The sequence below is a fragment of the Sapajus apella genome, unplaced genomic scaffold (genome assembly GCF_009761245.1).
Source record: "Sapajus apella isolate SASKATOON/1434 unplaced genomic scaffold, GSC_monkey_1.0 scaffold22, whole genome shotgun sequence".
Lineage (NCBI taxonomy): Eukaryota > Metazoa > Chordata > Mammalia > Primates > Cebidae > Sapajus > Sapajus apella.
The window spans coordinates 11,179,712-11,251,800 of record NW_022436962.1 but is presented as its reverse complement, the minus strand read 5'-3'; the positions used below and the strand labels follow the sequence as shown (position 1 = coordinate 11,251,800).

The 72,089-nt window shown below is 42.2% G+C and overlaps 1 protein-coding gene across 2 annotated transcripts; it reads left to right on the top strand.

The window, feature by feature from the left end:
- Positions 1 to 39,576: 39,576 nt before the first annotated feature.
- CD34 (CD34 molecule) lies at positions 39,577 to 64,386 on the top strand. Of its 2 annotated transcripts, none has more exons than XM_032289095.1 (8): positions 39,577 to 39,972; positions 50,849 to 51,034; positions 51,598 to 51,851; positions 53,212 to 53,292; positions 61,309 to 61,465; positions 61,718 to 61,770; positions 62,084 to 62,248; positions 63,004 to 64,386. In XM_032289095.1, the coding sequence occupies exons 1-8, from the start codon at positions 39,894 to 39,896 to the stop codon at positions 63,187 to 63,189; spliced, it is 1,161 nt and encodes a 386-aa protein (XP_032144986.1). In that variant the 5' UTR covers positions 39,577 to 39,893; the 3' UTR covers positions 63,190 to 64,386. The 2 variants fall into 2 exon arrangements, with proteins under 2 accessions (XP_032144986.1, XP_032144987.1); XM_032289096.1 differs by having other exon boundaries at positions 62,808 to 64,386.
- The last annotated feature ends 7,703 nt before the right edge of the window (positions 64,387 to 72,089 follow it).

Here is a 72,089-nt window from a genome sequence, read left to right as displayed (position 1 = left end):
ACTCACTGCAACCTCGGCCTCCCAGGTTCAAGCGATTCTCCTGCCTCAGCCTCCCAAGTACCCAGGACTACAGGCTTGTGTCACCACGCCCGGCTAATTTTTTTGTATTTTTAGTAGAGACAGGGTTTCACCATGTTAGCCAGGATGGCCTCGATGTCCTGACCTCGTGATCTGCCCTCTTCATTCTCCCAAAATGCTGGGATTATAGGCGTGAGCCACTGTGCCCGGCCAACTACTTGCATTTTTATACCTTCTGCAGTCATGAATGTGGGCTCTAGGATCAGTTTACCCGGGTTCAGATTTTCCCTCTGTCACTTACTACCGGTGCCTCCTGGAGCAAGGTACTCAAAGTGTTGGAGCCTAGTTGCCTCATGTGTGAAATAGATATAATAATACCTACAACACAGAGTTGTTTAGAAGAAGGTTACGTTGTGTCTGGTTTGAAGCAAGTGCTTACAAAAGACAGGTTATCGCTATTCCTTGAAAAGCATGCTCAAGTGGCAGTGGAAGGTAGAGAGAGTCAAACACTAGAGTGCCAAATGACGCTGGGGCCGAAGTTTCTATCACCCTTGACTCTGAGCTCCTGAGATGCTCCCACTGACATGATCCGAAGATGATGCTCTGACTCTAGTCCCAGATGATCATGAGACAAGAAAATACTCCCTGAAACTCTACCCAAGCCTACACCGTCCTTCCAACTTAAGGCAGAGATATGGCTCTAATCCTATAGTAAACAGTACACACTGCCCCTAGCATCAAGTCCAAACACTTGAATAAGGAAGGGTGCTTTATGATCTGGCCTGTTTACCTGTTTCACCCAAATTCCCACCACACCTCACCTCACCCTTTATGCTCCAACCTTGCTGACTGCTTACAGCTCTGCCTGGAAGGCTCCTACCTCCCCACTTTACCTGGCTGTCCCTTCTCCATCCTTCAGGTCATCACTTGGACATCACCTCTTCCAGGCAGGTTTCTCTGACTCACCTGAGCTGAATTAGATGCTCCTATGTGCTTGCATAATGTTCTGTCTTCTATTCCCCAACATTGCATACTGGTGTTATTGCCCATTTTCATGTGTCTCTCCAATAAGACTATAAGCAACTTGCATTATTAACCATTTCATCCCCAGTATCTAGCCTACAGTGCCTGGCTCATAGAAACACGTTAGTTGCGTATGAGTGAACATGAATGGATGGAATAATAGTTGGATAAATGACCTGGTATTGGTTCTATAAATTGGATCAAGTTTTGAGATGGCAGTGTCAGCTCTTTTGCCTCCTTCAGACCTTTATCAGACTGTTAGGGAACTCCTGACGTTGTGTCAATATTAATGGGGAATAGTAACTGACAGCATAGGTCCCAAACAAGGAAGGCAGGATGTTTGTTAATTTTTAGGACCTTTGCTGAACCCAACCATCCACTTTCAAATAGATTTATATACATGGTTCCTTACCCTCTACCATCCACACCTACCTGGTTCTTAACCTTTCCTACTTCTGCTGATTACAGCATCATCTGAGCTGCTGAAATTTAAAATCCCTCTCCTTTTTTGCCTCTTTCTGTAGCCCCCAATCACGATGGTCCCTCAGTTCAGTAATTTGACTTCCTATCTACGTCCACTTTTCTATTTCTACTGCTACTATTACAAAATGCTTTGTATAGAAACAAAGCTTTATTAAAGAATAAGTTTCCTCCACATTGTGAAATCACCAAGGACACCTGGGTAATGTAGCATCATTTAATACATCATACAGACCCAGGCTAGCCTCCTGTTTTCTTTAGCATCTCTAGGAAACCAGGAATGTCAGAATAGTCAGATTCTCATAGCAGATACAGGACCAATTTTAAATGGCCTTGCATGGGGCATTGACCTAGCACTGCTTCTTTTTAAATCTTTCCAGTACTAAGAAAACTAATTTTGTGGGTACATGTTCCTCTGCCATAGGAAACAGGAAAGCCAGCCTTTCTCCTTTGAACTAGGGGCATTGTTCTATTGTCTTGGTCAAGAGAGGTCTTAAGGAGCAATTGAATTTGTAGTTCAGCTATTGCCAGAAAGAACATCAATAATGTTAATCATGCCATAATTAAATCATAGAAATAAGTAATCATTCATCCAAATTTAAAAGGGCAGTTTTAGACAATCTTCCGCAACTAGTTAAATTGAGTTATTCTGCTATTTAAATTACTTTTCCACACTTTTACTTATGTATGGCATCCAATAACTGCCTTCATCAGAAAAAAAACAAAACAAAAAAACAACAGAGAAGTTCTCTTTAAGGAGGTGTACACAGGTGGGAACGTCAAGCCCAATGACTTGACAGACAAAAGTCACATTTTCCCAAGTAGTATGGACTAGAGTTCTTAAGTCTCTCTGGGTATCAGTATCGTGCTCTCAGAGCAGTGGCTTTGAAGTCAGGCTGCTTGGATAGAACCTTTAATTTTTCTAAGCCTCTGTTTTCTCACCTGAAAAATGTGGATAACATTTTCAAACAGTGCCTAGCATATAATTGAACTATTACTATGACTTCATCCAGCTAGGGGTGTTTTATGTAGATACATATCACATGGGTGTATGACCTGAAGTGGTCAGTCTGTCTGGTCAGGGTTATAAATTGAGGTCTTAACATTCCAACACACAATGACACATTCATTTCTTTGCTATCTTGTATCTAAAGCTTACAGCTCTCATTTTAATAAACACCGGAAAAATCTGTATTGTTTAGAGGATTTGCACATTATTTACAGGTATTTAGCATGTGACCAGCGATTGTTAAAGAATCTGGTATTTGAAGAGAATTGCACATAAATTACTCATCAGAGATTCTTCAAGTTCTAATCATGATTTCAGGTCTTAAAGGAAGCACAGCATTATGATTTTTTCAGCCTTATAGAGACAATTTAACAAGTATCAGGTTAGTATGCAAGGGCATCTGCTCTTATTTAAGAACAATATGACAACCAAGTATGTGAATGACTCTTCTGTGTCTCATAAAACCAGGGTTAGAAATTTTCCATGTTGTTGTTCAGTTCCCTTTATTAAAGGCTCATGCAATCAATTCCTACTTAAGTTGTCTGCAGCTGAATTTTATCCATCTTATTGTCAGGAAAAAAAACTGCGCAGTCCAACATGTTTAGCTTTTGCTTTGGCTGCCAGAAAGCTTACAGTCAGTTTATTGCCCATGTGTGCCAATCAGTTTAATTTCAGTGCCTCATTGCCTACTCTCTCCTGTTCCTTCAGCTGTAGTCTGCAGAACTTTACTGCTAATTATCTTATCTTGCCCTTTGTCTTAATCTTGAGTCCTTTCTAAAGTAGGAGGCAAGACAATTTTCAAACCTTAAATGAAGAAAGTTAATTAAACAATAGCAGCAACAGCAAAAATATTGGACCAGCATTCTAAGCAAATGTAAGTAAATCATTGTATAGATATTTAAGATTTCTATTCAGAAAGGCTTAAAAGTAAAAATAATAATAATAATAGGGATTTTGTTTTGAGACAGAGTGTCATTCTGTTGTTCAGGTTGGAGCACGGCACCACGATCACTGCTCGCTGCAGCCTCGACCTCCGAGGCTCAAGTGATCCTCCCATCTCAGCCTCCTGAGTAGCTGAGACTATAGATGCATTCCATCATGCCCTGCTAATTTTTAGAGAGACAGGGTTTTGCCATGTTGCCCAAGCTGGTCTTGAACTTCTGGGCTCAAGAAATCTACCCACCTTGGCCTCCCAAATTTCTAGGATTACAGGCACGAGCCACCATGCCCAGCTAGGGATATTTTATATAGATACATATCAAATGTGTGTATGAGAACAAAGAAATCAAATCTAGGGTCAAGCCTGCCTAGGTCTGAATCCTAACTCCACCCTTTACTAGTTGTATGTCCTTAGGAAAGTTATTTATCTTCTTGCTGCTTTTGGTTCATCATCCCAAACTGCAGATAAAAACAACCTCAACTAATGTTGCTATGAGGATTCATGAGATATTTAGGATATGGTAAGCTCTCAATAAATACCGACTTTTACTCTTAAAACTTCCTTTTCTTCATTTATGATAACAATGTATCCCAACAATGTTTACAAGTCCAGTATTCAAGAATTGAATAGTAGGCTTACCTATTTTAAGATGAGATAAGGTATCCTCCCCAAATGCAAAATATTGAAAAATCCTTAATTTTGCTTCCCATAGAGACAACCTTCAGTAACCTAGAGCATATAAAAATCTTTAATAGGCACAACTAGCCAGGGTAGAAACTGCTGCGATCACGGGAGAAGGACTCAAGGCTTCTCCTTAAGGTAAGGGCCCAAGGTAATCCTTCAGACCAGGAGAGTAAAGCCATGCAGCCCCTCCCCGATCCTCTGCAGGACATTCTAATATGTAGGGATTGGGAGCAGAGGAGGTAGATCTCCCTTTCTCACATCTGAAAAAAATCTAATGAAGGCTTAGTCTGCTCTTCCGCACAAGCCTACCCTTAAGCAAGGGCCTCCACTCAGTGGCCAGCTTTCTCTATACATGTGGTCAGAGAAGAGGGGGCCCAGCAGGAGGACACCAGCTTGAGATGCTGACCCTGTGTGGTGAGTAAGCCGCAGACACCCTGGCAGTCAAGAGATAGGTTTACAGGCTGGGGAAGGGGTTGAGGGTGGAGACACATCTGCTGTCTTAGAAAATCCAGTCTCGGCTCTCAACCGTCAGTCACCCTTGGCAGCATCAACCCCCTCATCCCCAGCAGCAGTAACAAATGAACAACAGCACCACCCTCTTTTGGCTCAAAATCATCAGCAATCAGATGACATAGGGAAGAAACAAACAAGCATGTGACTTCTTATGTTCCAGACATTGTGCTTAATGGTTTACATGGAAATCTTATTTAATATACTATGTTATAAACAAAAATGTGAAAGTATGAAAGCTAAATTTCTGCAAGTTGAGCTATTTTATTCTTAGTTTACATGTGATTTTATTACATCCTTATTTAGAGTAGTCACAATAAATTATAGTTTAATTATATTTTTAAAATATCTGTTCCTGTGTTTTTAAATATTCACTCAAGGAAATGGAATCAAAATCCCTTGAAAAAGAGCTTTTTGGACTGAGCTAGGAGTCTAGCAGGTCCAGTTACCACATAATTCGAGGCTGCAGTATCCGTTATGGTAAATGCTAGCTACCATATGGCTACTGAGCACTTGAAATATGTCTAGTGCCATGGTGGTACTAATTTTTTATTGGACATAATTGTAATTAATTTATATTTAAAAGCTGAAATATTTTTCCGATAACATAGCTTGATCCCTTTGTAAGATAACGTTTCATTTTATTTCTCACATAAGATGTTACGATATTGTGGTGTATCTGTAGAGCACATGCATCGTTTCTAACATTACATGTAAACGCATCATTAATCTAGTTGATGCCCACATATTGATTCAGTTTAAATAATTTTTTGGCTATATAGCGATGTAGCATTGCAATATGTTTGAGTATTTTATTCAGACAGCACAAGTTAGAGTGACACCTCTATAAATCATAGCAGGTAATGAAAGGAAAATATTATTACTGTAATTATAACATATGTTAATTATTTTTCTAGTTAAAAACTCAGTATGTATACATTTTAAAATTCAAAATGAAGGCATATTATTTATGCAGAATTGCATAGAGGTGCAGAAGCTAGTACTACAATGGGAACAGAAAAAAGAGAGAGAGAAAGAGAGAGAGACTGGAAAAAGAGAGAGATTGAATAGCATTGCAATTTGCTAATGTGTAAAACGAGAAAGCTGTTGTATAAAATTTGTTTAAGTGTAATAAAGTATAAAAATATTGAGATGTTTTTGACAACTACATAGTGAATTTGATGAATTTTCTCTCAACATTCAAAAAAGAACTAAATATTTTTTACAGGATCCCAGCTTGTCATTTTGGCCAAATATTATTTTGCTTTGGTTCACACACACACACACACACACACACACACACACACACAGACACACAGAGTTTTTAGATAGAAGGATAATAAAAGAAACTATTTCAGTTATACAATTTTTTAAGAAAATTATGAGATAAAGACAAAAAAGATATCTCACAAAAGTAAGAAATTCAATTAAGACACCAAAAAATTGCTTATAAAATACAAGATCTTTTTAACTACAACAGAGATAAGCTGATTCAAAATCTGAAAAACTGCAAGTTTTGTGGTTGTTGTTTTTAGCTTTCGATAAATCATAAGATATAAAATATACTGCCCTATTAGTGCTTTGGATATATTTTGTCCCTAAAAACTTATTAATTTACTAATAATTATTGTCTATTCATGACCTAAAATATTGAACTCATGGCATGAGTATTTTTCAATATTTTATATCCATGGAAGAATTTCAGCTAGTTATTAAAAAATTAGCTTCTAACACAGCAAACAGTTTTCCATCTAAGTTAAGCTAAAAATCAGGCTTATTGGAATTTTTTTAAAAGCATTGATGTTTTCTTTATTTCTTTGTTTCACTGTATGATACATCTTAAAAACATTTATGTTCCTTTTCTGAAGCAAACTCCATGAAATGTGTCCTGGGTACATTGTTAAAATCATTCAGTGCATAAATGCAAGTACAATGAATCATTACAAGTTTATAGAACTGTTGAAAGAAATAGAAGACAATGAGTTCAATGACCTCATGCCTTCTTTGACCATGCTCTTCGGTTGGGTCATGAAAGTTTTACAAAGATTTACTGTACTGCTAATTCCAATTCAATATCTTTTGGAAAATAAAGAAAAATTGCCAAATATTAAAAAATCAAAGACAAAAAATGGCAGTGCGATTTAAGTTTTCACACTGACATCACACTGCATATAAATGAGCTAAACTTGAAAGTCCCAAAAAAGGTAATGCTCATCTGTGGCTTCTCTGGACAGATACAAGATTTTAAGTTGAAATGAAAACTTTTCATAATTTAATCGATAATAATGATCTTTATCATTTTCTTATATGAGTCAATATGCAGAAGATTTTAATTGTAATGGATAGCATTACTTAAATTGGCTACTAAAACTGCAAGAAAAAGTATGAAGAACTCATTGTAGATATTTAGAAATAGGTGCTTTTCAATCTATCAATACAATTTGGAAGTCGATATTAATAATACTGAGTTCACACAAGAGTTAGTGAATTAACTTTGATAGTTTTGAAATGGATACTTTTGCTTTAAATTGACTTTAAAGCAATTAAGATTAAAAGAAAAAAGCTGAACCAGTTTTGTACATATGGATGCAAATATTAAAGAATGATTTTTCAGTTAATGGAAAACATTTTAAGTATATTTGGAACACCTTAGGTATGTGAATATAGTTTTACAACTGTAAATTTTATAAAATCATACACTTTAACTCAATTATTTCCCATAAAAATTGAGCATCTGCATTTGGTGAGCTGTAAGTGTACATTTAGTAAGGAGAAATAAATCTAAGATATCTAAATATTTTTAGATTGATTACATATTGAAAGATAGTATTTGGAGAGTATTAAGTTATTTTAAGTTATATTATTAAAATTAATTTGTCTTTAACTTTTTTTTTTTTGAGACAGGGTTTCACTCTGCGACTCTGAGACAGAGTCGCCCAGGCTGGAGTGCAGCGGCGGTGATCTCGGCACACTGCAACCTCCACCTCCCAGGTTCAAGTGATTCCTTCACCTTAGCCTTCTGTACCTGAGTAGCTGGGATTAAAGACAAGCCACCAGGCGGGTGAATTTTTGTATTTTTAGTAGAGACAGGGTTTCTCTTTGTTGGCCAGGCTGGTCTCCAACTCCTGACTTCAAGTTACACACCCGGCTCGGCCTCCCAAAGTGCTGGGATTACAGGCATGAGCCACCGCGCTCGGCCCCTACCATCCCCTCTCCCCCCACTTTTTTGGTAACTTTTAAAATCAGGTTACTAGTAAGTTTTAAATGACAAATGTGACATGACATATTTCTAGGGAGCACTGGTCTGGGGGAGTCTATATATATACAAATTGCCTCCTCAATAAATACTGCACTTAAGGGCTTTAAAAGGCAAGAAGGGGCCGGATGCGGCTGCGCTTAGGCCTGTAATCCCTGCACTTTGGGAGACCGAGGCGAGCCAGATCCGCTTGAGCTCATGAGGTCGAGACCAGTCTGCTTAACATGGCGAAACCCCGCCTTTACCTAAAAATACAAAAATTAGCCGGGCGTGGTGGCACAGCTCTGTAAACCCAGCTACTCAGGAGGCTGAGGCAGGAGAATGGTTTGAACTCAGGAGGCGGAGGTTGCAGTGAGCTGAGATGGCGCCACCATATGCCAACCTGGGTGACTGTCTCAGAGTCTGGGAGGGAGACTTTGTCACAAGGGCAAGGAAGGGAAGAAGCCAGTCTGGGTGAGTAACAGATATGCCCACTACTGCAAGAAAGCTTTGCCCTGAGTGCGTATGTAAGTGCTTATCGGCGCTTGCCATTGTCTTCCTGCTCTTTCCTTTTTTTTTTTTTTTTTTTTTTGAGATGGAGTCTTGCTGTGTCTTCCAGGCTGGAGTGCAGTGGCGCGATCTTGGCTCACTGCAACCTCCGCCTCCCAGGTTCAAGGGATTCTCCTGCCTCAGCCTCCCCAATAGCTGGGACTACAGGTGTGCGCCACCACGCTCAGCTTATTTTGTGTTTTTAGTAGAGGCGGGGTTTGGCCATGTTCCCCAGACTGGTCTCAAACTCCTGAACTCAAGCGGATCCGGCCTGCCTCGGTCTCCCGAAGTGCTGGGATTACAGGCATGAGTCACAGAGCCTGGCCTCCTCTTCTAACTATGAAAGAAAAAGAAAGAGGAAGGTCACTTCGGAGCTTAAAGCCAGATTTCCTCTGAAAGTCTAGCTGGCGAGTACAAATGCGTCAGAGTCTATTCAGGGCAGCAAAGAGTATAATAGAATGCCCTTTCTCTAGTAAGTATAAGTAAATAACTACAGGCTTTTGACCCAAGAACTATCAGAAGTCCTGAAGCAGAGAAAGAAAGAGACTCTAGTTTCTGAAACTCCGAAAAGCTAGGACTTTGTAGCGCTGGACACTTAAAAGGTTGTTTTTACTAAGTAAGAAAAATCGGGTTAGGTAAAGAAATGGTTAGAACTGCAGTTAAAGTTTAATCGGAGATAGATACTCAATTTGCCCTTCCGTGTTTTTATTTCTTTAAATTTCGCTCTAAAATATATAAGCATTATAAACAACGATAAGTCATTAATAATGACCTAAAAATTTATGCTCTTATTTTGAGGACCACGTTTGGGGTGTATATCAACATGAATATGACCAGATTGCTATTTTCTTCCTGGTTATGGCTGGGGAAAGCTTTTGTTTGGAGAGGGGAGTGGTGTGGAGAAATAACCCAGTTACCTAGTGGCAGATACAAGGCATCCAGACATGGAAACTGGGAGGTAACAAACACGTTCTGGTGCGAGCTTACAAGCCCAGCCTTGGTGCTCTGTCTGCGTTGTAAGTGGCTCCCTGCCTCCAGTGCCTGGCGCCATGCCTGGCACCATGTGGGCGGCCAGCATCATTTGTTGGACTGAATTGTAAAATGAGGTCATTTCCACAAAGGGATTTGTTGTCTGATCAGAAGACAGAATGCAAACCATAAGAAAATGAATATAATGGTTTGTCTTCCTTTTTGTGTTTTTGTGTTTTGTTTGTATATATTTTGTTAATTAAAATTTTTTTCACCTAGTTTTTTTAGAGAAGACAGTGGATGCAAAGAACACAGTATAGATACCACTCACTACCCGACTTCTCACTCTGCAAATACTCCCTTCAATGGCTTGCATCCATCTTTACCCCACATGCAGTATCCTAATTGAAAACTTGCTATAAAATATCTGCATGCTGGGGCCAGTGAAAACTTATCATTTGAACACAAGTTTGGGCAGGAGGGTGTAGGGTGCCATGCAGTGGATCTAGCTGCTTTGCCTGTAAGATGGCTTCTCTCTTGCTTGCATTGCCTGATGTGCTGTTTAAACTTGTGTGTTATCACCATCATCTTCTCCACATTGTTAAATGAAAATACTTTCTCGAAAAGTGGGAAAGCCTGAGAAGATAGTATATGAAATAAAAAGCCCAATAACTAAAAAGAAAATTGAGAGTGAAAAAGCATTTTAAGAAAGGATAACAAATTTAAAAATGTGTATAAGCAGGTAAAAGGACAACCTAATTTGTACTGGATATTTTTTAAATGATATTTTTTAACACAGTATTTGTTTCTACTCACTAACGAGAATTAAATGTAATTGGCATTTTAAATCCTTTATACCTGTCAGAAATCTTTATGGATTATTACATAGATTTCTGAGACTGTTTTTTTAGTGATATTTGGGGAAATTTGTTGGGTTTTTAAATTTTTCTTATTTGTAATAATGATGGCTTCTTTGATTTTCTTTTGTTAAAATTAAAAAGAATAATTTAAAAAATGAAATATAGGCTGTAGCTATCTGAAATTTCAAAATATAAAATATTTTCCAGAATAAATTGGATTTGAATGTCTCAGGATGCCTGAGGTCTCAGACAGAAAGCAGAATTAAATGGTGTTATGAGCAAATCTTTTTCACATCTAGAAAAGCCTTTTAACTACAAAGAATTTAATTTTGTTGTTCTTGCTACTTAGAAATATTTGGCAAGCAAATGACTCTAGATAATATTTCTAAGACAACTTCAAAGAGTCCTCTGATATTGAAGTAAATTGGAATCCTAAATCAAATTTTTAAAAACCAACACACACATTTGAAATAGTTGAGAACTTTATAAATTCTCTTTCCCCGAAAAAGAAAAAAAAAGAGTGTGAAAGCCACAGTTGGCCAATGGACTATTGTGGTTGTTCCCAGCTGGTTTCCCTGTCCCGCCTTGTCTCCATGGTCAATATATAAAGCTCTCAGAATTCTCTGGTGAAACACTGTTTGATCGTAACAGCTTCAGGTTCAGGAAACATTAACTCTCCATTTTGTGTGTGTGCGTGTGTGTGTGAAATTAAAATGTCTCCTTCCAGTGATCCAATTCCTGCCATGTTTCCAAGCCTCCTTTGACCCCCACCTGTGAGTGCCTCTCCTTACATGTTACTTCGTGGTTCCCTCCAACCTCTTGGGTTGACAGACCCTCTTGTGCTCAGTTAGGGACGCTGCTCAGAGCTGCTTTATTCTGCTCAGTTCTCTAGTCGTCTTGGGCACATGTACAATAGGGACATATCCCCTTATACCTTCAAGTACAGGGTATACATAGGGTTGAATACTGCTTATAAAATGAATGGATAAATATGACGTTGTCTACCTAAGTAAACATTGCCAGTCCTGAGAGACTAAAAATCCAAAGAGGAGTTCCATCCTCAATCATAGGATTGAATAGATACCCTTAAATGTCTTGCTGTAGAAAATAAAATATAAGTGACATCCTTTTAAATACAAAGCTAAAAAGTAAAAGAAATCTCTAAAGGAACAAGAAATCCAATTTATAAATCTGTGCTCCATGCCTGGCTGTCCAGAGGAATTTTTTCAATTGGTCAAATAGAGGTTTTGATTTAAAGTATAATAAAGAGGAAAAGAAGTAATTCCTTTTTTCTATGGGACCTGAACCAAGACCTCTGGAGAGCACTATTGGTGGAACCATAGGGCCATACTTACTCACTGAAGAAGAATCATAAAAAAATACACACTACTTCTGGATGCATGCAGCAGATTATTTTATTATTTACTGTTATCCCTTTCTCAAATCCCACTAAAATGGGAGCAAATAACATTTTTAATTCACAAGAATAAGTAGGTACAGGAGAGAATCAGTAATGGTAAAACATTGGAAGCTTAAAAACATATGGAAGAAGAGTAACTGACTTAGAAGATCTGTAGAAGGCTGAATCCTAATGTACTGGGGAAAGCCAAAAAACAAGACTTTTAATTGCAATATCTCCCAAAAGCTTAGAACTGGCAGGAGGAACCTCTAGGAAATGGAGGTAAACTTAACGTTAAAAGTGAAATAATTGATTGCAGATCATTTTAAGAAGCAGTTAATCTCCACATTTCCACCCCTCCTCCCCCTTGTCTCTTCTCCCATACCATAAGTAACTGTCCCTTCCCAAATGCAGTAAAATGACCAGGGATTTAGTTACTGAAGGATATAAGAAAATCACTAGACTGCCAGACATCAGGCCCTGCTGAGGACAGGTGCATAATTCTGAAAACAGACCATCAGTTGAATGCTGATATCCTTAGCCCATTTTCTCACCAGTTCCCAGGACATATGCAGCTAGCACTAAACACCCCAGACAGGAGAATGGAAAACTTCCTGGGGCCTCTGACAAACACACGAGGAAAGATCCAATGCTACTGATGCCAAGGGGTTCCCCAAGATATGTCTCAGCCACAACCCAAATCCTCGCTCTCAGAGCTTCCAATCAGGTCACTGGTGTTCCCATAGCCAGAAAATATGAGCAGACACTCAAAGGCCATTAAACATCAAAGAAAGCCTCTATCATGATGCATATAAACCAAACAAAAATCATGTAAACAGTGTGGTAAAGCAATTTAGAAAAAATGAGGACTGTACAAGAAGAAAAAGTTTTTTTTAAGAACTATCATTAATATTCTCGCAGAGATGTGGAAAGATATTAATACCTTCTGTTTTCTCAGAGGGATAAGAGAAGAAAAGATATCACACACACACAAAAAGCTAGGAATGCTAAACCAAAAAAAAAAAAAACAAAAACAAAAACAAAAAAAGAAACAACCTTCAGAAAACAGAACGTAATAAGAGTTGAAAATCACCCAGGATAGAGTAAAACACAAGATGGAAAATATTCTTGAAAAGATAAAGCCAGAGGGCTAGCTCAGAAAGTCTAATACCCAGACAACAAAATAGTTCAAGATATTTTCCCCTCTTAAATTCAATTAAATTTGGCCTAAGCTGCCTCTGTACTTTGAATTCTTACACAGCAAACTGCAACCTCAGTGTGTATACAAATGGCAACCTACCTCAAGAGTGTATTCTTGTAACAAATAACAGACACAGGCTGCCAGCTAATAAGACCATGTTCAAATAAGGCAAATGCAGAGCTGAATCCAAGCAAGCTATCTCTTGTGTTACTTCCTCTTTCTGTCTATAACACTGCCTGCCCACTTTGCTGAGTGGAGCTCTCTGAACCTCTATTGATTCTAGCTACTGCCTGATTCATGAATTGCTCTTGCTTAACTAAACTCTGCTAAATTGAATTTGTCTAAAGTTTTTCTTTTAACACCACCAAATGGGCAGATATGTGTTTCCAGAGACAAAAGACTTACCAAGCACTCAGGTATAGATGAACAAAACCCACACCAACTAAAAACTCAAGACTATGTTTATTAGCAGGGAAAATAAAAAATAGTTCAAAAAAGGCAAAAAAATTGAAGTTACTTTGTTCACCTATAGAGTTTGTATAATTTTAAAATAGTAAATGTGAAATAAAGATTGTCCACATCAGTATTAGTATACAACTGTGCAAAACGAACCACGTATCGTCATTCCTGGAATTAACCTTACAAGGGCAGGAGAGTGAATGGTATAACGGAGGAGGTAAAGCAAAAAGCTAAACTTTTTGCCAACCTTGGGAATGTACTTGTAATGACCAAAATAAAAAAATCAGGAAGTAGTAATGTAAGCACGTTTTTAAAATAAATATGGAGGTAAATGCCAAAAGAATTTGTGAAAAGAGAGGAATGTGGCTGATGTAGAGAATGGAAATGAGGAGAAGGTATGCTTTTTTTTTCTTTTTCTGTTTTTTTTTTCATTTTATTTTTGATAATCAGCTTTGTGAAAAATAGGAGTCTTTAAACTACATGGGGATATATTTTTATAAAATCTCTGTGTGTTTATATGCATACATGAATATGCACACATATACATATATATATATATTTGTATGTTTATTTCTACTTTTATTTCTGTGTGTGTTTATATGCATACATGGATATGCACATGTACACATGGTATATATATATTTGTATGTTTATTTCTACTTCTATTTCTGTGTGTGTTTATATGCATACATGGATATGCGCATGTACACATAGTATATACATTTGTATGTTTATTTCTACTTCTATTTCTGTCCGTTTATGTATAAAGATAAATCACAAGAAAATTTTTCTATTTGCATCTGGACTTTGGGGCTGGGGTGGAGCAGGGACAAAAAAGTTCTCCTAGAACTCTTAACGATAGGCTGACCTCATAAGGGTGTGGGTTAAGAACGCTTATTTTGGGAGATTTTGTTTACTGATGTATTGTGTGCCACTATCACAGTGTTGAAATATAGCAAGCACTCAGTAATATTTGCTGATGAAAATGAATAAAAATAGATTTCAATTAATGGGATATAGTATCATGTAAGACAAAAGGGAAAAATCCTTGGATGTTTGAAAAAAAAAAGGAGGCATTAACTTTGGGCTTTGTTAAGATTAATATACTGCTAAAAGTTTAAGTTTAACCTCTCAAATAATTGAAATAGAACACTAAGCTTCCAAATTAGTATACAAGGAAAAAAATTGAATTAAGAAAATGACCTGTCTAAAAGAATGGAAATAAAGAAAAAAGAATTTTAAAAGTAGGACAAATATGAAACATGAAATATAATGGTAGAAATAAATCTAAATGAATAAATAAAATTATAATAAATGTAAATAGGCTAAAAACTTACCAATTAAAGGATATAGATGATTAAAATAAAAAGTCAGCTTTATACTGTTTACAAAAGACACATCTTACATGTAAAGACACAAAATGCATAAATGTCAAAAGAGAACATTGTCAAAATGCAGAAAGGTCAAAAAAGATAAGTTAGTAATTCAGGCAAATACTAATAGAAAAAAAGCTCATGTATCTATATTAACATTGAACAAGATAGACTTTAATGCAAGAAGCTTACTGAAGATTAAGATCCTTAAATATTAAGTTTTAATTCCTATCTATATCTAATAATATAGTTTCAAACATATAAAGCAAAAATTGATAGAACTATGAAAAGAAAACAATAAAAATCGACATACTTAGTGAAAGATTTTAATGCAATCAATCATAACAATATTAAAATTATTGATTAAGCTATCAACTACTAGTAGATTTAAATGACGTAATTAACCTTTATTCCAGTAGCCATATTTAGCACTCTGAATCTACCAATTGGCAAATGTGCATCTGTTCAAGCATATACGGAACACTTACGAACATACATTATTAGGTCATTAACAAGTCTCCGTAAGTTGGAAAGCTATCATATCACAGACACTATCTATTCTGACCAAAATGGAACTGAGTGGTTTTTGTAAAAAAATGACAAACCCAAGATTTTTGACAATTTAAAAACACTTCTTAAAAATCCATGTACTGAAGAATAAAGCAAGATGGAAATTAGAAAAAATATAAGCTTAAATTATAATAAAATACTACATATCCAAATATGTTTAACACTGAAAAGGTGATATTAGTGGCGATTTTACAGACTTCAACATTTATATTAGAAAATAAGAAAGAATGGAAATTAGTGAGTTAAATTTCTTAAGAAATTATGAAAAGAACAACAGAATACTCACAGAGAAAAAAGCCAAATGTTGATGTTTTGAAATTTTAAAGACTAGCACCTTATAACTAGATTGATATTCTTAAAAAAGAAAGAAGGAAAATAATAAATATTGGAATTTAAAAATCACTCTTAACTACAGATATCAAAGATAGTTTTAAATATCAAGATTAGTATGAACAATTACATACTTTAAAGTTTGAAAACTTAGATCAAAGAGAAAATATCATACATCTAAACTGACTCAAAAAGAAATAGAACATCTGCATATTGCTATAATTATTAAATAAGTTGAAGAAATGGATAAAAATTTACCCACGCAGATACATTCTCACCCAAGACTCAGACATTTTAGTGGGGCGTTCTATTAAACAGTCAAGGAACAAGTAATTCCAATTTATATAAATAGTTCCAGATAATAGAAAAGAAGAAATACTGACCACTTATTTTACCAGACTAATAGAACTTTAAAGCAAAAGCATGCTGGGACAGTAAGAGAAAGAAAAATCACATATCAACCCATTAATAAGCAGAGATACAGAATTAAAGACAAAATACTAAAAAATCGGCCAGGCCCAGTGGCTCATGCCTGTAATCCCAGTATTTTGGGAGGCCAAGGTGGGCAGATCATCTGAGGCCAGGAGTTCAAGACCAGCCTGGCCAACGTGGTGAGACCCTGTCTCTACTAAAAAGGCAAAAATTAGCCAGGTATGGTGGCACTCACCTGTAGTACCAGCTACTTGGGAGGCTGAGGCAGGAGCATCGCTTGAAACCCGGGAGGTGGAGGTTGCAGTGAGCTGAGATGGTGCCACTGCACTCCAGCCTGGACAACAAAGGGAGATTCTGTCTCTACACACACACACACACACACACACACACACACACACACACACTACTAGAAAACCAAAGCCAGCCAGCAATGTTTTAGATCTCTCTCTCTCCTCCCTCTCTCACACATACACAAAATTGAAAAAATGTATTAACACTATTTTCTATACTAACCAATTAAAGAAAAAAATTATGATTACCACTATAGATTCTAGAAAAAAATTAACAAAGGTTAAAACTGTTTTATGTTAAAAAGACTGTTGTGTTAATTAGGATTGGAATCATCTGCACATAACAGAAATCCCCTTCAAATATCAAGAGGAAAAATCATTTCTCTCTCATGCATGTGTCATTCAAAGACAAACACCAGTGATGGTATAGTGACTCCATTGCATCATCAGGGACCTTGGCTTCTCTCTACTTTGCCATCACAGTGCTTGGCTTCAATTTCATGGTCCAAGACGGCCATGGTACATCTGCTTCCCATCCCTCCTGTGGCAGTTTCTATTTTCCAACTATTGCCACAGCAATATCTCTCATCCCAAATGTTCTTTTGCAATGTGACCTTTCCATTCTCCCACCAAATAATGGAGTTATTTCTCCACTCCCATGAATACAGAAGAATTTTCTGCTTTGACCAATAAAATGTGGCAGAAATGACACTGCACCAATTCCAGGCATCTCCTTTAACTGGACTCGTGGCTACTGCTTCCTTTCTTTCAGCAGCCAGGCTCAAGGTGACTACTCTGAGACCACCATGCTGTGAGAAAAGCCCAAGCCCCATAGAGAGACCCTGGAGGAAGAGAAGTCGTATGAAAAGAGATCAAGGAACATACAGGTGGCAGACATAAGCGTGAAGAAATCGTCTTGGAAGTGGATGCTCCAGCCCCAGCTAACTCAGCTGATACCATGTGGATCAGATAAACCATCCAGCCAGACCCTTTCTGATCCTGATCTATGAAACTGTGAACAAATGAAAATGTTTGTCTTAGGCCTCTGATATTATGCAGTTTCCTTCACAGCAATATATAACCTGAACATCTCTCTTTTAATGAGTCTTCCCAGACATCTCACACAACACTTGGCTTTAATTTTCTTGGCCAAAACTTAATCACATGGCAACACTTAACTATAAGTAAGTCTGGGAATTGTAGTCTTTTCCCTGCGCTGCAATGTTCTCAACTAAAAATCAGAGTTCTGTTGCCAAGGGGGAAGTGAAGCGTAGATAAGAGAATTGAAAACAGCAGTCAGTCTCTGACAAAAATTAGGTGTATTCCAGTGAGTCTCAAAATGTGGTCCTGGGCCAGCAGCATCAGTAGCACCTGGAAACGTGTTAGAAATGAAAATTCTCCAGTCACACCTTAGACCTACTGAATCAGGAATCCTGAGGCTGGGATCCTACAGTCTGTGATTGTTGTGACTGACTGCTCAAGGAAATTCTGATACACACAGAAGTTTGAGAACCATTGGTCTAAACTTAAAGAAAATGATTCTTCCTGGTGAAATGTCAAAATATTTCCTTTAAAATCAAGAACAGAGCAAAGAGGTCCAGATTCATTGCTTCTATTTAACATGATACTTTCTGTTCTGGCCAGTGCAGCAAGAAAAGAAAAATAAATAATTAAATGTAAATGAAGAGATAAAACTGTCATATTCACAGTTCATTTGTTTATATTTAAAATAAATCCAAGTTGCAAGTTGCTGATTGTATGAATGTACAAAAAATTGGTTTCTTCCTATAGAACAAAACACATTATTTAGATATTATTGGTAACGGCAAGTATTAGTTACCCAGGAATGAATCTAACAGCAAAAGTACATTAATTTAGGGTAGAAAATTATAAAATGTTTTGAGACATTAAAAAAAGACTTAAACAGGCCGGGCCCTTTGGCTCATGCTTGCAATCCCTGCACTTTGGGAGGCTGAGCGGGCAGGTCACCAGAGGTCGGGAGTTTGAGACCAGCCTGGCCAACATGGTGATACCCCTTCGCTACTAAAAATACAAAAATTAGATGGGCATGGTAGCCCATGTCTGTGGTCTCAGCTACTGGGGAAGCTGAGCTAGGAGAATAGCTTGAACCTGAGAGGTGGAGGTTGCAGTGAGCCAAGATGGCACCACTGCACTCCAGCATGGACGACAGAGCGTGACTTCATCTTAAAAAAAAAAAAAAAAGACTTAAATAATTAGCTATTAGCTGTATGATTTTCATGTATAGAGTTAATATCAAAAACTCTCCCATGTCCCCAGTTTATTCTTTTTATTTGCCATAATTACAATTTTTTAAAGCCATAATGGTTTTTCCGGGTAAGCTGATTCTAAAATTTATATGAAAGAGTGACAGTTCAATGATGGTCCAGATATTTTTGAAGAAAAAGGATGGAGTCGAAGGGATTGCTACTACTATCTATATATCAAAGATTTATTTTGAAGCTATGGTAATTGAGATAGTGAGATATTGACACAGGATAGAAATATAAATGAATGGAATAGACTAGAGCATCCAGAAACATACTCATACATACACTGAAATGACATTTAAGATTGATAAAGAAAAGACTGACTCTGATAGGTACACCTCACTATATTGCGTTTCTCCATATTGTGCTTTGCAGATACCAAGGGTTTTTTTACAATTTTAAGGTTTACAACAACCTTGCGTCCAGCAAGTTCATTGGCACCATTGTTGAGCAACATGTGCTCACTCTTTGCCTCTGTGTCACATTTTGAAAATTCTTGCAATATTTCAACCTTTATTATTATTATTATGTCTGTTGTGGTGATCCGTAATAAGTCATCTCTGATGTTACTAATGTCATTTTGGGGGGATGTGATGTCATGAACTGTGCCTATGAAAGAGAACTTAAATGGGACACAGCTTGTGTGTTCTCTGACTGACCATTCTCCCTTCTCTCTCCCTCTCCCCAAGCCTGCCTATTTACTGAGATATGACAATATTGAAATTAGGCCAATTAATTACCCTATAATGGCCTCTACGTGTTTAAGTACAAAGGAAGAGTCACACATGTCTCACATTAAATAAAAAGCTAGAAATAATTAAGCTTAGAGAGGAAGGCATGTTGAAAGCTGAAAAATGCCAAAGCTAGGCCTTTTGCATGAAACAGCCAAGTTGTAAATGCAAAGGAAAAGTTCTTGAAGGAAATAAAAGTGTTATTCCAATGAACACACAGATGATAAAAAAGCGAAACAGCTTTATTGCTCATATAAACTTTTAGTGGTTTGAATAGAAGATTAAACCGGCCACAACATTCCCTGACGCCAAAGCTTAATCCAGAATAAGACTATAACTTTCTTCAAATCTGTGAAGGCTGAGAAAGGTGAGGAAGCAGCAGAAGAGAAGTTGGAAGCCAGCAGAGGTAATAAGGTATAAGGAAAGAAGCCATCTCCATAGCATGAATATTCAAAGTGAAGCAGCAAGCGCTGATGTAGAAGCCGCAGCAAGTTATCCAGAAGCTCTGGGTGAGATCATTGAAAGTGGCCACACTAAACAACATATTTTCAATGTAGTTGAAAGAGCCATTCATTGAAAGAAAATGCCATCTAGGGTTTTTTTTAGCTAAGTAGAAGTCAATATCTGACTTCAGAGCTTCAAAGGACAGGCTGACTCTTGTTAGGGGCTAATGCAGCTGATGATTTTAAGCTGAAGTCAATGCTTCTTTACCATTTTGAAAATCTTAGGGCCCTTCTACAGTAAATTTACTCTGCCTGTGCTCTACAAATTGAAAAGTAAAACCAAAATATGACAGCAGATATATTTACATGATGCTTTACTGAATATTTTAAACCCACTGTTGAGACCCACTGCTCAGGAAAAAAAAAAGATTCCTTTCAAAATATTACTGCTTATTGACAATGTACCTAGTCACCCAAGGCCTCTGATGGAGAGGTACAAGAAAATGAATGTTTTTTCATGCCCGTTAACATAAGATCTATTCTGCCACCTATGAATCAAGGAGTAATTTTGACCTTCAAGTCATTATTTCATGACTTGTAATTTTGTAAGCCTATACCTGCCTATAAATTTTGTAAGCCTATAGCAGCCATAAATCGTGATTCCCCTGAGGGACCTGGGCAAAGTGAATCGAAAACCTTCTGGAAAGGATTCACCATTCTAGATGCCATTAAGAATATTTGTGACTCATGGGAGGAAGTCAAAATATCAACATTACCAGGAGTTTGGAAGAAGTTGATCCTAATCCTCATGGATAACGTTGAAGGGTTCAAGACTTTAGTGGAGGAAGTAACTGCAGATGTGATGGAAATAACAAGAGAACTAGAATTAGAAATGAAGACTAAAGATGGGACTGAATTTCTGTGATCTCATGCTCAAACTTTAACAGACAATGAGTTGAGTTGCTTCTTGTGGATAAGCAAAGAAGGTGGTTCCTTGAGATGGAATCTACTCCTTGTGAACATGCTGTGAACGCTGTTGAAATGATGACAAAAGATTTAGAATATTACATAAACTTAGTTGACAAAGCAGTGGCAGGGTTTGACAGCATTGACTCTAGTTTTGAAAGGAGGTCTATTGTGAGTAAAATGTTGTCAAACAGCACCTTATGCTCCAGAGAAATCTTCCATGAAAGCAAGAGTCAATCAATGTGGTGAACTTCACTGTTGTCTTATTTTAAGAAATTGCCACAGCCATCCTAATCTTCAGCAACCACCACCCAGCAGCCATCAACATCAAGGCAAGAGCCTCCATCAACAAAAAGATTACTACTCACTGAGGGCTCACGTGATCATTAGCATCTTTTAGCAGTAAAGTATTTTAAAATTAAGGTATGTACATTGGTTTTATAGACATTATGCTACTACACATTTAATAGACTATAATATAGGGTAAACATAACTTTTATATGCACTGGGAAACCAAAAAAATTGTATCACTTGAATTATTGAGCTATGTGCTTCATTGCAGTAGTCTGAAACTAAGTCTGCAATGTCTCTGAGGTATGCCTGTAACTAATTAATGCTGGACCAATGAGCCTCATGTAAAATAGTAATACTGAATACCAATATCATTACAAAATCAATATCAATTCCAATAGAATTAAAGACAAAATGTAAAAAACTTAAGCTTTTTGGATAAAATTCTAGGATGATATCTTTAAGATTACAGTGTAGAAAAAAACTTATACAAGATACCAAAGGCACAAATCATAAAGGAAGAGATTGATGAATTAGGCTACATTAAAGTTTAAAACTTCTGAAGAGCAAAAGAAATCATGTTTAAAAAGGACACGTGACAGACTGGGAGAAGATATTACAACATATAACTGATAAACAATCTGTACCCTAAAAATATAAACGTCTCTTGAAGCAATCCAGTTTTGGAATACTCTACCTGTGTGATGTATTTTGTAACATAAAAATCAAAGATTAGAATTAAAATATATGATTTAAAATAAAGTGCAACTGAAGAAATAGTTAGTTGAATTAGTAAATGGTAAAATAGATAATATACTTGCTTCTAACCAAAAGGTGAAGAAGTGATAAAACATTAAAACAGAAATGAAGGCCAGGTACAGTGGCTCATGCCTGTAATGTCAGCACTTTGGGAGGCTGAGGCAGGTGGATCACATGAGGTCAGGGGTTTGAGACCAGCTTGGCCAACATGACATAACTGATCTCTACTAAAGATGTAAAAATTAGCCGGGCATGGTGGTGCATGCCTGTAAACTCAGCTACTCAGGAGGCTGAGGCATGAGAATCGCTTGAACCCAGTAGAGAGAAGTTGCACTAAGCCGAGATTATGCCATGGCACTCCAGCCTGGGGAACAGAATAGGACTCTGACTCAGAAACAAAAAATTGAAATTAAAAAATTGCTAAAATGCAGCTCAGATATTCAAGAGGTAGAAAATATAAAAGAGAAGTCAAGAGATGTAGAGGATATATTGAGAAGTTCTGATCGGTATTCAATCGGAGCTCCAGAAAGAAAGGACAGAGGAAATGTTTACAGAGATAATTGCTGAGACTTTTCCAGACCTGATAAATAGGAATAACCACACCAAAGAACAATTTGTGAATTTAGCTTTACTGAAGCTGAGCATTTTCACTTGTCAGCAACTCAGCAATCTTACCTCTAAGTATGTATGTACCATAAATAATTTCTTGCATATGTGTACATGGTAACATGTACAAGAATGTTTATTGTGTCAGTGTTTGTAATTGAAAAATACTGCAAATATCAATAGGTGAGAAGATAAATAAATTATGTTATATCCATATAATGGAATGCCACACATTAGTAAAAATTAATAAACTGGAGTTACACGTGTCAGGAAAAATCAATCTCACAAAAATATTGAGGAAGAAAACCAAGTTGCAGATACACAATATGATGCCATTTATTTAAAACATGCAAAAGTGTAAAACAATATATAATACCCCTTAGAGATAAGTGCAAATAGACGTTTTCTATAAAGAAATGCTCAGGAATAATAAACAGCAAACTCCGGCTAAGGATTTCCTTTGAAGATATTGGGGAGGGGAGAAGTCATGATCAGAAATGAGAGCCACAGGACTCTTCACTTGTTTTGGTAATGTTGTATTTCTTAAGGTCAATGGAGGGTTCATAAGTTCCTTACATTGCTCCTTATAGCCTTTTTTATGCCTGAAGTATTTCAAAATATATTTTTTAAGCAGCTAAAAGACCTTTGAGACATAACTAAGAATGTCCAAGCACTGAGGCTATTTTAACTGAAATGTTATTATAATAGTTTCTGGAGACATTTAAAGATACATAAAATTCAGTTTATCCACCTGTTACCCTTGACTCTTAATCTTCCTCTCTCTCTCCTGGAATACACTGAATTTCCTCTGGACTAGCAATATAATACATCTTCAATGACATGTATTTTCTTTTTCCTCTCAACTTTCATCTTCTCCTCAGCTTAGAAACATACTCAAGTTTCTGCTAGCCTTAATAAATAAATAAGGAATACCTGTTCCTTATACACTTGTGAATTTTTTGCCTCCAGTCTCACCCGGGCTGTTCTTGGAGGAACAGCCCAGGCTTCCTATTTCTAACTCATCACTTCTAATCAGTCTGCAAAACACTATAATTTGACTCCTGTCCACTTGACTGGAAAAGCCTGTCTTAAGGTGTTAACATGGCATTGCAAGTCAATTTCACAGTGACTTTTCAGCTTCGTCAGCCCCTGCTGTATTTGACACTGTTGATGTCTCCTTCCTTCTTGAAGTTCCTTCATCCCTTGGGTTCTGTGACACTCTTTTCTCCTCTGCACACCTGCCTATTACTCTTTTGCAGCGTCATCATTTCTGAGTTGTCACCTTTGACATAAATCATGTGACCAAACACAGATAAGTGTGTTTCTGACTTTCTTCTGTTCCATTCATCTGTTTGTCTATCCTCATTCTAAAACCACACTACTTTAGTTACTACCTCTGTGATAGATCTTGATTTATGAAAATATAAGACCTCCAGCTTTGTTCTCTTCAAGATTGGCTTGGCTATTATTGGCCCTTTGAATTTATATAAAATTTTAGAAAATTGCTTTTTGTTTTTCTAAAAGAGACGGTGTCTCACTATAGTGCCCAGGCTGGTCTCGATCTCCTGGCCTCAAGCAATTCTACTGCCTTGGCCTCCCAGTGCTGGGATGAGAGGTGTGAGCCACTACACCCAGACTAGAAAATTGATTTTTTTTAAAGTATTTTTCCCTAGATTATTTGTCCCTAATATTTTTTGGAAATTTAAAAAATTCTAAAGTCTGAGAATATCTAACCTAGTTTTTCTTACTCATTTTGAGGCTCAGTTTAGTGACTTTTTCTTACTCATTTTGAGACTCAGTTTAGTGACTTCCTCAGAAACCTCTCTGTCTGCTCACGACAGGGTGTTTAGGTTCCCATCCTATAATTACCACTCACTGCCCTTGTAACTACCTTGTAATTACCACTGTACATTTTCCTTGAGAGATCTTTCTAGAAATTATAGTAACAATAGTTATTACTACTTATATGCTATAATTACTTTTATTCAATATCTTCCACAGGCCCTATGCAGTAGATATTACTAAACTATTCAATAGTAGATTAGAATACTGGGGTACAGACAGATAAACCACTTGAGATAGATCACACAACTGAGTAAATTTTAAGGTTAGGATTCAAACCCAGTTCTGTCTGATTCCAAAGCCTGATTTTTCCCCCACTGTGTACTCTCCCTCTGCTAATGATGTAATACTTAATCACGGAATTTAAATTTAATTTGTTAGAGATTTGATGTTTACTTTTCTTTCTGAGATAGGCTCTTGCTCTGTCACCCAGGCTGGAGTGCAGTGGCCTGCTCATAGCTCACTGTAACCTCAGTCTCGGCCAATTTTATTTTTGTAGAGACAGGGTCTCACCATGTTTCCCAGGCTGGTCTTGAACTCCTGGCCTCAAGCAATCCTCCTGCCTTGGCCTCCCAAGGTTCTGAGATTGCAGGCATAAGCCACTAGGCCCAGCTGTAGATGTTTACTTTTAAAAGCCTAATAGAATATTCACTGTATAACAAATAAATAATATTTAATAATATGTATAATATTTAATGTCTGTAAATGAGGCTTCAAGATAAACTTTAATTTTTATTTTTTAAATATTTTTTGAGACCGAGTTTCACTCTTCTTGCCCAGGCTGGAGTGCAGTGGTGCCATCTTGGCTCACTGCAATCTCCATGTCCCAGGTTCAAGCGATTCTCCTGCCTCAGCCTTGAAGTAGCTGGGATTACAGGCAATGCCACCACGCCCAGCTAATTTTGTATAAACTTTTAATTTTTAAATACCATATTTAAAACAAATTTTCCATACATATTCTGCTTAAGTGCCATATTTATTTTTTATACTAAATAAAAAAATAATGTTTATGTTTGAATTATTTGTTGCTGAGGAACAAATTACTCGCTCTATGCCAGAACCTACTGGCATAGAACAACAAGCATTTTATTCTCTTCATGAAGTGTGCGGGTCAGAGCACAGCAGGAAGGGCTTGTCCCTGCTCCACCACGCCTGGGGCCTCAGCTGGGAAAGCTGGAACGGCTGGGGGTAACTTGAACAACTGGGAGGTGGAAGCATCTGGCAACTCCTTCATTTACATGCCCAGTGCCTGCCCTGGGATTACTGAAAGGCTGGGCTCAGCTGAGGCTGTCAACCGGAGCGCCTAGGCAGGGCCTCTCATGTGGCATGTGGCAGCTGGGATCCAAGACAGGGAGTGTGTCAGGAGAGCAAGCATTCCAAAGGAAACACGAGAAAGCTACAGGGCGCGTTCTGCTGTGGTCTCAGAAGTCACACAGCAGCACTGCCATGTTACTCAGCTGAAGCAGTCACACACTAGCTCAGATTTAAGGGAGGGGACCTGGAGCCTGCCTCTCAATAATAAGGGTGTCAGCGAATTTGAGACCATGTCTTAAAACCACCAAAGCTTACAAAAATATGTGGATTTCAGTCATGTTTTGGATATCTGCACTTCACCGTTAGCGTTTACTGTTCATAATGGGTCTGAGAGTGGTGCCTTCACAGCAACCACATTCAACAAGGATGTCACACCTCATCAAGAGTTCCCACCACTCCTCACATCAGGAGGATTTGGGGGCCGTAAAGTTACCGCTGAACTATGTGGCATGAGAAATACACGCTGAGTCTTCCATTCCTCTCTTCTGGTATTCTCCCAATGTCATGGACGATGAAAAGAACTGGCCTCATATAGTACCCTAGAGATGTGACGGGGAGTGCTTCCCTGACTTCAGACATTTTTCAACTTATGATAATATGGGGAGACATTTGAATGAAGATAAATGACCATTTTTCACATTATTATTTGAGTAGTAATCAGGTACATGTTTTGGGCACTAAACTTATGTGCTAGATGTGTGTTCAGCACTTAGTTGATCTTTCAATATCGTATGACCTTGCTGCTCAAAGTGTGGTTCTCAGATCAGCAGCAGCAGCAGCAGCACCTGGCAGCTTGTTAAAAATGCAGAACCCCAGGCCCTAGGCCAGACCTGCTGAGTCACAATCTGCATTTCCACGAGATTCCCAGGTGATTTGCTCATATGTTAAAATGCGGAGATACTGCTTTATGAAGTGGGTGCTATTACTATCTACCTTTTACAGAGTAGGCAACTCTGAAGGGTTAGGAAACTTTCTGATCACATTCTGAGAGAATGGAAAAAAGAAACTTGATGAGAGTATACAATTTGTGAGTTAAAAGAGCTAAAATTCAAAATCAGGTCTCACTCACTCCAAAATGTATGTTCCTTACAAATATTCCATCGTGCCTCTCAGTAAATTTCACTGCATTAGCAAATGTGTTCCTGTATAGACAGTTATCATCTGTTTTAAAGGGTAGTTGTGAAAGTATCCATAATCTGAAAAAGAGGCTCCAGAACAGGCATCACTACCAAAACAACATTGTTCCATCACTTCTCAAATTGTTTAGCCCTCTGCCTCCCCTTGCTCAACTGTGAGTTCCTTAAAAGACAGAACTATTGTCCTGTTTGTTGTTAAATCTGCCGAAATTAACCCAGAATCTGACACAAAACAGAGTATCTGCCCCTTACAAACTCCTTAATTAATATACATTAGGCTTGTTTGTTCAAGTGAGTTGTATAGATTGTGGGCAGTTAACTAGGTGCTAAGATTATTCTGCTGTAAAATCATACAGCATCTTCTGCTGTAAAAGAGGATGCAGGGGTGCTCCCTGGGGTTTCCTGCAGGCCAGAAAACCACCAAGGCTGCTGCCGACCTGTCCTGTCAGCACGGCTTATCTCTCTGTCCAGGCAGCCCCCAGCCCAGCCCAGCAATGGGACTTCCTGAGAAAGGTTCTCCTTTCTTTCCTAGCCCTGGAGCACATCTCCTCTTCGGCTATAAATTAACTTCCTTTAACTTGATTTATGCAGAAGGGACAGGACCCATGAAATGCAGGGAAGCTTGGTTATAATCCCTGGATTTCTGTGGTGCCTCAATTTCTAAAGCTCTTTTTTAATTGATTGCATCTCATGTCTTCTTATTGAGAAATCTATGGAGAGAGGAACATGGACACTCAGCAACGTATAGTGGTTAGAGCAAGCAGAAGTCCTGGTTTTCCCGGACAGGACAAGCCTCATCTATGCACACAGACCTGGTATGATTGTTAACCGTCTTTGTTCATGGTCAAATGCACCCTGTTTGGGTGATAAATTATATGGTCACCTCAGTGGTGGGCCTGATGTCACCTCAGGAGTCAGAATGGGGCCAGTCCCTAATGTAGAGATTTGCTTTCTGGACTAGTGAACCATCTGTCCTTAGGGCATTTTTCCTAGTGTAGTCTTCAGGTCACCTGCTTCAGAGCCAGCTGTGAGCTGGGTGTCCACACAGGTGCCCAGGCTTGCCTTGGTCCTACTCAGACAGAACCAGGAGCTCCTTTCTCTCTGAGCCTCAGTCTTATGCTCCCTCCTCTGACCTACCTTAAAGTCCCCGATGACTTTCTTTTCCCTAGGCACCCATTCTCCAACCCTTAGCACTGGGAGCCCTTTGATTTCACTTTGAAGGCCTCCCCCTTCCTACCCCTTACAGGGTGGCCTGAATACCACTCTGCTCTGTACCCCCACAGCACTATTATTAGGTGGGAGCGTCAGAAGCTAGAACTGAAATCCCTGGCAGCCCTTTGTCCCCAGAGTGGAGGAGAGAATTGCCGGAAGGGACAGCCTAGCCTGAGGTTAGACAGTCCAGTTCTCTTTCCTCTGAGCTCCGGAGGACTGCAGGCCAGCAGGAAAGAGCTGAGCTATTCTTAGCTGAGCTGTGGGAGCCTGGCAGGGGCTGCAGGCACTGCCCTGAGGGTCAGAGACAGGAATCGGCCACCCACTCCGGCTGCTTCCCCTCTCTCCCTTGGCTGCCCCTCACACAAAGAAATGACCACCCTACACCTTGCAACCAGCAGCGGTGAATGGCTCAGACATGGGTCACCCGTAGTCCCCTCAGTAGAAAGCACAGCTCTGCCTCCCTCTTACATTACAGTTTGTGGGTGTGTTTGGAGTTGTGCGGGGCCTCAGAAACCATCTCAGTTTCTTCATAGAACCCTAGCATCCTGCATAGGTCAGGGCTGAGCCCCACAAAGGGGAAATGATCTGTCCAGGGCCACACAGACATTCAGAGTCACTGAGAACTCTCCCAGGGCCAGGTGGGGTCACAGCATGTACAAGCTGTAAGTTTGGGCTAATGTTTCCAAATGTCAGTCAGCAGACAAGGCTATTTGTGCCAACATGTTCGCAGGTCCTCAGTAAAATGAAGGCCACTCGTGTCATATTACCAACTTTGCTTTCATGGAGAGGGTTTTTTTTTTTTTTTTTTCTGAATTTATGCTCTTCTTATATTGAGGTTGTATAAAAGATCTTGCTTTATGAAATGACTCTAATAGTATAAGACAATCCTAGGTCAGTCTCTAACATTAAAACTTTTTTTTACCAATGCGTGAAATAAAAATATATATTTAGGAAACAATAGCGCGGAGAATATTCAAAAGAAAATAAAGATACACTTTATTCATTCATTTAATAAATGTTGAATGCCTGTTTTTGGCGTACACTGCACCAGAGCACAAAATACACCTGGTTTCTACCCCCATGTTGCTTACAGTCAAATGGGGAAGACAAGTAATAAACAAGTGAATGTCACTGTAAAATGTGAGAAGGGCGATGAATGAGCTTCTAAAAGAAAGTACTGTGAGAGGGTAAAAAGGGACTGGTGAGGTGCTTATTTTCAATCGGGTGGTTAGGGAAGACCAGAAGAGGATGGGGAGCCACTCTGCAGAAAGTGAGCAGGGAAGAGAAGCAATTCGGCAACGGGACAGTTTGAGTAAAGGCTTGAGGCTGGAAAAGAGCTTGGGGAGTTTTAGGAGCTGGAGCAAGGGGGAGGGCCTACCAGATGAGGCGAGAGAAGCAGGTGGGAGTCCAGCCCCTTCAGGTCTCATACAACATGGAGAAGAGTTTTCAATTTTATTTTAGAAGAAAAGGAAGCTATTGAAGGGTTTTCAACAGGGGAATGAGATGGTCCAGTTTTTAATTTTAAATATAGGGGATTGGTTCCAAGAGTCCCCCCCGACACACTGTGGGTACCAAAAGCTGCAAATGCTCAAGTTCCTGATCTAAAATGGCATAGTATTTGTATATAACCTATGCATATCCTGCTGGATACTTTAAATCATCTCCTCTAGATTACTTATAAAACCTAATGCAATGCAAATGCTATGTAAATAGATATTATATTGTATTGCTTTGGGAATGACAAGAAAAAAGTCTATACATGTTTAATACAGATGCAATTTTGAGAGGAATATTATTTAATACACAAATATTACTTAACCCACAGAAACGGAGGGCCAGCTGTGCTTTTCTCTACCCGCTGTGTGAAGAATGGACAGGAGCAACTCAAAGAGTTGTCCTAGGAAGACCAGAGTAGAGGCCAGTGATATTCCAGGTGAGAAGTGGTAGGTTTAAGATCTTCCCAGAGAATGCAATCGTCTACTTGTTAAGAAAACACACACACACATGCTAAATGAGTCAGGTCATCTGGCAAATGTGGTAAAGTCATATGTTTGGACACAGAGTTTTGGAGAGGAGAGCTAAGAACATTCCAGGACCTTCCCAATTCCTCTCTAGCTTCAATCCTTTACCCTGGGGTTTTCAGCTGGTCTCTAGGCTTGTTCCCCCTAAGTTAATACATCCTCAGAGAAACCTCCTAGGCCCTGTCCCGAATGTCCCCAACCAATCCTCCCAAAGCTCCCCAGTTTGGATATGACCATTTCTGCAGATGACACACATCTGGGAAGCAGCTGCCTGGCCACTCTCACAAAATCATCTCCCTGTAATCCAGTTAAAGCTGGAGTAGAGGGGGGCATGGGGGACTAAGGAAAAATGTGAGGTCTGCCCAAGATAGGATCTGGGTAGATGTCAGGGGTACCACCCCAGATTTTTGGAGACAGGCCTCCAGGGTAGCCACTGGGATTTCAACCGGCCTCTGTATCTTCCTCTGATCCCCGCAAGACCCGATATGTCCCACAGCTGTGGACCATCTGCTATCCTCCACCCCAGGGGAAGCTACAGTTTAGAACTTAAAGAAGTGAGGGGGGAAGACAGTAAGTTCTCCCTTGACAATAGAGAGTTAATGGTGGGAATAAGGAGTCTAGACTTCCCATGAAGTGGGCAAATGGCTTGGTATTAATCTGCACAGTGGCTCCCCAAAATTGTCCTGACATGGGAAAAAATTTCAAAGGAAACTCAATGTCCCAGGGTTTTTAAACTCCCTACTGTTTCACAGACTCTAGCTTACAAACTTCATCTTTCCTATTTGCTCTCCTCTGTGCGCCTCTTCTTTCCTGCCTACCCCAAACACTGGCACCCCGAGTTCCCAATCTGGATCATCAAAAGCCTAATAGCATCTAGTCAAGCTGACATCTAATCCTCTCCAGAGGAAGGGAAATGCACTCCCATCCAGCAGATGATGTTATTGGCCCCTCCCTGAGCTCAGGGGCTTGGTGCAGCCCAGACATATGGATCTTTTTAGAGACTTTTGCAATTTGGCAACCCAGTTTCACACCCTCCAAGCCCTGCTGCTCAGACACTGCTCTGCAGAGTGCACCCGGAGGGGGAGGGAGTGGATCCATGCATGCTCTTTTACTCTTATTCTTTCCTTGTCATTTCTCCTGGCAACTCTACTCAGTTTGAAAAACAAAAAGTAAAGTGTTCTCCCGGCCCAGTCTTTGACTGAAAACAGGAAAGAGAAAAAAAAAGAAAGAAGGAAGGAAGGGAGGAAGGAAGGAAGGGAGGAAGGAAGGAAGGAAGGAAGGAAGGAAGGAAGGAAGGAAGGAAGGAAGGAAGGAAAGAAAAGAAAGGAAGGAAGGAAGGAAGAAAGAGAAAGAAAGATCACATAAAAAGAAGAAAAAGGAAGAGAAAATGAGAAAAAGAACACAGAACTGCACCATGAATATTCTGGTCCATTCTCCAACACAAAGACTGAGAACCCCTTGGCCAACAACACACTGTCTTGCTTCTCCTCCTCTTCTTTATCTCCTATCTATGTGAATAGGCATAGACTCCAGTCTATATGAATCTCCGGATTTATGCAGTGCACAACCTGAGCACCATCTGTTGCAACCCTACCTCCTCCAACACTCAATTCATCCTGAGCCTCTGATGTGTGGATTTGGCCTTGCTCTGTGTGCCCAGGAATGATGTATAGTGTTTCTACTGAGGCAAAAATGTCTCTGACACTTGGCAGGCTCACACTTGCCCCTTTTCCCCCTAGCCAGACACTCAGGAGACTGGTATGTTTTTGAAAAATAAGGAACTTTCTTGCTGTCCAGGGAAGAAAGAATGGTTTCTTTGCTTAAGAACCAACAGCCAGAACTGCCAAGGAAATTCTGTAGACTTCCCAGTCAGGAGTCACCAGAGGTCTGGTGCTAGGAGTGTAAGACCTTCTAAGGTCCCAAGACCTTATTTCCAAATTGAGACCTTAGCACCACCTTAGAAGGTTTTATTCTCCTAGCACTAGACCTCTGGTGACTCCTGACTGAGGAGTCTGCAAAATTTGAAACTTAAAGGGTAGGGCCATTTTGGATGAAGATGTTAAACTAGAAGGGGTCCATAAAATTCACAGGAATCGGGTTGTCCTTAAGCCATCCCCTGATGCTCTGCCTCTGAGGTGGTCTCTTTCAGGCCATAGGCCCAAATCAGAAGGCAAGAAGTGGGAGAAATGAGACCTAGGAAAGCTTTGCCTTTTTCTTCCAGAGCCAGGCTGGACCAAACACCTTATTTTATGTTTGATTGTTTCATGATAGATGGAACCTCTATATAAAGCTCTTGAGAATAGTTTGGGACAGATGCTTCCTTTCCAGCCACATTTTCCTGCCTCAAGTTAAAAATAGCCAGCCTCTTTTCTTTGGCTTCTGTAAGATGTATGCCATTAAAACTCTCTATTTGGATTTACAGAGACAAAGGCTGTTAAATCCCTGGCTTTCGCAGCTTGTTGGGCCATGAACTGATACAATATTGGGTTCAGGAAGATTCAGCCCCTTGAGGCAGTTTCCTGTACACTTTAGTGAGAGAAACTGCTTTCCTATACCTACCATTAGGTAGCACCAGAAAGACAATTTCCAAGTGAGGACGGACGTTTTGCAAAGTAGTTCTATTTTTGCTTTGCTAAATAAATCCTGCATTATGGAGTTTTCTTGAATCAATGACACTCTCACCCCCAGGGTAGCCTGAACCCCCTTTGATATCTGTCTTTAATGGAAGCATAAATGCTGTCTGGTTGCATTCATGAGCAATGCTGAGTTAGGCCTACACCATCAGGAAGATTACTTGAAAGCCTAGACACTACAGAGGGAAACAAGCAGAGACAATATCAGAATTACAGACACAAATCCACAAACAATGGATTTCTGACCCTTTTCCTGAGAGCTGCTTCCCAGGATGTAAGGAATCTTTACTCAAGTCGCCCTTATCACTGACATATGCGCCCTTTGGCCAAAGCTGTTTCCTCTGTCACCTGATGGCTCCTGTAGACGAAACAGGACCTGACAATTCCAAAAAAAGAACTTCAGTCATATATAATTGGCACGCCTTTTTCTTTTCACAATAAAAATAGCTCTACATATTTTTGTTTGTAAAAGTAGCACATGGTTATCGTGAAAAACCAATGTATGTGTTACATACTGGAGTGAGGATGAAAGTGAAAATTACCCACAATTCCAACATTGAGATGAATCATTATGTGTGCATACGAGACATGTACCACGCTGACACTGACTTTTTACCTCTCCCAAAACAAAAATAGCATCATACTGTGACATGCTTTTTTTTCCCCACTTACATGTCGGATCACCAGGTCTTCTTTTTTTTTTTTTTTTAGACTTTGGCTGGAGTGTAGCAGCATGATCTCAGCTCACTGCCTCCGTCTCCAGGGCTCAAATGATTCTCCCACCTCAGCCTCCCAAGTAGCTGGGATTACAGGCATGCACCACCACACCCAGCTAATTTTTGTAATTTTTAGTAGAGATGAGGTTTTGCCATGTTGGCCAGGCTGGTTTTGAACTCCTGACCTCAATTAATCCACCCACCTCAGCCTCCCAACATGCTGAGATTATATGCGTGAGCCACCACACTTGGCCTCAGGTCACCAGGTCTTAATAGCTGCAGCAATGACAAGAAAGCTGTGGATTATGTACCAGTCTAGCTGAAACACCACATCTTTCTCTCTCACTCACCAGCTTGTCCCTTAGAAGGCAAAACTGGGACGGCAGCCCTAGAATTATGCTTGGAGGGGAGGGATACAAGGCATTGCATTTTACAGCTCTGTTCTGAACATCACTACATTTCTGCTTTTGCTAATATCCCGAGAGGCCTATGACACAGGCCAACAGACTATCTCGGGTGCCTGCACTGGTTGATCAGCCCAAGCTCACTCCCTTCTAAGAAACAGCCCCACCCACTCAAGTGCAAGAGAAGGGTATTTTCACAACATAGGAATCACCTCCAACCCATTGGAGTTAACATATAAGTATATTTAACATATGTAATTATAAAGGTAAGCGATTTGAAGACTTTTATAATTTAAATGTCTGTAACAAATTAAGACAAATTATTCACAAACAAGTAATTGCACAAATTAAAAAGGGTGCTACTTTATGTAGCACTCTACGTAAAGTACAGATTAACAAGCAAATAGGAATTTTATCAACAACAATTTGAAAGGTTTGATAAATACTCAGTTTCCTAAGAAAATAACAAAATTTACCCAAGAAGAAATTTTTTTAAATCTGAGAACTCATAACATTTACAAAAATACAAGGAGTATTGTTAAATAATCCCACATTAAATATGAGGCCCAAATGATCTTCCAGGCAAGTTCCAACACATTCTAAAAGGAAGTGATCATCCCAGTCTTATAAAAACTTTTCCTAAGAATAGGAAAACAGGGAAATTCTCTACAATGCATTTTATAAGGACTCTGTAACCGCAATACCAAAACTGGACAATGCAAAAAGAGGAGGAAAAATTACAGTCGTTTCATTTATGACCATAGAAGCAAAAATAAAAAATAGAAAATTGCGCTAACAAATTAAATTCTACAGTGCATAAAAAAGATAATAAACTGACAAAGTTGGGTTTAACTCAAATATGCAAAGTCGGTTTAATGTTAGAAAAATCCATAAATATAATTCACCACACTACCACATTAAAAGAGAAAAACCACATGTAATTTTAAAAGGTATAGAAAAGGCATTTGGAAAAAAAAAAAACATCATTAGTTTATTATTAAAGAAAAAATCTTTTAGTAAATTAGGAATAGAAGAGAATCAACATGATAAAAAGCACATATAGGCTGGCTGCAGCAACTCACTCCTGTAATACCAGCAATTTGAGAAGCCAAGGTGAGAGACTCACCGGAGGCCATTGAGACTCTGTCTCTAAAATAAAACAATAATTTAAAAATCATAAACAAATAAATACAAAGCACATTTAAAAATTAAGCAAATGGAGAAACGTTAGAAGTTTACACTTCAAAATCTGGAATGAGGCAAGGATGTGCATGATCACCACACCTTTTCATCCTTGGATGAATTTTCTTGCCAATATATTAACTTAAGTAAAACAAGTCGGTGGCAGAAGGATTGGGAAGGAAACATATGATCACTAATTGTTTGTGATATGATCATTTACATATACAACCCAAAAGGTTGTATATGTATACAAATACTTCAATATAATAAGAGAATTTAATAATGTAGCTCAATAAAAGATTAATATAAAAGAGTATATTGCAATTTCATACACCAGCAACAAAAATAATTAAAAAGAAGACAGTATTTGTTTGCCATAGTCTTAGAGGACACAAATTACCTAGGAATAAATCTAATGATGAATTAAATGAATTTATCATTTAACAATAATAAATGAATGAAAACCATTACAGGGAAAATTATTAACTTTAATGAAGACTCAAACAATAGAGATAATGGAGATACACACCAAGTTCTCTAAATGAAAGATTCCGTTCTCCCCAGGTAAATCTATGGAGCAATTTTGATCAAAATCCAAAAGGCTGTTTTGGAAGTAAATCTGATAAGGATTTATAAAATTATGTTATTATTATTTGGAAGAATAAAGAGCCAAGAATAGTCAGGGTATTTCTGAAGAAAATTTGGGAGAGGAAAACTTGCCCTACAGATATCTGAATTTATTTAATCCTACAGTAAATAAGGCAATGGCGAAGGTACTGGGGTGTCCATATTGACCAATGTTAGACAGCCTAGAGCCAGACCCACATACGTATGAAATGTGAACACATGAAAGAAATAGCATGTAGGATCAGCAGGGAAAGAGGAGACTACTCAGTAAATGCAACTAAGAAAATGGTTATCTGTGTGAAAAATACATAAAACTGGATTTCTGCTAGTTATTTATCTTGTCTCGCTCAACCCCAACCTCACTCCTCTGTAGTATTCTCTATCATACTGGCTACAATGTGTGTTTGCTCTATTATGTGAGATTATTCAGTTTTGTACTGAGGACAAGACAAGCAGGTGGCTGAAACTCATCAGATGTATTAACTATAGATACAAAGTAAGCAAGTCATTTGTGAGACACAGGCAGAGTTCAGATGTGCTAAAAATACAGGTTGAGTATCCCTTATCTGGGATGCTTTTGGGATCTTGGAATACTTACATTACACTCATATGTTGAGCACCCCATTCCAGAAATCTGGAATCCAAAATGCCTCAACTAGCATTTCCTTTGAGTGTCATGTCAGTGCTCCAAAAGTTTCAGAATTTGGATCATTTCAAATTTCAGATTTGGGATTCTCAATCTATAGTAAGTTAGCAACCTGCAAGACGTAAAACAGAATAAATGGAATAGACTACACAAGACTACACAAACAAGAGTTCTCTACTTACAGGCAGAAAAGGGTAGAAACAAAACAAAACAAATCATAAGCCATGAGGTATAGATTATGCCACCTTGGTGTTGGTGTCCATGTCATCCCTAAATTGACTACCTACTGGTGGTACCTTCTGGCCCCCTATAAGCTCTGCCCAAGAAATGCTAGCAAAAAAGGATGGCTGACCAAAACACTGACGAAGACCTGTGGCCAAGCCCACCTGCCCTTAAACATCTCTCAACAGAATGAGTTTGTTGGTTCCAAGGGTCTTCAGCATGCTGATCCCCTTACTCAATCTCAGTTCTGGTCCTCACAACTATACCATGCAGAGCAAAACACAGGATTGAGGCTGCGAGACTGTGCAGGACTTTTGCTCTGCTTGCATTCCCCAGTGTGTTAGCCTCGTGTAAACCTGTCCCTTTTGTTCTAGCTCCATGCTTTAAATAGATTCCATAACCCTTGTGATTTGATCATCATAATTTGGTCTGAGCCTTTCTGATCTGTGGCCTCTGGAATAGCCTGCCTATCATGAAGGCAAACATTGCATCATGGTGACTTCCCACAGGACACTGGTTCCCAGACGCCCTTGTCAGCTGATTTCTGGTTAGATTCTGCCAAGAGGAGGTACTGGAGGGAGACGAAAAGGTGGAAAGAGGAGAAAAGGGACTCACGGGCTGCCACTGCATCAGTCCAGCATCTGGACACTTCTACCACCAAAGATTCCTCTCTGTCAAACTGGAAAAAAAAAAAAGTTTGCAATGTGGGAAAGAAGTCTTGGTTCCAAAATATAAAATTGGAAAATCAAAATTCATATTTTTTTCATTAAATGCCGACAAAATGTCAACTCAGTCAGCTTGTAAACCACAATTCAACTCTTTAATAGTTTCATGTAAATAAAACTATTAAAGGTTGAATTATAAGAACAAAATGAAGAACATATTTTAAAATTCAGAATTATAACAACCATTTTCCTTGCTTTTTAACATGAAAGGTATTATATTTGACATGGAATGAGGGTCCCTTTTAGGTTGATTGACATGATGTGTGTGTATTTTGGGGAGGGGTGGGGGAGCGGATGTTTAATAGTAAGAGTAGTCATGGCCTCCAAGGGTCTATAAAGGGACAAAGACAGGCTTTGACTCAGTGTATTCCTGTTGTATCCTCCACTTTGTGCAGTGTAGCTAACATCTTCTAGCAACAGCTTATGAAGCAGGAGAGCAGAGAATTGAGGAGCAGCCCAGAAAGGCTAGAACTTTGAAAGGACTAGACAGCTCAACTCAATCTGGCCTGTGAGGAAATGTAAGGCTAGAGTCCCTGGGTGCCCTTGTGTACCTGTGTTTGGAGGTGGCTGGGCCAAGGTATGGGTGCTTGGGGTGATGAGTCTCGGTGACCCTGGAAAATATGAAGAGTGGCCAATCATTGTCTAGCTTCATAGTTCTGGGGCCATCCATAGCTTTGCAAGCCAGAGAAGAAACAGCTCTGGTCTCTCAGAGGAAGGGATCAGCCAGCCCCCCACACCCTCTACTTCTATTTTTCCTCCCTGAAGCCTGACATCCACTTTGCCCTCACACCTTGCACCCAGCATGTGTTCTTTCTATACCAGGGATTCTTGAACCTCAGTGTGCATGAGTCATGGAGAATACTTATTCAGAGTACATATTCTGGTCCTCACCTTTGGTTCCGTATAGATCATGCTTTGAGAAAACTCTGCTCCATAGAATCATTCTCTCTCTGCTCCCAAAGCTAGTTAAGAAGATCAGGTACTAAATAAGAACAAATTCTTTCCCCTGTTTCCCATGGTCCAGCTACAGGAGACAAATGGTATTTAAAGTATCCAGAAAAAAAAATCTAGAAATGGAAGTTAAAGTGGACAAAATTAGCTTTTATATCTAGCACGAATTACAACCCCACATTTGTTTACAACTGCACACTGGGTGTCTGCAGCAGACCCATCCTTTGGAGCTGAGGAAGTTGAGGGGAGCGGGGGGCCTGGCAGTGTTGGAGCTAACTCCTTTTCCCTGTTAATTGGGAGTCCCAAGGACCAATGCCTAATTTTAAAATGCATTTTTGCCACTCTTTCTGTCCCCAGGCCCTTGCCATCACTATGTGACCAGTTCCGAATCATCATTTACACTTTGAAACAGATTCATACCATGCTATTGTATTCAATCAAATTTGCATATCAGGCCTTTGCTCTGATTGTGTGATGAAATACTTTGCTCCCTGTTTAAAGGAATGCTGGGCAACAAGACCAGAATAACATTTTGGTTTTGTTTTTAGACCTGGATCCTTCTCCTGTGCAACCCCAGTACATAGTAGGTTTGAGACGGACCATAAAGGTAAATCTATTTTTATAATGCTAAGGTGTCTGCAGAGAAATCAGAAAGGACCACAGAGTGCTGGTCTGGCTTCCTTTTCTTCCCTTTAGGCTATGTGGCACAGAATTCACAAAAGAGGCTGAGCTGAGTATAATTCCATGATTCCACTCTGGATATCAGAACAGCCTCTCCCAGGTTATGCCTTATCTGATTCCCCACCTGGTGCCATCATCTGCCCAGCCTGGCTTCTCTCTTCTCCAGTCTTTACATCCCCAATTCAAGACTAAGCTGCCTACCCGGCTAAGAGTTTCTGCCATTCAGTTCAGCAACACCCAGAAGAACGGGTGAGGAACAGGAAGCTCAAGGATCTATCAGGTGGTGGAGGATGGAGTCACAGAAAGTCCTTTTTCTGATGGGAGAGCAAGGTGAAAGCCCTAGTGGCTTAGACCCAGGTCTGGAGAGGGGATAACTGGGGAGAAGGCTGCCAGATAAGTCCTTTTTCTTTAGGATGATGGTGATGGGGAGCTAAGTGGGGAACTATGGAAGGTCATAGGAAAAGTTAACAAAAAGTTAACACAAAAAGATCTTTCCGAAAAAAAAATAGTGAAAGAAAAAGTCTACAAGAATGGTTTGGACAACTAAAATGAATGCTTATAGTCAGGTATGCGCGCTACTCACTCCTGATGCTTCACTCACACACAGCACAGAACCGGTGGTCACAGGGTGGTAAAGTTCTACCTAATTAACGAAATGCTCATACATCTAAAGTGAGGTCTCACAGTAGATTCCTTTTGCAAGATGGTTATTGGCTTACAGCTTAAAAATAAAGGAAAACCAAAAGGAAAGAAAAGGCGGAAAAATCACAGGAAACTTGCCTCCGCCCTGGCCACCGGCAAGGCTGCCACAAAGGGGTTAAAAGTTAAGTGGAAGTGGAGCTTGAAGAAGTGGGATGGGGCCTCTTCAGAAAGCTGAACGAGGCATCTGGAGCCCGAACAAACCTCCACCTTTTTTGGCCTCGACGGCGACAACCAAGCGTCCTTCCTAAGGCCCTCCGCCTTTGGGACTAACCAGGGGAGCTCAAGTTAGTAGCAGCCAAGGAGAGGGGCTGCCTTGCCAAGACTAAAGAGGGAGGGGAGAAGAGAGAGAAAAAGCAAGAATCCCCCACCCCTCTCCAGGGCGGAGGGGGCAGGAGGAGCGCGTCCTGGCCACGCCAAGCAGCGTCTTCCACTTGGTGCGTCTCTCTGGGAGCGGCACGAGAAGGATGCTGGTCCGCAGGGGCGCGCGCGCGGGGCCCGGGATGCCGCGGGGCTGGACCGCGCTCTGCTTGCTGAGTTTGCTGCGTGAGTACGAGTACCGCTTGCGCGCCGCGGCCGCTTGGCTTAGCCGCTGGGAGGGTGGAGGCTCTCCGAGGCTCTCCGAGAGGCTGAACGGCAGAGCAGAGCTGCGCAGAGGGAAGGGACCCTTGCCCAACCCACGCACTGACGCCCATGGCTGCTCCCGCCGGGGCCAGCGCCTCACCTGGGAGCCGACAGGGGTGGGAGGGGAAGGGATGGCCCCCGCCCCGCGGGTGTGCGTTAGCAGAGGTGCGAACCGGTCAGCACAACTGGCTCCAATGGACTCAGATAAAGCGCTGTGGAGATGCCAGGGTCTTTTCTGGTTGCCAGAAGTGCGGAGTGCGAAGTTGCAGCAAGAACCGGGAGACCGCGGAGGAGAGAAGCAGGAAAGTTTTGTGGCTCTTGGGTGATTCAGAAAGCAGAGATCCGGAGCGGACTGCTGGGAAGGGGCCGGGGTGCCCACCTTGCACTGGGACTGGGGGAGCCAGAAGTGGACAGTAAAGAATTCGAGGGGAGAGAATCAGGGATGAGGCTCCAGGTCTCAGGCCAGGGGAGTTCAGAATGAACAGCCCATGAAAAGAAAAACAAAACCAATCAAACAAACAAAGCCTTGCATTTAAGATTGGGAAGCTGAGTTTGCAGTCCCACTTGAGCAACCCCACCGCGGAGGAGGTAGAGGTAGACAGAATTTGCTCTGCACCCAGCCTTGCTCGCCTTACCACAAACCCTCACCCCTGCACAAACTTAAAACTTGTCATCTTTTTGAGTTTTCTTCCTCTGCCCTCACTCCAAGTTCTAAAGCTAGTGGATGGGTTAGAACACCCCCCACCCCACTCACCTACACATACCCCTACTTCTTAAGGTCTTGCTTCACTTTAGTTAAAAAAAAGAAAAGGCACCCAGTAAATATTTATACTTGATTGCTTTCCTTGGGGAATGACATTCTCCACCTCATCTCTTTGCACTTGGGAGGTTTGAAACTTTGTACATTGCACTCCCTCTTGCTTGCAGCACTCATGGGCTTCCAATTCCTCTCACTACATCCTAAAGGCCATCCACTACGGCCCTGCAGAGTGACCTGGGCTAGACCTCTTTGCTCCCAGTCTTCTCCGTGGTTCCCCTTTGGGTCTGCCCAGTTGGGGAGAGCTGCGCCTGGGCTGGAAGAAGCTCTGGGTGAGGTTTTGGGTTGCCCTGTTTGGCAGTCCTGGATATGTGCTTTGGGGCAGGGAAAAGCTGTCGCTGAGGTTTCGAAATCCTAGAGTGGGTGCTAGACTAGGCCTTCACAACAGGGGTGAGTTGGCCAATGGTGCAGATTCCAATCAGATGCTCCACTCTCCTTTGGCTACACAGCTTGCGATGACCTGGTCCTCAGCCGAGTGAGGTCCACCCTCTTCTTATTTCCTCAGCTGGTCGGTGTCAGTCTCGCCTTGGCCTGCCGAGGTTGGGGTCAGGGGAGCAACACAACCTCTGCAAAACTTTGGGCTGACATGCTGAGAATTCTATATCCCAGCTTTGGGTGGGGATGGATGGGGCACAGGGCCCTATTCTCAACCTTGCCAAACTACTTGAGCCAATTGTAGCTTTATGCCCTTCCCCAGAGCTTTCTAGGGTTTTTGCTTGATTATTTTGTTTTGTTAATACTAGGAGTCGCTTTCTGTCCTGGGATACATTGTGGGATAAATGAGATGACTGAATGTACCGTGAAATGCTACCATAGAGCCATTGCAGAAATGCTATGATTATTGCAAAATTTAGGGTGGAGGGGATTTCTGTGGTTTGTTTTCTCATCATTTACCCCAACAAAGAGCTTGTTCTGGGAAGGTCTTTTTTCTGTCCCTTTGAGAAGGTAGCATGTGCATAGGCACTTCAGCTAACCAGAAGTGGGCTGTCTTTGTTGGAGGTGGGTAGATCACTGACCAGAGTCAGGGTGAGGGGCTAAGGGGTCACCAGGCAGCACTGCCAGTGCACTGGCTGGAACAGGAAGCCTTTCAGGTAATTAGGGAACCCCTTTGTCAGGCTCAGGGTATCTATTTCCTCTAAGCTTTCCAAGGCCTGTCCCTCTCCTCACTCTAACAACACCCCCAGGCCCTTCCTGTCACATTCCTCGTCTTCCTTTGGGTCCTTCGTGCCTGCTGACCCCACACCCATATCCTGTCTGGGGCTACATGTAAGAGGGGAAAAAGAAAAGAGAAAAGAATTTTATCAGATATTTTCCAGAGGGGAGACGACTCCACCCTTTGAATCTCTGCCATATGGAGACCAAGGAGGAGCAGCCTTGGGGACCTCTGACTAATTCAGTGGTCCCCAGTGCTCCCCGCTTGTAGACCCAATCCAGCTGGCATCACCTTTGCAGATACATGTCTTCAGCATTCCTGTTGGGCTGATAAAACACGCAGGGGCCTTGGGCCTCTTTTTCTTATCCCTTGGCTCCACCTCCTGGGCCTCCTCACTCCCTTGTCCTCATCCCCTTCCTTTGCAATCTTTGTCTCATAAAGCTCATGGCAAGAAGTGCCAAACTGCAGCAGATAAACTCAGCTTCAGAGTCCTACAAAAACAAATAAAAATGAGGAACAAATTCCGCCTCTTACGGTTGGTCTCATTGCCTGATTTCCTGTAGACCCTGAGCTGGAAGGCCTGCATTTACTTACAGGGCTGGATGGTTACCCAACTCCCCCCTCAGGGTTCTTGGGCCTCCTTCTCTCATTGACTTTGGTTGATCTAACTAAATGGCTTGCAGTCTGGAGAACTAAAAATGTGAAGATATGGAAAAAGAACACAACACCACCCTCCAAAAGAAAATTCTCACAGTCGCCAGGGCTATGAGAATTCTGTATTTTTCTGGGCTTTGACTTCTCTAATGAGAACATTCTCTTCCCTCCTTAGCTAATAAATGAAAACATATTATCTTTGACTTTTAGTCCCAGAGCCGGACTTTGTGCTAAGGAGAGAGATGCATGCATGTTGGAAAGATGGAGAGACAAATAAATAGGGATGCATACAAAGGTGTACTTCCTAGTACCTGTGCTCTCAGAGCCCACCAGGGAATGAATCACTTCCCTTCAGATGCAACAGAAAAGGCCCCTGGGCTTAATTGGGAAGTAGGCTTCTTCCTGATTTGGAAAAATAAAATCAAAACTGGTACTTCTTAGAGAGGCGTGGCATCTGTAGGCAGCTGATTTAAGAAAATGTCTTAAGGGTTCTTTGGGTGACAAAGCCTAGAACCTAGAACCACCCTGGATGAGCAAAGGGAGGTTGGAGGCTGAATTGCTGAGCATGATAACATAAAGTGAAGCCTCATGTTTGGGTGGGCCCAAGAGACACAAGGCTAAAAGGACTCCAGAGTCCAGGAAGAGCATATAAAGAGAGGGGAGGTGCCTGGACAGTGACGGGTGGAGGATGGAAAAGACCTGGGAGGAATTTTTTTTTTTTTACATTAGCCCAGTAATGTCTAATATTTGAAGGTTATGCCATTGTCTCCTCTGGGCTGCCCTGTAATCTCGTTCCATGTTCTCAACCTGTCAGTAAGTATTGGCTACACACACTAGCCTTTGTTAGTGGCTGTCTTGGGAAAGTAAAGGAATGAGTGCTTGGCTAGCTTATGGTGAAGTGCTATACTAATGAGGATAGCGAGCCACTGAGCCATGGAGCTGCGACCCAGGAATCTGTGGTGCTGGGAAAAAGGAGGAAGAGGCGACAGGGAGAAATGAACTCCAGAGGTTCAAGATAATCAGGGTTCCACAGTAAGTGGATGGGATGCAAGACATACTGTTTTTTCATTTGTTTGTTTGTTGAGATTAAGTTTTGCTCTTGTTGCTCAGGCTAGAGTGCAATGACACAATCCCAGCTCACCGCAACCGCACCTCCCAGGTTCAAGCTATTCTCCTGCCTCAGCCTCCTGAGTAGCTGGGATTGCAGGCATGCACCACCACACCTGGCTAATATTTGTATTTTTAGTAGAGATGGGGTTTTTCCATGTTGGTCAGGCTGCTCTCAAACTCCTGACCTCAGGTGATCCAGATGCCTTGGCTTCTTAAAGTGCTGGAATTATAGGCATGAGTCACCGTGCCCAGCCAAGACATGCTATTTGAATACAAAATGGAAATATCAGTGCACTGGGAACCCTCACGCCACAGACCCTTGGTTTATATATGCTCACACCTCAGTTTAGCCTTTGAAGCTTAAGAAGGCATTAGCTCAGTCCTTTGTTCTAGTCTAGGATGACTCAAATTCATGGTAGCCCTCCGAGTTGGAAGGGCCCCCTAACACAGATGCTTCCTGAATGTTTGCAACAGGCGTGGATTGCTCACTGATCTCTGAAAGTGGCTTATTTCATTCTTATAAGTACCTACATCATTTTAAGCCTTTTCCTTGGATTGCAGTGAAATTGGCCTTCCCATAACTTCTAATCGTTCGTTCTAATTCTATTCTTTGGGCTGGCACAGATTTAATTTGGTCCTACATGATAATACCTAAAGACCTTTCTAGTGGGCCCTGTTAGATTATAAACACCTTGAGGGATTGATTTAAATGACAATGACACTAGCACCTGATGGAGGAAAGAGATCCTGCTCTTATTTTATACTCTCCACAGCACTGAGAGAGATGCTTTGCATATCACCAGCGCTACAAAAAAATGAGAATGAATATACAGGTTAAGTATCCCTTATCCAAAATGTTTAGGACAAAAAGTGTTTCAGCTTTCAGATATTTTCAGATTTTGGAATATTTCGTAGACATAATGATATATCTTAGGAATGGGACCCAAATCTAAGCATGAAATTTGTGTTTCATATATACCTTATACACATAGCCTGAAGATAATTTTAGACAATATTTTTAATACATTTGTGCATGGAACAAAGTTTCGACTGTGACCTGTCACATGTGGTCAGGTGTGGAATTTTCCACTTGTGGTGCCATGTTGGCACTCAAAAAGTTTCTTATTTTGGAGTATTTTAGGATTTCTGATTTTCAGATTAGGGGTGCTCAACCGGTATAAATAACATGAATCTTAAAGATTAAGTTATTTATCCTTCCTCCCCAAATTCTTATTTTCCATATCAGGAGTGAGCAAACTTTTTCTGTAAAGGACCAGAGAGTAAATATTTTAGGCTTTAGGGGCCATATGTGGTTTCTGATGCATGTTCCACTTTGTCTTATCTTACGACACTTTAGAAATGCAAAACCCAGCCAGGTGTGGTGGCTCACGCCTGTAATCCCAGCACTTTAGGAGGCTGAGGCGGGCAGATCACCTGAGGTCAGGAGTTTGAGACCAGCCTGGCCAACATGGCTAAACCCCATCTCTACTAAAAATACAAAAGTTAGCCGGGCATGGTGGTCCACCCCTGCAATCCCAGCTATTCAGGAGGCTGAGGCAGGAGAATGGCTTGAACCTGGGAGGCAGCAGTTGCAGTGAGCCAAGATTGTGCCACTGTATTCCAGCCTGGGCGACAGAGTGAGACTCCTTCTCGAGAAAAAAAAAAAATGTAAAAGCCAGTCATTACTGACAGACCATACAAAAATAGCCTATGGGTCAGGTTAGGTTCACTGGCCACAGTTTGCCAACCCCGATCCAGATGAAGTAACACTAGACCCTCAACAATATACTTGGTTTCTAGAACTCTTCTAATCCTGGTTATCTTCACGTGAACACTCCCAATTTAATTAATTTCCCCTTAAAATATAACATCAGAGCGAGACCGCTGTGGCTAGAGGTAACTGGTAGGAACACACCTGCCACAGTTGTCCTTCAATCCTATTGCTTTTTCTAAATCCCAAGGATTGTGCTAAGCACCAGAAGTAAAACACGTAAGAATAAGAATGGCTCCAGCACTTAAGAAACTTGTATTCTGACTGAGATGACAGTTAGATCTATCCTGAGGAAGCACCATACACGATTTTTGTGGCAGATGATTCATAGAGATAAGTGTCTGCCCTCCGAGAAGCAGAAGGAAGGGGCCGAAAACAAACAAAATCCACTGTTTCTTGAGCTTTTACGGGACTGGATAACTGCTTCTACTTCTTAGCTCCTTTGTTCCTCAAAACAGCTAAGATGTAGAGATTACTTTTATCTCTGTTTTACAGGTGAGGTTTACAGGGTTGAAGTAACTGTCCAAACCACACAGCTAAAACATGGTGAAGAAGCCTTTGAATGGGTGGTGTGTCTGGCTGCAGAGGCTGAATTCTTTGTCTCTAGGCTATACTCCCTTCTGGCAACATAGTCTGTGGCTTGCAACTGCCTACTTCCTGGCAGAGGCTGGCATGTCCCTTCATCCTGGTTCTGTAACTCTATGGACTAAGATTCCCAGAAACTCCTTCAAGATACTCCTCTTGATCCAGGTGCTAGAATATGAAAGGATGGACAAAATAAGACTGGTAGGCTAGGAGATCAGGAAACAGGACCAGGGAAAAACTAAAACTAAGGAGGGCTGTGAAAGGCAAGACCAAGTATAGGAAAATAGTCTCTTCAAGTACGGGGATTTAGTTATTTTAGGTAGCAGGGCTTTCTGGATCTCTGAGGATTTGCAAACTCACTTTAAAGACCAAAAGAGTCTTCAGTTTACTAACAACAGGTAGAAATATTTTCAAAATGTATTGCACATGTCTTCGCTTTTTTAGAATACTCTCCAAAAAGGATTTTATGACTCAGATGTGTCACGAAAATGATGTGGCTATGTTGCAACTCAATGACATAATCAATGCTTATAAGGTAGATATAACTGATCTATTTACGCCTACCATAAACGATTCCAGAAAACTGGTGTGAGTTTTGATACTTGGGTCTGCTTTTCATTTATTTTTGTTTCTTTGTTTTCAGCTGTTGCTTCTCCTTATTATTTGCTTCTAATAGGCTCTTGCTACCTTTCAATGTTAGCTGGGATATCAGATAAACAGGCTTAATAGAATTATGTATAAAACAAGAATAATTGCCTCTGAAGAAGTACCTGAAAGTTCAGTGCATGACTTTTACTACATGAATTTTGTGACATCTATTTAGCTTCTTAGAATCCTCATTTCACTAATTTCATGAGCGCTTCTCTCCTCCCTTGCTCCAAGTTAATGAGCTGAGATCAAATAGGGTAACTAAGTGTCAAATGGAGCCCCTAAGGAGACACAGTTAATAAGGATTGACTGAGAAGTAAACCACAGAGGAGAGCTTTTTATTCAACTTTAAACTGTACTATAATTCTTGTAGCCTTGTGGGTAGGGGCCGTTCCTCCCATCTAGGATGAAAAGGAGGGAGCGGAGGTTTCATCAATTGTCTCTTAGGATCTGACAAGCTCTCACTGACTGGTAGGCTCCTGCTAGCCCCCCTACAGAGTTGAGAGTCAGAAGGTCACATAAAGAAAGGTCAGTGTTTGATGGCTTAATGCCATGGATGTGTGTGGGAAGATAAGATAAAAAGGGATCTGTGGTGAGTCTTGACTCTCATAAATGTCGTTCCTCCAGGGCTCTAGAAACTGTGAGCCTAAGAGATGCACTCACCCCCCTGTGCCGCAGCATTTATGCCAGGATTGGCTCCAGGTCCCTGGCCAACGTGTCCCCTTGCTCTGCACCAGCTCAGGCATTCCTGATCACTCCATTTTGCCTTTCTGCTCTCTCACGTGTCCTATCCGTCTGGTGTCTCAGAGGGTGCTCTGCTCGCCCTGGGCTCAGAGCCCTGACTCTGAAATTGGGGTCCCCTTCTCATTTGCAGGTGGATCCCACTACTTATTCCACGGTACTTGTCCTGGTGGTAGGTGGAGGGGGTTGCTGCAGCTGGGATCCCAGCCCCAGTGGGTGAGTAGCTGGCCTGGGTTCAGAGTTGCTTTGCTCTTCTGGAACAAGCACCTCTGTCCTCAGAACTAGCAGCAGGTCTCACTCCACATCTGGAAAAGTTCAAAAGTGTTTGTCTGGGTGAAGGAGGCCCTTCGGGGGAGGGGTTCAAAAGCATGACATCATCTCAGTCAGGCCCAGCTTCCTCTGGAGATAGATAGAAAAGGGCTGGGCCAGGGTGGACCAGATGGGATTCCCAGGAATCGGCACGCTGCGGGAGAGGAGGGAAAGGGCAGGCAAGATGAGGAGTCCTGGAGTGGTGCCTTGAGAGGGTGATCCTGTAATTCAGTGTCTGAATGCTGCCTCTTTCGATGAATTCAGATGAATCTGACCTTAAAGTCAGACTGGTGAGAGGGTCCCATCTAAACAGGAAAGAAGCCTGATTAACTTCTGCATCAATTTTATTTTGATCAACCCACCTATTGTTCAAGCCAGATGGGAGCCCATCCTTTGTTCTCTGGAGATGTGGGAGATGAATTCAGATTTTTGACAGTTTAGCCCCAGCCTAACTTCCTTGCTGCATCTAGTCAAGAGTCTGCTAAATCTTAGTGTTCCATTGCTGCTTCCCTTCACAAACTGTGGTCTTCCTTTGGGCAACACCTTGGTGATTCAGGCTCTCTACCTCTAAGATGGAGATAGTGATATCCTTCCTCCCACTGCTTACCTGACACATCATAGTAAGACATGGTTGCTTCACTTGCCATTAACAGCAATCTACTTGTGGCAGAAGGAAGTAGATATGAGAGAGTGAAAACCTTGTCATCACCTTTAGGAAAAGCATTCTTGGCCCCAGGTTGATGGCCATGAAGCAAAAAGTCTAACTTGCCTCCATCCTGAGGGAAACAAGAGATATCATTCTACCTTACTGTTTACCTGGACATTGCTGAAAAATACAGATCCAGATCCCAATCAGGAAAATTTAGAGACAAACTTTAGGGAGGCCTGGGACCATCAGGAGCTTCCTTGAAGATAGAACTTCTGGTGTGAACTCTGGACACGAAGTTCACCCTTAACATTTACAAAGTGCAGGGCAAGAGTACAATAGCGGCCTACATACTGTATTTCTAAACATTTCAAAGTTATAAGCCAGGCCAACTAACTGATAAAGTATCTTCTATCTTCTTACCTTCATGATCACCTGGAAAGCCAGGTTTGAATTTAGGACGCTCATATACTTGGAATTCAATGACAGGAAAAGATGGTTCCTGGCCCCAGCCCACTCCCCTTTTCTGCTTCCTACCCATGACTCCAGCTCACATTGCAGGGGAATGGCATGTGTGCGTTGGACACCCTACCCATGTGCTTAAGCACTAACTCTTCTGCCCTCAAGCAGTCATCATTTGGCCACCACTGGGCCTTGGGGGTATATGCCCTCACGCTGCAGTTCCCCATAGCAGGATGGAATGGGAAAGAGCCCCATTGTGGATGTGAGCAAAGTGCCATTTAAGCAAGAAGTGCTAGGACTTCTGGTCCCCACAGTATGATCTAGAAGAGAGGGTACATCCTGATTGGTCCTCACAGGAAGCAGGACAGGGTGTGGGCCCTCAGAGGCACAGGGTTCTGGCAGGAAGTTTCTCCTTCCTGTGTCTAAGGATGGTACTGACTGGGCACGGCAGGTCACACCTGTATTCACAGAGCTTTGGGAGGCCAAGGCAGGAGGATCACTTGAGGCCAGAGTTTAAGGTTACAGTGAGCTATGATCTCACCACTGCATTCCAGCCTGGGCATGGTGGTGATGGAGCCAGACCCTGTCTTGAAAAAAGAAAAAGGATGTATCCCAGAATATGTGGAAGAGATGTGCAAGGACACTCATGAAGATCTTCTGAGAATAATGAATTCCAAAACATTATACTACAATAATTTAGCATTTGTTATCTTGTTGATTCTCCCAACAATCCGTGTAAGGTAGCCAGAAAAGACCCTTACTTAAGAGGTAAAAGAACTGAGATACATACATGCATTAAATTACATGGTTAGTTATTGTCAGAGCCGGAACTACATTGTCGAGAAACCAGGCCTTGTGTTCTCTGGTTCATTAGCTGAACTCCGAGGTCAGAGCATCCTAAAAACTGAGTTCCTTAACAAAAGGAAAGGTGAATGAGTTTGAAGACCATGAGCAAAAGGATGAGGGGAATTTGAAAATGGGGAAGTCTGAGAAGCATAGATTTTTGTTACTGTTTTTGTTGTTTTTTGAGATGGAGTCTTGCTCTGTCACCCCGGCTAGAGTGCAGTGGCACAATCTAGGCTCACTGCAACCTCCGCCCCCTGGGTTCAAGAGATTCTCCTGCCTCGGCCTCTCGAGTAGCTAGGATTACTGGCACCTGCCAACATGCCAGGCTAATTTTTGTGTTTTTAGTAGAGGTAGGGTTTCATCATCTTGGCCATGCTGGTCTCAAACTCCTGACCTTAAGTGATCCATCTGCCTCAGCTTTCCAAAGTGCCGGGATTACAGGCGTGAGCCACCGTGCCTAGCCAAGAAGAATAGATTTTTAAGGGGATTGCATAGAGACAGTGTGAGTCTAGTGATTATTCCAAGAGATAGTATACTGGATGGAGAGTGACCACAAAAGAGGATACAGTGAAAAGGAAAAAGCAGTATGACCTCTTGCACATTTTAGATCTTTGCAATATTTATGCAGGTGTAATTTTATATTTTAGTATGCAACTAAACATATTATGAACATTGCCTCATATTTCCATGTTGCTGCAGTTTTTATAATTTTTTCTTCCTAATGATCATGTATATGATGATGTAACGATTATGGTGCATGTATCACTTATCCTATTGTGATTCATTTAATTGCTCACAACGTTTCCCTCCTATAAATAATACTCTATGAGACATTTGTATGCATATAAATCTTTCCTTTCCTATGTCCTCAGGGCAAATCTGGTAGTGGGAAATTAGTCTACCATCCAGGAGTATGTTCTTGTTGCTGCCTCACTGCCAGGGGCAGCAGGGAATGTTCTAGAAGGATTCTACCTGAAGTCAGGAAATTGCATCAGGTGCTATCACAAGGCTGATATCTTTAGGTTCTGATTCTTCTTCTTCCTCATTTCCCTACAGCCTCCGGATTCACGAGTCCCGACAACGACAATGTTACTATTACCCCACAGTCACCTACCCTGGGAATATTTCCAACTGTTTCTACAAATGCATCCAACCAAGAAACTGCAATACCTACTACCCTCGGAATTGCCAGCCACTACCCTGTGTCTCAGAATGGCACTGAGGGCCCATCAACCATCACAGGTAAAAAGAGCATTTGTGTCATGTCCCAGAGAGGTGCTGCTGATGCTTGGGTAAAGTATTTAGGATGTTTTCACACTGCTCCCCTCACCACAGAGGAAGTTATACAAGCCCCTAGTATGAATGGTTTGAGTATCATGCTTAGGGCACCCAGAAGGAAGTTCCAGATAATTCTTCCTTCAGTGGCAGTTTTCTCAGGCCCATGTCTTGGCAGCTGATCCCGATCAGTAATGCCTTCATACCCCTTCTCTCATGCTGAGTTCAGCTTAGTGAGAAAATAAGGATCAGATAACTCCGTAGAGATGTCTGATCTCTTCTAAAGGAAAGAAGGTATGTACAGGTCCAAACTGGGGGCGTCTTTGGCTTCTCTAAGGTAGACCAGCATCTATTTCAGTTTCAGGGCACCTCTAATACATTCTAGATTCCAGCTCTGGTTCCAGCAGCTTGAAATGAGTTTGGTCAGGGATGCGGCACGAACTAACTGTTAACTCCCCAAACTCCCCTTTCTGTGTTGCGACTGTGAGTATGTCTGAGCACATGCACACCCATGTTTTGGTCTCTTCCAGAAACTGCAGTCAGTTCCACATCTACCTCTGTGATCACCCCAGTTTATGGAACCACAAACTCTTCTGTTCAGTCACAGACCTCTGTAATCACCACAGCATTCACTACCCCAGCCAACTTTTCAACTCCAGAGACAAGCCTGAAGACCAGCCTGTCGCCTGGAAATGTTTCAGACCTTTCACCCACTAGCACTAGCCTTGCGACATCTCCCACTGAACCTTATACATCATCTTCTCCTATCCCAAGAATCATCAAGGTCGGTGAATTTGGGCCAAAAATGGCAGATTGCCCCTCACTTCATATGTATGCAGGCAAACTGTCTCTTTCTCTCCACCTCTTTCCTCATCCCTCCCAGTGGGATTTGGGTCATGTGGGAATCAGCATGGAAATATACAGTGTAAATATTGCTAGGAGAAGTAGGAAGAGGGGGAAAGAGGTACAGTTAGGTAGTAAGGCCCATCTGGACTTTGGGTATTGCATTTTAGGGAGTAGAGAGTAAACGGGATTCTCAGAGATCCATCCATTCCTCTGGTTCTTTCTAGTACCTATTGGTGGGACTTTGACCATGGCACCATTTCCCTTTGGGAATATTTGGAAACTATTGTTCATTTACTGGGGTTGCTTCTCCTGAGATGATCAGGACAAATAACATTTCCTTTACATGAGAGGGTTTGGTGGTTGTGCCAGGTCTAGAGAGGCAGTGAAAGGGGGCACTGGCAATGGCAGGAACTGGGCAAACCAGGGATGGTGGGCTCAGCCTGGCCCTCTCACCTTAGGGCCTATGGCTGTCAACAGCTTTCAGCATGCAGGACAGAAAATATGAAAGCCTCAGCCATGAGATATGCCCGAGGGATCTGCCTACTTTTTGTTTTCAAAGGAGCCAGGGCTGGGCATGGTGCCTCATGCCTATAATCCCAACACTTTGGGAGGCTGAGGTGGGTGGATCACTTAAGGTCCAGCATTCGAAACCAGCCTGGGCTACATGGCAAAACCCCGTCTCTGCCAAAAAATACAAAAATTAGCTGGGTGTGGTCATGCACTGTAGTCTTAGCTACTAGGGAGGCTGAGGCAGGAGAATCACTTGAACCTGGGAGGCAGAGAGTTTGCAGTGAGCCATGATCACACCACTGTACTCCAACCTGGGCAAGACTCCATCAGAAAAAAAAAGAGCCAAAATGGGAATCTGAAGAGTCCTGGAGGCTAGGAGGGAACTAGGTGCATCTGCTGGTCCACCCCATTATCCCTGTTTGCCTGTATGGCCTTCCTGAAAGTTTGTGGTTGACTGGAGAGAAAACAGCCTAAATGGGAAAAGATTGTCCCCTCTCACATTCCTGCACCATCCAAGCCAGTGTTTACCAGGATTGCAAATAGCTACTTGCCATAAGCCCAGGCTGGTAACAAAAGTTTTGTCATCTGATGAGGATACAAGTAAAATAAAAGAGAGTATGACTATTAGAAATCTCCAGTCCCCTGACAAATTTTAAATTTCCTTTTCCTTAAAACCTCCTAAAAGAGCACCTCACAGAAAGCAAACTGGAAAAAGTTGGGAAAGAAATGAGGAGCAAAGGTGCTGGTTTACTTACCTGGGTTTTGTTATTGTTTTTATTTTAATACAGACAGAAATCACATGTTCAGGCATCAAAGAAGTGAAATTGCCTCAGGGCATCTGCCTGGAGCAAAATGAGACCTCCAGCTGTGTAAGTCAACCCCCCACCCAACCTCTTCCTCCTGTCCCCTTCCTCACTCCCTTCTGAACGTCCTTAAACCTTCTTGGATAAGACTGGATTTGGGTAGGGGTTGGGGGAGTTCAGCCTGGTCAGCATGTCTTTTATACTGAGCTTTCTGTTTAGGGAGTAAGAGGCCCCATCTGGTGGGCAAAAAAGGCAAAAACAGTTTTCATTATTAATAAATTTTGTTCTATTCCTCTTCCCCCCCATAGTACTTTTTTCCCTCCTCTATAGTACTGTTTTTATTTTCCCCTCCTCTCTAGTCCTTTTAAATCGGAGAGAGTCAGATGTAAGTTGCTTTTTGGTTTAGAAAGTCCTTCTCACCGGATATAAACTAGTCACCTAAAATGTCGGTTCCTTTATCATTTCATTTGTTATTATTGAATATTTACACATAACTCTTTAATCCACACAGAGTTTATTTTGCTCTAACCATTTTTCCTAACATTATTTATCGAATGACTCCCTCTTTTGTTGTATGGATGTTTCCCTTAGCTTATATTAAGTTTTCGACTTTTTGTTTTGTTTTTTGAGACAGAGTTTTGCTCTGTTGCCCAGGCTGGAGTGCAGTAGCATGGTCTCGGCTCACTGCAACCTCCACCTCCCGGGTTCAAGAGATTCACCTGCCTCAGCCTCCCGAGTAGCTGGGATGGCCGGCGCCCGCCACCACACACAGCTAATTTTTTTTTTTTCTGTATTTTTAGTAGAGATGGGTTTTCATCATGTTGGCCAGGCTGGTCTCAAAGTCCACGAATTCCTGGCCTCATGATCTGCCCACCTTGGTCCCCCAAAGCGCTGGGATTACAGGCGTGAGCCACCATGCCCGGCAGTTTATGTTGTCTGTACATGTCTCAGGCCATACTCTTCAGACATCTTTTATTCGTTCAGTTTGTCTATAGGTTTGCCTATTTTAAATTTTCAAAATTATTGTATGTTTTTACTATAGTATTTTTTATATCCAGTCAGGCAGGGCAGGTCTTTTTTTATTACACTGTAAAAAATGTAAAGTATTTTTTTCTTTTAGAAAAGAATGCAAAAAAATGCTTTAAAATTTGAATTGTAACTGCTCTAAAATTTCTTTATTTTTTCTGTTTTTTTGTGTGTGTGTGTCTCAGCATCTTGTCTCTTTAGCTTTATTTTTTTCTCTAGAGCTGATGGATTTCTTAGGCTTATTTATCACATAGATGTCCCAATTTGAATATATTCAATCTCCAAATTTGAATATATTCAAATTAATTGTCACCAATAGGTTAGAAAGTTAATGGAATTTTGGGTAATTATTTTGGGTTTGGCCAGTTTCATGAACTTGCCTGAGTCTAGGAGCTTTTTAGTTGATTCCTTTCAGTTTTAAGGTAAGTTACCTTATTATCTACAACAATATCTTGTTTCTCTCCTCCTGTTTAGTAGTTATGCCTTTTGTTTCAGTTTCATGTGTTACTGCATTGGAAAGAATGTACAGGGCATTGTGTTATTTTAAATGATTCTGATAGACCTTGCTTGTTTCAGTAAATCTAATTTCCTAACAGTAACTCAGCTCTGGAGGAAGGATGACGTGATAGAAAGAGTTGTATTTACTTACAGAAGAAAACATTTTCTTACGAGTTGGGAATCCATTTAAGGGAAACACATATGTGATGTGCTGGCATGCATAGATTGAAAGATCACAGTCTGTAGAGGGCATAAATTACTTGCTTTGTGCATTCTAACTCAGTAGTTTTACTACAACCATCAGTTGGGTCTCTCTGACTTACAAATTTGTAAAAATTATACCCAAAAGAATTTAACTTAGGACATATAAAAACAACAGAAATAGTGAAGACATGAGTGTGCATAGTGGAATGACTAAATGCAGTCTGCAAACTAGTTCACTTAAACGTGGACATACAATGTGCAAGTAATATGCAGCGTGTTTCTGACGCTGATTTTTAACTCAACTCATTAGAAAAAACAATTGTCAAGTTCTTTGCTAATTGTAGCCACGGCAAATGACCATCTTTTTTTTCCCCCTATCAACTTGGAGGAGCATTTATTTTTCTGTGTATCACCCAGGTATATGCCAGAATGCTAATTCTTTGTGCCTGGAATTTAGAGTTAACTGCAGAGCCTTTGGCTGTCTGTTGCTCTTCAAAGTTCACACGTAACTGGGGTCACTATACGAGAAAGGTCGCAGAAACTTACTGCTCTTTTAGAAATAATTTCCCTTAACTCTGCTGTGGTCTTTGCTGTCTGGCCTACTTCGTGCCACGGCTGAGAAGATCTCTGCATGTTCCTCTAAGAGTGAGGTAGGACCTGTGAGCGGGGATGTGGAAAGAGAGCAACTCCCCTCCAGTTCCTCTGCTAAAGAAGACTTCCATCCACACTACCCCTTCAAGGAGCAACTCTGTGGCAGCTCGTATGTGTTCCTGTTATTGCTGTGGTCTTTCCACCAGTGTTGATCCTTTTTTTCCTGAGGGCTCCTCATCCCCAGCCTGCACACCACAGTGCTGCCTCCTACTTCCCAAGGTGATTTATCCTCAGCCAGCCGTTCTGTTCCAAAATGTTTAGCCACAGCTCCTGATTGTGTCCAAGGTGCCCTTTTTTGGGGCCATACTCCCTGCTTTTCTGATCAACAATCTGTTCCAAGGCCTGTGAGTGCTGCAGGGCCTCCTAATTTTCCTTAGGTTGCATTTGTACTTTTGATGTCAGAAGACCTTAATGTATTGGTTCTACTGCTGGGAGCCTCAGCCCCTACCTACCTAATATCCTCGTGAAAAGCAGGAAGGATTTGGTTTCCCTGAGCATCACATCCTTGACTACTTACGTATGTTGGTATGCTCCTGCGTCTAGTATATACCCATAACAGGAATATGTGATAGTCTCAGCTATCCACACACTCGTTCTGCACTGCGTGAGTGCAGATATGTTAGCTCTAGTGAATACCAATATGTTAGCTCTCCCCACGTGGATTCTGTAGGTGTGTCTTCAGTCTGTGAATCCGGTAGACATGTCTATCTCAATCGCTTTCCTTTTGCTCCCCAGCCATCACCTCTAGGCAGCCAGGGGAAGGGAAGGTGATAGCGCTCTCATTTTAAACACCTGTTGCCATATCTCAGCACCCTCCTTAGCAGGGCGTGTCTTCCCAAGTCTAACTTTCATGCTCTCGGCAGCAGTGTCAGCTTAGTTTAGTTTTTGTGGTTGTGGTTCCCCAAATAGTTTCCAAAATGTAAGATTACTTTATACTTTTATGCTACACCCATTTGTCCAGAGGAATCCACCAAAATATTTCTTGATTGTGGCAAAACACGCATGACATAAGTTATGACCTTAACCACTTTTAAGGGTACCATTGAATAGTAGTAAGTACGTTCACATTATTGTATAACCAATCTCTAGAACTTTCTGCATCTTCCAAAGCTGAAACTGTGTACCCATGAAACAACTCCCTGCTCTTTCCAGACCCTGGCAACCACCATTCTACTTTCTGTTCCTATGAATTTGGCTACTCTAGGTACCTCTTACGAGTAGAATCCCAGTGTTTATCTTGTTGTAGCCGGCCAATTTCACTCAGCATAATGATTTTAAGATTCATCTATGCCATAGCACAGGTCAGAATTTCCTACCTTTTTAAGGCTGAGTAATATTCCATTGTATGTGTAAACCTCATTTTGTTTCTTTATTCACCCATTGATAGACACTTGGGTTTTTTCCCCTTTAGGCCGATGTGAATAATACTGCTTTGGCCGGGCGCGGTGGCTCACGCCTGTAATCCCAGCACTTTGGGAGGCCAAGGCGGGTGGATCACGAGGTCAACAGATCGAGACCATCCTGGTCAACACAGTGAAACCCCATCTCTATTAAAACTACAAAAAATTAGCTGGGCATGGTGGCGCGTGCCTGTAATCCCAGCTACTCAGGAGGCTGAGGCAGGAGAATTGCCTGAACCCAGGAGGCGGAGGTTGCGGTGAGCCGAGATTGCGCCATTGCACTCCAGCCTGGGTAACAAGAGCGAAACTCCGTCTCAAAAAATAAATAAATAAATAAATAAATAAATAAAAATAATAATAATAATACTGCTTTTAACATGAGTGTATAGATATCTCCTTGACACCCTGATTTGAGTCCTTTTGGGAACTTATCCAAAAGTGAAAGGGCTGGGCCACATGATAATTCTATTTTGAATTTTTGAGGAACCATCAGATTGTTTTTCATAGCAGCCACACCATTTTACATTCCCCCCAGTAGTGTACAAGGGTTCCAATTCCTTCTCATCCTCATCAACACATGTTATTTTCTGGGTTTTTGAAATAGCAGCCATCCTAATGGGTATGAGGTGGTATCTCACGGCAGTTTTGATTTACAGTTTCCTGATGGTTAGTGATGTTGAGCCTCTTTTATGCGTCTATTGACCACCTGTAGATCTTCTTTGGGTAAAAGTCTAGTCAAGTACTTTGCCTGCCTATTTGTCCTTTAGAAATACCTGACCAGGCGCAGTGGCTAACGCCTATAATCCCAGCACTTTGGAAGGCCAAGGCGAGCAGGTCACTAGGTCAGGACTTTGAGACCAGCCTGGCCAATATGGTAAAACCCCCGCTCTACTAAAGATTTAAAAATTAGCCTGGCATGGTGGTGCGTGCCTGTAGTCCCAGCTACTTGGGAGGCTGAGGTAGAAGAATCACTTGAATCTGGGAGGCGGAGGTTGCAGTGAGCCTAGATCGCACTACTGCACTCCCACCTGGGTGACAGAGCAAAACTCCATCTCAGAAAAGAAAAAAAAAAGAATTACCTATCTTTAGTAACACACCTGTTTATATACAGAGTTTGTAATTACTCAGCTACCTCACTTTATCCTTACTCACATTGACTTCATCTGAGGCAGGCTGCCTCCAGCATCCACTAAAGGTCAGTTTCCATGCAGAAAACATAAGTTACAGATGAAGGATTTATGAAGGTGTGTGTCTACTGGAAAGAGCCTGCAATCTGGAGACGATCTCACTTCTCATCCTTGGTTAGCTGCCCACTTGTTAGGTGACTTGAAACAGGCCCCTTCGTTTTTCTAGTTCCTATGTGAAAATAGGGTTTTCACCTGCATTATCAAACTCACACCAAAATAGATAAAATGATTTTAAAAGGGGTGGGGGGGAGATGATTGATTCTAGCATCTCAGGGTTGGAAAATACCTTAAAGGTCATTAGAAAAATACCTGTCCCTCCTCCGCCCCCCCCCATCCCCATCCCCATCCCAATGCTTGATGTCTTTGCAAAGTTTGAGAATGCTACTCAGAGGGGCTAGATGGGTTTATTACGTTTGCAAAGAAACATGCATGAGCTGATGAGGTTAGGAGCTTGTAAATCTGATTTTCATGAACAAAGTGGTGAGGCTGTGTCTTCCTCCTGCCCACTCTCCCGTGATGTTTGCCCACAGCCTCTTGGGGGAGGATGTTTATTCCAAGCATCCGGAGAAGCACTGTGCTTTGTTCAGGATCCACCTGTTCCTCTTGGGGCCCAAACACAATTCACTGATGCGGTTGGATTCCAGAGTGGGAGGCTGGCCACTATTATTCCCTTGAATCTAGTCCAAGAAACTGTGCAAGGGGTGGAGGGACCCTGTGTGGAGGCCAACCGGTTGGGATGTTAAGTTGAACAACAATTCCTTGAGTTCTTCTGTTTGTTTGCTGCTATGGTTTGTGCAGTCTGGGTTGTAAATGCTATAACCTACACCACCCCGCAACACACACACTTGGGATTCTTACAGTCTAGTCAGAGAAAAATGACAATAAAATAGGCAGAATATGATCAATATGTAGACTCTAGATGATACGTTATAGAAGGCATTACTATTATTAATAACGATAGTAACAGCTATCATTTATCTAGTGCCCACTAGATTCTCAACACGACATTGAACACTTTTTTTTTTTGGAGACAGTGTCTTGCTCTGTTGCCCAGGCTGGAGTGCAGAGTGCAGTGGTGTGATCTCGATTCACTGCAACCTCTGTCTCCTGGGTTCAAGTGATTCTCATACCTCAGCCTCTTGAGTAGACGGGATTACAGATGCCCACCACCATGCCCAGCTAATTTTTACATTTTTTAGTAGAGATGAAGTTTCACCACGTTGTCCAGGCTGGTCTCGAACACCTAGTCTCATCTAATCTGTCTATCTCTGCCTCCCAAAGTGCTAGGATTACAGGCATGAGTTGCCACGCCTGGTTGACATCTGTTATTTTAATTGTCGTACAAGCTAACTGAAAGCTTTGACCAGGTGCAATTCATAGATACCTCCCAATCCCCACCCCCGCTACATATGACCCATGAATACAACACACACATACATAACACATGCGCACAGGATTTCACACAGTGTCCTATATTCAGGGCTTGACAAATTGTCAACGTGTGGCTTCTTGCACTCAGCAGGTGGAGGAAGGTGACATTTGGTTTGGCGAGTTTATGACCTGCAGGAGCCCTGTCCCCCTGCTTCTCTCGGGAAGCAGACCTATTTCAACTGGAGACACTTCAGAAGCCCACAGTCATCTAGACAAGAACCTTCCTCCTCCTCATCCAGACATGTGATGCTGGGGAGTGTGGGTACTCAAAGGGAAGCCATGTAACGCTCCCCTGAGACAACTGGATTTAGAGAGGTGGAGACTGTCGATCGGTTCGGTGTGGCATCCGGGCTACTTAGCGCAAATGCTGTTCAGAAAAACAAATGTTTCCAAAGGCAGAGCATCTATCCAAGGACTTACTGGGAGACCTGCAGAATTGCTCCTTTTCCTGAGGGAGGAAGCAGCAGCGGCCTGAGAACTCATTTCTCTGTAGCCACGTTTCCCGGGGATTTTTTGAGGCTCCAGTTGGGCTCGTGTCTCTGTGACCTGGAGTTTGGCTAACCACACTCTCCTGGCCTCATCCAAGCCCAGTTATTTTCCCTCAGCTGCTTCAAATTCCAGCTGGGTCCTGAGGCCAATCTTGACCTTGCTTTGTGTAGGAGCAAAGGAGCCTGGGTTTTCCTGCCTTGGGTCACAGCAGTGGGAAAATACCCAGGCTCCATTCCAACTGGGAGGACCCAGGGGCCTTGTTGCAAGCAGCAGCCCTGCCCGCAAACAGGAAGCTTTCTCCTCCTCGGAGGCCCAGCTCTGATGATGGTCACACGCCACCCCAGCAGTTTTTCCCTAACAGGAAAGTTGTCAGGGCTGTTCAGGCATTTCCTTCTCTGCCATCTGCCATCCGGACTGAAGAGAAAGTCTTAGTTTCAATTCCTTTCCTGTGCAGGGGAGGTCACTCTGATTGGAGGCTGCTGGAATAAATTCTGACTCACGGTTGAAGAATTATCAGAGCTTTTCTTCCAAGTCTGAGTTCCTGGGTCTGATAGACCAGTTAGCAACCTGGAGAAAAATCTGTGAACTTCATTAAAACTGAGTTCCATGCTTTTAATGGAAAAGGGGGGATGGAAGACCAGACAAAAAGGCCATGTCAGTTTGAGCAATGCGCTTCAAGAGGCTCCTTTAGGTAGTAAGAGGGAGGAGGCCACTGAGGTTTCCACTGAGTGTATATTACAGATTTGTCCTCTACTCCTCACCTGCCGTGGCTTTTCTTCCATCACTGGGGACTGCTGTAATCTTGAAACAGAATATTTTCCTTTAGTTATGATTGCATCATTACTATTTTCTGTTGTTGGCCATTTCTTTTGAGTTTAATTTGCATATGTATGCACAGGCAATGCTTCAATGAGACCATTTTTTAAAGTTTGTTCTCTGACATCTTAGATACTAGTAGATAGGCATTTTGGTCCTGGGAGATTATTTAGGTTTTTTCCAATAAGAAAAAATAATGTTGTCGCACATATACAGTTAGCAGTATTTTTTTTTCCGTTGGAATTTTAGAAAGAAGAATCCTTCTTGTGGACGGGGTAAGGGTGTGGCTTTAATCAGAATTACTGCCTGAGACTCTGGGTGCAATTTAGGGTAGAGCAGTAATTTCATCTCTTGCTCTTCATTTTTCTCTGTCTTCCCAGGTGGAGTTTAGGGAGGCCAAGGGAGAGGACCTGGGCCAAGTGCTGTGTGGGGAGGAGAAGGCTGAGCCTGAGGCTGGGGCCCGGGTGTGCTCCCTGCTCCTCGCCCAGTCTGAGGTGAGGCCTCAGTGCCTGCTGCTGGTCTTGGCCAACAGAACAGGTAAGATGCACCTCTGTCTGGGGAAACTGGGAAGGAGTAGGTCTGAGGTTAGAGAATCCTGAGTGGAGATGGGGCATCTCAGATCCAGAGAGACCACAAGTGCTGGAGAGAAGAGCTTGGCTGATTTTGGGAGAGGCCCTCCCAAGATGGACCACCTTGGCCATTACAGCATGTTCTAGAATAACATGGGAGGGTGGAGCAGGATAAGCTGGTTTCCCTTCTAGATTTAGCAATCTCTGTTTCTAATTCTAGAAATTTCCAGCAAACTCCAACTTATGAAAAAGCACCAGTCTGACCTGAGAAAGGTAAGTTCTCTGAGATGATGGGTCTCAGAGGGAATGCTGGGGCAGGGGAGCTCCCTGGAGTAAGTGGGGGAGTCATTATGTTCTCCAGTTCTACCTACCATCCTTCTCTGAGTCTTCTCCTTTCTAGTCTTGAACCAGAAATGGTGCGCTGTGGCTGAACTAAGAGACGTCAGTCTCAAATCCCATTTCAAAAATACCTGAGGTCAACCCCCTCAAGCGTCTGTGCACTGTTGAGTCACACACGGGGGGCTAGAGTGGGCTGGGCTCCACCTTTGGCAAGTGACAGGCTATATCTTTTGCGTTTCTTTTCAAGCTGGGGATCCTAGGTTTCACAGTGGAAGATGTTGCGAGCCACCAGAGTTATTCCCGAAAGACTCTGATTGCGCTGGTCACCGCCGGACTCCTGCTGGCCGTCTTGGGCATCACAGGTTATTTCCTGATGAATCGCCGCAGCTGGAGCCCCACAGGAGAAAGGCTGGTCAGTTCTGGGGGCCAGGGCAAAGGAAATGAGGAAGATAGTGGGTTTCCGGGGAGTTCAGTGGATGTCATGGAGCAGGAGGGGAAATACCAGAAAAAGCCCTTCTGTGAGCTTACAAAAAGATATGCACATGTGCACATATAGTATCAGTGGAAAATTCAAAATATTATGGAGCAAATTGGGGAGGGGACAGTAATGGTGCCAGCCCACCTACTCGGTGTGGTAGCAGATGATCCATGTCATCTATTCACTATGTTTTCTGGGATAGTTCAGCTTGGTGCCACCAGAACGGGCTAAGTCAGCCACACTGTATTTGCAACCATGTTAAATGTCCAGTGGGTGCCCCTTTGCTCAAAAGGAGACACACAGAAGAAGAATCTCCTTTTGCTGTTCTGGATGAGGGAGGACAAGACTGAGGTCTGACTCCTGGCCTCTGGCCTGTCCCCTACCCTGGGGAGTTCATCCCAGCCTTCTTGGGACTGCCCGTGTCCTGGCGGGAGCTGGCTGCTGTGATGCCGTGGCGTGGCGTGGTGCCTCTCCTATGTCCTTTCTCCTCTAGGAGCTGGAACCCTGACCACTCTTCAGGAAGAAAGGAGTCTGCACATGCAGCTGCACCCTCCCCCCGACCCTCCCTCCCACCTCCCCCTGTCCCTCCTCCTGCCCCCCACCCCTACTTCCTATTTGGGCCCCTCCCCCATCCAGTGTCTCACACCCCTGCTTACCGGATAATGCTACTTTATTTATACACTGTCTAGGGCGAAGACCCTTATTACTCGGAGAGCGGTGGAGGCCAGGGCTATAGCTCAGGACCTGGGACCTCCCCTGAGACTCAGGGAAAGGCCAGTGTGAACCGAGGGGCTCAGGAAAACGGGACCGGCCAGGCCACCTCCAGAAATGGCCATTCAGCAAGACAACACGTGGTGGCTGATACCGAATTGTGACTCGGCTAGGTGGGGCAAGGCTGGGCAGTGTCCGGGAGAGCGCCCCTCTCTGCATCTGACCACGTGCTGCCTCCGGGCTGGAGGTGACATCCCTTACGCCCAACCCTTCCCAACTGCATACACCTCAGAGGCTGTTCTTGGGGCCCTACACTTTGAGGAAGAGCAGGTAAACTCCTGCCCTTTTACACATTCGGCTCCCTGGAGCCAGACTCTGGTCTTCTCTGGGTAACCGTGTGATGGGGGAAAGCCAAGGTCCAGAGAAGCTCCCAGGAACGATCGATGGCCTGGCAGCACTCACACAAGACCCCTCCCCCTTCCCTCCTCCTCTCTGCCTCATCACAGGAACCTCCCAGGCTAAAGATGGGCTTTTCTAGGCTACAGTGTTCTCCCAAGCAGCTTTGATTTTTACTGTTTCTTCCTTGTATTTTCTTTCTCTACTTTGGGGAAACCAAAGTAACCTTTTGCACCTGCTTTCTTGTAATGATATAACCAGAAAAACATGTTACCCGGAACCACTTCTCTTATCCCTCCTCCAAGACACTATGGACTTGGCCTCTAGCTCCTCTCTTGTTCTCTAAGTTCCACTGAGCTCCATGTGCTCCCCCACCCTCCCCACCATTTGCAGAGGCCTGCACAGTTTTCTGGCTGGAGCCTAGATTGGGGCTCCCAAGTTTTAGGACTAACAGCTCAGTCCTAGTCTCTCTGGGGCCACACAGAAACTCTTTCTGGGCTCCTTTTTCTCCCTCTGGTTCCAAGTAGACAGGATCATGGGACCAGGTCTTGGAGCTGAGCCTCTCACCCTGTACTCTTCCTCTGAGGCTGGGTCCTGGCCTTATCCTCTGATCTCCATGGCTTCCTCCTCCCTCCTGTGGACTCCTGGGTTGAGCTGTGGCCTCAGTCCCCCAGCAGATGCTTTTCTGTCTCTGCCTTCCTCACCCTGAGCCCCTTCACTGCTCTGCACCCCCATGTGGTCAGAGCTCCACATCAGCTCCTAACCCTTATCACCAGCTGCCTCTTCTGTGGGTGACCCAGATCCTTGTTTGCTGTTGATTTCTTTCCAGAGGGGTTGAGCAGGGATCCTGGTTTCAATGACAGTTGGAAATAGAACTTTCCAGAGAAGAGAGGATTGGGGAGATATTTTTTCTGAATAAAAAGTGGCGTGTTTAAGTACTGCAATTAAAGTGATACTGAAACACATCTGTTATATGACTCTGTCTTAGCTGGGTATGTCTGGGTGCAAGAACGGCATCCTCCATTAGACCCAGCTAGACTGTGCAGTGATGTGGGGGGAAGACTAGCCAGGGAAGAGGTTGGACCACCTCAGCAGACACAGGCACCAGCCAGGAGGCTAAGGCCCTTTAGCCAAGTCTGCTAACTACTTTCCACGAGGAGAGGAAACATAGAAACCAGGCCTGAATGCACCAGGGCGCTTCAGAATGGAGGGTGGTGTGCTGGGGTCTTAGGAGCTCTGTACCCTTCATGAACGCCCTTCTGAGAAGAGGAACATACTGATCACTGCTGACAAAACAAAGGGAAGGAGCCATGCCCTGTGCATCCTCTATTATCAGGCCATCCCCCTCCCCAGCCCCCCAGGTCCGAGCAGACTCGGTGAAGGACTATGTAGGGATTGTTGTTTAGAGATCTGGCAGCCAACTTAGGGAGGGGGCTGCTTTCTGCCTTCAAGATTAAGACAGCATTCTAATTAAAAGAAAAAAAACTGTAAGCATGTCCCTCCCCCCAGCTTTCAGAACAGCCCCCACCCCACCCCTACCAGGCCCCGCCGTCGGAAGTGGGGGAGGGAGTGCTGCCCGACACTGCTGAGGAGCTCCAGGAAACACTCCCAAGTGTGTCAACAGTGGCAGAGGCAGTTGGGGCCAAACAAAGGTTGATTCTTCCATTCTTATCTCCACAAAGCCAGACCTTTCCCTTCAGCACTCCTCCACCCCCATCTTCTTCGGGCTTTTCCCCAAGCCCTCTAACCATAGGTTCCTCTCCAGGACTCAGGGGAGGCGAAATGATGAGGTTCAGAGACTTCCCTCGAAGGCGTGGCTGCCTTGAGGGTCGGAGCAAAGGACGATGGTGATCAGTAGGGAAGTGCAGCCGGCCTGCGTCTAGTTGCACATCTTGCCTTGAGCGTGAACCCGTGAGGGTCTATCCCAGCTAGCACATGAGGTATGGGGTTCAAACTCCTAGGAAACATGGGAGGAGGAGAAAAGGCACCCGAGTCTTGGAACCACCTCCAGCCTCAGGCCTAGCAACCTGCAATGCAAGTCACCCTGTTTGTTGCAATGTGTATGTGGGCTTTGGGAGGAAGGGGTATGTGTGTGTTGGGGTGGGGTGGGGCGACTGGTTCCCTCTGAAGGCTGGACAGCTTGCCCTGAAGAATTTCCCTGCTTTCTGGAAAAATCCAACTTTCCCACCCTGGGCCTGAGCATCCTGGTACAGCAATGGCGCCACCTGCTGGCCTTATTGAGCTACTGCTCAGCCTCAGCTCAATCGCCTCCACGTTGGGCTTCTCTCTGGCTGTCCCACCCTCTAGACCAATTTCTCTTGTACGCAAACCTCATGTAACTATAGAACGTCACTGCTGAAGAGGACTTTAAAGATACATTTAATTCAACTCCCTTATGGCATAAAGACAAACAAAGGCTCAGAGACGGGAGGTGGCTTGCCCTATCACCTGGAATTCGGAAGTCCTGAATCCGCAGCCTTTCCTCCCATCATATCACCCTACTTTTCTGCCAAGGCCTCCTCCGGGTTCCTCCAGTTGGATGTCATGAAGTCAGCGTGGCAGTGTGAAGACAGGTTTGGGACCTCGCTTCTGGAGCATTTCATCAACACAAGCTATCCTAGGTCTGTCCAGCCAAGCAGGTCCCGGAGGAGCCCCGGGACAGAGGTCCCTGGAGGCCATGAGGCTCGGCTGCCTCGTCCACAGTGAGCCCAGGAGAATTAGCTGTAGGGCATTACATTGTTCACTTTGGAGAGCATACTTGGAATTATCTTCAGCCAGATTTTCATCTGAATAGATAAATAAAAATGCCGTCTAAGTCCAGAGAAATCGATCACTTCCATCCCATCCCCTCTAGGTAGATTAATCCCACACCTCCTTTTTTCACAAAAGCAGTAATAGGTCAGCGATTTTGTACAACAGGATGCTGCTTCTCTTCCTGAAGACCCCATCGAAGAGGTTCCAAGCCACCATTCAATCATTCATCAAGCCTTATGATGTGCCAGGCACTGCGCCAAATGTGCCAGAACATCTATTATGTGCCAGACACTGTTCTTGAGACTGGGGATAGAGCAAACACTCATGAAGCTTATAATTCTAGCAGAAGAGAAGCACAGTAAACAATGTCATCTCAGTAAGTATATACATATGTTTTCAGGTCATATTGAGAGCTATGAAAAATATACAATATATTGAGAATAATGGTTGGTATTTTACATACGGTGGTTACTTTCGGAAAAATAACAGTGGAGAGCACAGGTTCAGTTGAATGAAGTGGAGAAGCAGGTTGTGTGCCAAGCTGGGAGAGATTATCCCACACAGGGGAAAGGACAAGTGCAAAGCCCAATGATGAAAAACCACCGAGTGCAGAAAGCCTCATATGACGGGGCAAGATGGCCATAAGGTTGTGTCAGTGAGTGGGGGTGGGGAGAGACAGGAGGTCAGACTATATGAGGCCTTTTAGTTGTAGATTGGGAAGCCACTGGAGGGTTTTGAGCAGAGAAGTCATATGATCTGTCTTATGTTTTTTTTTTTTTTTGAGACGGAGTTTCGCTCTTGTTACCCAGGCAGGAGTGCAATGGCCCGATCTCAGCTCACCGCAACCTCCGCCTCCTGGGTTCAGGCAATTCTCCTGCCTCAGCCTCCTGAGTAACTGGGATTACAGGCATGTGCTACCATGCCCAGCTAATTTTTCGTATTTTTAGTAGAGACTAAAAATACACCATGTTGACTAGGATGGTCTCGATCTCTTGACTTCATGATCCACCCGCCTCGGCCTCCCAAAGTGCTGGGATTACAGGCTTGAGCCACCGCGCCCGGCCTGCCTTATGTTTTAAAAGGATCATGCTGGCTGCTGAGTATAGAATAGAGGTTGAGGGATAAGAAAATAGAAGGAGACTGTAGCAAGCAGAATGATCATGGCTGGGAGCAGGTAATCATATTGGCAGTGATGAGATCAAGCAGAATTCAAAAAGTGTTTTGAAGGTAGAGCTTACGGGACTTGCTCAGTCCATTTATTTCTTCAAATAATAATCACCCTAACAATGACAGTAGCTAACATTTTTTGACTCCTTACTGTATGAAAATTGAGACACTGTGCCAATATTTAAATAGCATACTTTACTTAATATTCACAGAAATCCTGTGAAGTAGACTCTATTAGCTCAGAAAAAGAAACTGAAACTCAGAGAATAACAAGGGACTGTGCTAGGCGCTCAGTGGCAGAGGCAAAGATGAATAAGATGTGAGTTTATTTGAACGCCAAATGTTTAAGTCTTGGGGGGAATAGGACACACATTCAAACAAACAAGCAAGAAAAATACATGGCAGAAAAATGAGAACTAACACAAGGAAAGACTAAATGAAGTGCTGTGTATCTAGACGCGGGCAGGACTCTTTCCAGCTGGGAAGATCTGAGACTGGCTCAGGGACAGGTGGTTTCTGAGTGGGTCCTCTAAAAATGAATACGATTTTGATGATAGAAATAAGTGAGGACATTTGAAGCTAATAGAAGAGTACATACAATATGTAATGATGGGGAAAGATAAGGTGATTTCAAAGGACTATGTGTTTCCTGGTATGTCAGAGAAGTAGAATGTGTTAAGGGAAGCTGAGTACCAGGAAGGTCTGGGTGTCATCGTTTGTGTAGGGTGTTAAAGCTAAACCACAGAGTTTAATTTTATTCAACGGAAGAGGAGCTACAGAAGAGTTTCCATTTATTCATTAAGGTATTCATTTATTCAGAAAATATTTCTTGAGTGCTTATTATAAGCCAGGTACTGTGCCAGGCACCTGGAATAAGATACAGTCCCTTCTGTCAAGTCTTTACATTGGGTGGATGTGGGAGGGACAGATGCAGAACAATATGCATTGAGTATAATGCATATGCTGTGGTGCAGGAAGCTCTGAGTGGGAAGGGCATGGAAGCCATGGAAGATGATGGAAAGCTTCCCAGGAGAAGTGATGTCTGGGCTGACCCTTTGGTCAAGCAGGAGTTAAAGTGGAGAAAAGGTGAGAGATACGGGTGTTCCAGAGAGAGGAAGAAGTCTTGGCCCAGGAGCAAAGTGAGGGTGATAGTCCCAGAAATGTGAGTGACCCTTTTAAGGCCCGAGCAAAGCGTATTATTCTTTTTTATACCTTCTATTTCTTTGCTGAGTCTGTTCTTTTGTTTCAAGTAGGCTGCAATTGCTCATTAAAGCGTTTTTGTGACGGCTGTCTGTTTTAAAGTTCTTGTCAGATGGTTCCAACATTTTTATCATCTCAATGTTACCATCTGTTAATGGTTTTTTTTTCCTCAATCAAATTGAGATTTTCCTGATTCTTGGTATTACCAGTGATTTTTAATTGTATCTGGAAATTTGGGGTTTATGTTGAAAGACTGGATCTTATTTAAATCTTCTGTTTTAGCACACCTCCTTTGATACCACACTGGTGGGTCCAGGTTCCCCATTCAGCTGTTGACACCTGTAGGGCAGAGGGGTGGGATGGGGTGAAGGGGTTACCTCATTATTGCTGGGTCAGGGTAGAAGCTCAGGCTCCCCAGTAGATCTTTGTTGATACCACCCTGCTGCCATTGCCATTCCTTGAGTTCAAAATTCCCTCCCAATTCTGCCTTCTTCTATCAGAGTCTCCTTATGTTTGATTTATACATAGTATCCAGGGTTTTTAGAGGTACTTAACAGGAGGCATAAGAAAAAGCATGTCTACTCCCTCTTGACTGGAACTGGAAGTTCAAGTCAAAAATAAGAGAGAGGAAAGGAAATCACAAGCCGTGAGACTGGAGAGCCAGGCAGGTTCTACACCCGCTGTCCTAGAAGCCCTCTTACACTCTTAAAAATTTAGAACTTCAAAGGGCTTCTGATTTTGAAGTTTACGTCTATCAATAATTACTGTTTCAAAAATTAAAATTGAAAAATTTTAAATTATTTATTACTTTGTTTAAAAATAACAATAATTATCCCATTACATGATAATGTAAGTAATGCTTTTCTTAATGAAAAATAATAATTTTCCAAAACAAAAACAATTAGGAAAAAGAGTGTCATTGATTTAGACTTTGGTAAATCTCTCTAATATCTGGCTGAGGAGAAGAATGCTGATTCTTTTATCAGCTTCTGAATTCAGTCTGTTGTGATATTATAATGTCTGGTAGCCTCTGAAACATTCCACTGTACACTTGTGAGAGAATGAATGTGAAAAAGGAAAATAGAATTTTAGTATTGTTATGAAAATAGTTTTGACCTCAGAGACCACTTGGAAATGTTTTAGGGAACCCCCAGAGGACCCTGGATCACACTTTGAGAACCATGGCTCTAGACATGTCACTACTTCAGCAGTAACTAGGTACATGTGGCTGCTGAAGACTTGAAATGTGGCTAGTGCAAATGAGAGACAGAACTTCCACTTGAATGTAATTTAATAAACTCAAATTTAAAAACTAAAACAGTACAAAATTTTTGTTGTTGTTAAAAATGACCTTATAGTTTTGGTAGGAATACATTTCACTTTAACCCTTCAAAATTTAGCATCTGATTTGAGATATGCTGTACATGTTAAATACGTGATGACTTGGAAAAAAAGAATGTAAGATATTTCACATTTTTTATATTGAGTATGTTTTGCTATGACAGTATTTTTGATATGTTGGGATAAATAAAATGTATTTCAAAATTAATTTAGGCTGTATTTGTTTAAAATCTTTAAAATGTGGATACTAGAACATTTAGAATGACATATGTGGTTCACATTTTATTTCTCCTGGGCTGTGCTGCTCTAGACGAACTTAGATGATGAAGATTTTGTGTGCTATGGAAAGCTTATTCTTTTCTTGAAGGTACTGTGGAGCCATTGAAAAGTCTGAAGTAGACAGAGGAGTGACATATCAGATTTGCATTTTAGAAGACTTACTTTGGCTTCAGTGTGGAGCATGGACTGAAGGAGGAACCAGTTAGGGTTAGGAGGTGATTGCATTATTGAAGGGTAGGAAGACAGTGGCCTGAAGGAAGTGGTTAAACTGGAGACCTATGGCTGGGCGCGGTGGCTCCTGCTTGTAATCCTGGCACTCTGGGAGGCCAAGGCAGGCGGCTCACTTGAGGTCAGGAGTTCGAGGCCAGCCTGGCCAACATGGCAAAACCCTGTCTCTACTAAAAATACAAAAGTAGCTGGGCACGGTGGCGCATGCCTGTAATCCCATCTACTTGGGAGGCTGAGGCACAGGAAACTGTGTGAGAGAATCCATGTTGTTTTAAGCTTTTGAATTTTGGGATAATTTGTTATTCAACAACAGATAATGAACTCAACTAAGCCTCAAAGAAGACTTAGAAGAGAATACATCAAGATATGAGAACCATGAGCCTGGGATCATGAGAATATTTCCTGGAGGACAGCCTGAAATACGGTGGCAAATACTACTGAGTGGCAGAGGACTGAAATTTTCCACAAAGAGGTGATTGATGACCTTGGTGAAAGCAGTCAGAGGAGTGGGGGAGGGCAGAGACCAGATTATCATAGGCCAAAGAGTAAATAATAAGAAAAGCTGTAATTTTTCCATTATCACATATATTGGGGGGAAAAGTACCATAAGTATCATAATCCCCATTTAAGGTATGAGAAAGCCAAAGTCGCGTTGCTAATATATGGCAAAATCCTCCTGACCCTTCCACCAGTGATATATTGAAAAATTCTCTCTGCTAGCATGGTGGCTCACGCCTGTAATCTCAGCACTTTGGGAGGCTGAGGAGGGAGGATTGCTTGAGGCCAGGAGTTCAAGGCCAGCCTGGGCAACATAGCAAGATCTGTCTCTATGCAAATAAAATAAAATAAAAATAAATTAGCCAGGTGTGGCAGATACCTGTAGTCCCAGCTAATCAGGAGGCTGAGGCAGGAGGATCACTTGACCCAGGAAGGAGGTCAAGGCTGCAGTGAGCCATGATCGCACCATGGCACTCCAGCCTTGGGAACACAGTGAGACCCTGTCTTTAAAAAAGAAAATTCTCTTCTCCTACATTCATTACTTTTTCTGAAAAGAGTTCTGATAAATTCAGTTTTTGATACTTCGTTCCATTTCCAGTGATATTCTTGAATCTCTTATGACTGTGGTGTCCCAGGCGGCTTCCCAGCGGGGATGCTCCTTCATTTGTCTCTGCCTAACTCACCTCAACCCCCACTGCCTTGGGTAAGGCCTTAGAAAGAGAACTGACAAATTAAAATGAGAGGTTCTTTCATTCATTCCCTAGCTATTTACTGAGCTTCTTACAGGAGCTTCAGCTACCTGGCCAGCATTCTTAGACGTCAACGGACAACCAACTTGTCATCAAAGTTTTACATGTGAAGTCAGCACTCCACAAGCAAAAGAAAATCTGCCTTAGCGTCCTAGAGACAGGGGGCCCTACCCAAGGTCGAATAGAGCACAGTAAAATTCAGCAACTGCAGCATCAACAAATGAAGCAATCAGAGTAATCACTGAGCAGTGATTAATAGCAACATCTCTTCTTGAGTCTCAGACATGAAGCTATAGATAGGTAGCTATTCCTAGCTCTAACTCTATTTTAACGTATTTGGCCTTCAGTCAACCAATTCACCTTCCTCTGACAGACTCCCGTGCAGAAAGGTTTCTTGAGAAAGGTTTGCCGTGGGGGTGCAACCCACTTCAGACCTGCTTGCGCTGCACAGA

Excerpts from the sequence above, each read along its gene's own strand:
- CD34 (XM_032289095.1), top strand. The coding sequence starts at position 39,894 with ATGCTGGTCCGCAGGGGCGCGCGCGCGGGGCCCGGGATGCCGCGGGGC. Across the intron at positions 51,035-51,597 it reads GGGCCCATCAACCATCACAG|AAACTGCAGTCAGTTCCACA; the intron begins GTAAAAAGAGCA and ends GGTCTCTTCCAG. Across the intron at positions 62,249-63,003 it reads GCCCCACAGGAGAAAGGCTG|GGCGAAGACCCTTATTACTC; the intron begins GTCAGTTCTGGG and ends TACACTGTCTAG.